The 61447-nt window shown below is 37.4% G+C and overlaps 1 protein-coding gene across 1 annotated transcript; it reads left to right on the forward strand.

The window, feature by feature from the left end:
* The first annotated feature begins 4297 nt into the window (after positions 1-4297).
* Positions 4298-60548, forward strand: TOPAZ1 (testis and ovary specific PAZ domain containing 1). Its single transcript, XM_036267211.1, is given in 21 exon segments — positions 4298-4521; positions 4523-4638; positions 5057-7496; positions 16543-16604; positions 17583-17707; positions 22054-22118; positions 24395-24534; positions 26929-27014; positions 30678-30803; positions 32538-32601; positions 34648-34799; positions 35010-35102; positions 36751-36866; positions 38952-39018; positions 40602-40776; positions 41742-41842; positions 44588-44753; positions 54046-54210; positions 55509-55712; positions 56888-57071; positions 60249-60548. Coding segments are annotated over 21 exon segments (5091 nt in total). The 3' UTR covers positions 60469-60548.
* Positions 60549-61447: the final 899 nt, after the last annotated feature.

Genomic DNA, 61447 nt, shown 5'->3' on the forward strand with positions numbered 1-61447 from the left:
TCATTGACAACCATAAAATTGTTCTAATTGGAATGAGGATTTCTTTGGAGGTGCTAATGAAGAATGAGGTGACAGGGAAGGGCAGATCTTCGAGGTCAGGACAAAGAGCAGGGACAGCCTGGAGGGCTGGGTCGGAGGAGCTGACATTTATCAGAAGTATGTGCTTAAAGCCTGATGCCTTTATGTCACAACTTTCCAGCTGCCAGTGTGTCTCTGCCCCTCCCCAAATTCCTGCCATTCTCTCATTAGTAAGACTGGGCAATAAAAGGAACTTTGTGATAACTGGGAGTTATGGGAGGTAAGGAAAAAAGTACATGTTTTATGAAACCTTGGAGTTGCTTTCCTGCTGGATCTGCTTCCCACTTCAAGGAACCCAGAAGAAAAATTGGTCGGCAAGGAGGCACAGCTGGCGAGCTCAGGGACTGTACCTAATGAAGCTCATTGAACCGAGCTTGAAGAGCAATGAGGCCTGGTGCCCTCTGCTGGCTGCCCGTTGCACTGGCCTGTCTGGCAGTAATTAAGTGGGCCCAGTGTCCCCCAAATTTAGAAAGCTCTTGAGGCCAGAGGCTTGGACATGCTATGCTGGGGGCAGGTGAGGGCTTTGGGGCAGCTGTGCAGGTGGCAGAGAGTCACTGAGGACCGAAACTGTGGCTGCAGTGGCTGTGGAGGAAACCAGGCAATACTGCTTAGGAGGGGTCTCCTACCTGCGTGACTATGCCGCACAAAGAGGAGCATGTACTAAAGGATTTAGGGTTGGTTTGCACTTTTCTGTAGTGGTCACTCCAGCTGATTTCAAGGTGACTCATAGGTCAGGTAGCAGCAGTAACTGGGGTTCAAGTCAGTCTTGGGGAAAACGACAGACTCAAAAAGTGTAAATGGTGCAGTAAGCTAAACACTCTGTAGATTCTGCAAGGAAGTGAACAAACGCTTCGGGAGCATGTTTATGCCCAAGCACCATACAGAATCTTACCTCAGTCTCACAAGGCATGAAGGAAGTGACTGATACCCAGAGCTCAGACCATGGTTCTCAAATTGGAGCTTGCACCAGAATCCCCTCAGGGCTAGTTAAAACACACTGGAGTGCTCCACCCAGAGTTTCTGACTCAGAGGGTCTGGAATAGGGGCCAAGAATTTGCATTTCTAACAAGTTCCCAGGTGAAGCTGATATTGTTGGTCAGGGATGTTTTTAGATGTTTCTCATCGGCAGAAATACTGTGTATAGGAAAGGGCAGTACTTTAAGTAGTGCCTTGGGTAGGACTGCAAGCAAATAAAGGTGTCTTCCTAAATTTTAGTGTCTACAAAGACCACTACATTGCCTGAAGCCACTGATTTCATAAAAGGAAGAGGACTTCAGTTTTGTTTTTTGTTTTTAAATCTTCACCCAAGAGTATTTTTCCATTTATCTCAGAGTGGGGGTGAGGGAGAGGAAGGGAGAGAGAAACATCGATATGAGAGCAACACATTGACTGGTTGCCTCCTGCACGACTCAGGGCCGGGGACGAACCGCAACTAAGATACATGCCCTTGGCTGAAATCGAACCTGCGACTCATTGGTCTGTGGGCTGATGCTCTACCGCTGAGCCAAACAGGCCAGGGCAGGGTTCAGTTTTAACAAAGACCTAGCTCTCTGAAATCGGTATGCCCTACCACCCCATTGTGAACACACCTGAAGAGAATTGTGGTTGTATCTGCCTGATATGTTACTTTTATGGATTTTGCAATGTTTGTGCTGTCAGTGTTTTAAACCTGTATTCTCATTTGATATTGAAATTTCATGATTATCTGGGAAGGAAAACAGTTTTCAAGGAACTAAGCAGCAACTATATAAATAGGCAGACTCAGAGGTATCTGGCAGCTAAAAAGGTATGGGAGAGTTTGGTAGGCAGGGCTGTGTGATGTTGAGATCATCAGTCAGCCTTGGACAAACAAGAAAGCTCATTCTGAGTCAGAAGAAAAGGAGTGAGAGACTAAATATACAAATAGACTGTAGCCAGATGATATATAAAAATAAAACTGCAGCAACCTGGCCAGGAAACTAACCCCCTTATCTACAATAAACGGCCCGGGAAGCCAGCCTGCTATAAGTCACTTGTGAGAGATCAGACAGCTATCTCTAGTAACAATCCCAAAAGCTAACCAATAATTTCCATAACAGCCCCAAATGGCCAGGACTTGATTAATAACTGACAACTTCCCTAATTTTTGTCTCTGCTTCCAATTTAGGATCAACCAGAGAGTCTTCAGCTCAAAATAATTTTTTATGTTAAAGAGGCATATTTTAGGAGGGCAAACTCTGGTTTCCTTCAGGAGATACTCTTATTTCACTTTACAGATGAGGAAACTGAGGCATAAAGTGAACTTGGAATGGATATGTAGCCTGAAATCCTTAAAATAAATTTTCCCAAATCCTCCTATTCTTAAACTTGTTTACACCCTTTTACTGGGACTATTTACAAACAGAAAGAAACAAAAAAAGTTTCTAGATCCTTTACACTTGCTTTAACTAAGTTTTTTAAATTGAATTTGTTGTAGTGATACTGGTTAATAAAATTCTACAATATATCAGCTCTATCTTGTATTGTTTACCAACCCAAGTCCTCTTCCATCACCATTTATTTCCCTTTTTCCCTCTTCTACCTCCCCCTACACAACCTTTAATAAAAGCTCCTAAGGATACTCTATTTAAACTGCTTTTCCAAACTGCACTACTCTCTCTGCATCATACCACCATCCTTTAATAACATATTTTGTGTTCAAAATCAACAAGTTCCTCTTGAAACACACAAAAGGCAGAGGCTAACAGAAGGTATCTGCCCTGAGGGAGACACAAGACAGCAGTTAAAGGCAGTGTGTTAGCAGGTAAGCACAACACCTGACCCCTCCAAGTGGAGGGAGAAAGGTAGCAGAAAAGCTTCCTTGAGGGGTGATCATTGCAGTGAATCTCGAAGGGGAGAATATATAGTTCACCAGGCAGATAAACAAAGAATTTCCAGGACTATCATGTGGAGAGGCAAAGGCATGACAGCATATGAAATCTGGAGCACTCTAGCAGTAATCCACGGTGGTTTATGGGCAGGGTATGTGTGGTGTTAAAAGATAGCCCCCCCCCCCCAAATAAATAAAATCATAACATATACCTGTACAAATGAACATGTGTTAAAGATTTGATTTCTCTTATCAGGCAGATTTTATAAGCACCGGTCCAAAGGTTAAGTCCAACGAACAGACGCATTTATAACTCAGGAATACTGAAATGAGTATGCAAATGGATGCAAAGCTGGCTTCCCCCACAGTGGGAGCGGGAAGTCCACCGGACTTCCACAGGACAACACGTGCGTGTCTGTAGGCCTCTGTTTTGCATTGCTACCGCTTACGCCTTACACAGTTGTAAGGCAGGTCCCATGGAATCAGAATCCGATACCGCGGAAGGGTGACTCCCATGCTAGTTTCCCACTGCAGCCCAGCTTTTCCCTACAGTGGTAGTAAAGCAAAACGAAATCCTCAGGAACCGAAGAGCCGTAAGAAGCACACTAACGAGCTTGGACTTCGTTAGTTTCGGTGTCTGAGCAAAGGAGGTGCTTGGGGGTCAAGCTGGGAAAGCCAGGATCTCCTTTCCCTGGCCGGGCAGGGTCTGGCAGCAGGTGGGAGCGTCACCGAACCAGCCCCGGGCGAGGCCTAAGAACCACTTCGGAGGCTGCCGGGCAGCCAGCCTGAGAGCCGGGCCAGGGTGATGGCAGAGGGGAGCGTGTCGGACAGGCACAGGGCGTAGAATCACGCGGCCTACGGCGGAAGCGGGGCTTGAAGCGGGAAGCGGGGTGTCTGGTGGCTCCCAGTTCCGGCTGCGGCAGCTGGGCGGAAGTGGTGCCCCATCGGCACAGCGGGGCCTGCGGGAAGACGCTGGTGCCTCACAGCCGGAGTCTGGGCGACTACCGGGAGGGCGGATGGAAAGGGACCCCCGAGACGGGGTGGGGCTGACAGTGGTCTGCGTGAGCAGCCAGGCGTCAAGGCAGGAGGGGCGCCCGCGTGGTTCCCAAAGGCTCGGGCCTAGCGGAAGGCGCCACAGTGACCGCCTCAGAGCACTGACTGCCAGGAGGCTGACAGGGCGCCACGGCTCTTCCGCACGTTGTGCCCCGCGCGCCTGCCCGGACCGGGCCTCGCTGCCCACTTCCGCTTCCGGTTGGTCCTATGGGTTGGGCGACGAGGAGCAGGGAGACGGGCATCCGGTGCCTGACGGCGGGAGCAACCTTCGCGAAGCCGGCAGCTTCCTCAGCGGGCAGGGCGGGCGGCGGGGGACGGATGCGGCGGCCACCGGCCTCGGGCCGCACCACGTCCTGCGGGCGTGAAGGCGATGCTCGGGGCCTGAGGAAGCGAGGCCGGCGGCCAGAGCCCGGCGAGACGGGGGGCTGCGGCCCTGAAGCCCGGGCGCCTGAGGAGGGCAGGCGAAAGAGGAGAGTGGTGGCCCGGGCGTCTGAGAGGGAAGAGGTGGAAAGTGACAAGTCAGGTGAGGCGTTGGGGGCAGGTGGTCGGTAGGAAGTGGGGCCCAGAGGGTGGAGGGCTGGTAGACCCGTAGCACCTGGGGGACCCGCAGGCCTTAGAAGCAGAGCGAGGGGCGGGGCTCCCCTTGCAATCGGAAGACAGTCAGAAAGCACCCAGGGGTCACTCCTTTTAGAGCCTTTGCACCTCAGCCCGGTCCATTTTTGTTCTGCTGCTCATGTTTAACGTGAGTCAGCGTGGGCTTTCCTGATGACCAGGAGAGAGGTAGAAAACAGTTCTCCTCAGCGCTGTTTGCCCAGTCAGGACCTCTTGGTCAAAATTCCTATAAAAGGAATTCATTCCTGTTAGTGATCCATTTTGTGAAATGACCATGATGCTGGAGTTTATTCAGCTGTCTTAGAATTTATACAGTTTTGTGTGTGGTTCCTTAACAGAAATTGGGGAAATAAAAATGGATGGCATCCCTTTTTATTTTTATTTTTTCCCCTTTTAATTTTAAGTGGTATTGCTTTTCCTCCTTCGTATAAAATCTTTTCTGGTATGTTTTGTCGTTTTGATCAGCCAAGGAAAAAAGAAAAGTTACTGGAGTCTCGAGTGATGATACACAGCCAGGGACTGACCTGGTAAGAAAGGAATCATTAACCAGTTCGGAATCTTTCCAAACAGTGGAGTGCAGTGAATTTCAAAGTACGGCTTTCTTGCAGTCTTTGGGTAAGGAAGTTTTAGTGGACAGTATTAAAAGAAGACTTCGAATTAAAACTCTTGGAAGTTTAGAAAGCCCGTCTTTCAAAGTAACTGAAAATAAAGCTACAGAAAATATAAAGGTTGAATTCCAAGATGAACTGTATGAGAATACTCCAAAATATTCTTGTAACAACTTGTCACCTGGAGTAGAAAATAATTCTATTTTAAAATTACATGATTGCAGTTGTTTTCCCCATTCCAAGGATTGTAATGATGAAAATAACCTTACGTATAAACCTGATGGTGGATGTATGCATGTATCGGAAAATCCCTCAGATTCAAAGAAAGAAAGCCTTAGGAGCCATTCAGATAAGAGTAACACAAATAATATTCCTCAGCTTTCAAACACTGAAGAAAACTTAATAGGAGTAAATAAATTATTGCTTGAAGAAACTGACTTATACCAAAGTAAAAATAATGGCTTGCTTCCCTGCCTTCAAAATGAAAGAAATAAATACTCAGTAGAGGAGATCAGTGTTGGGAGAAAACCCAGGAAAAGGACGAAGGTGTCTGGAAAAGGAGATGAAATGGTTATCAAGATGAACTTCTCTAACATGCATAAGTCTGAGTTGCTGTTACAAGAAAACCAAACAGGTGCCGAAGGTAAAGAAGCAGAAACTTCAAAAGTTTTGAGAAAAGTAAACCATAATACACACTCTCCAATGGATCATTTATCACATCTTCCAGAAACAGTAGGAAAAAAGACAAGTCCTAAGAATCATGTAAATACTATGTTTCAGAAAACCCTTGAGCCACTTTTGAAAGAAGAAACAAACAATGCTTCAGAGCCTTTAGGATATGAAAGCATGGAGCCAGAAGAATGTTTTAAGTCAGTGAAAAGCTCAGTAGTGAAATCACCTACTGGTTGCCATCCTATTGAAAAGAGATTTCGGGAAGACTTAAGAAATGAGGCTGAAGAATCAAAGTTCAGCTGTCACAGAACAATACCAATGACTGGTAAAAGAACTTGGCCTTGTTATTCATGTGCTAGAATATCTGTCCAGTGGTGGAAAAAGCCTTCTTTGCAGAAATCAGATTACTCTCCTCCTGGGTCTGGGGAAAGTTTTAGGCAAGATGATTTTCTTAAACACCAAATAAACCAAACTCACTTAACTGATTCTAAGTTATCATTACAAAGTTCCATAAAAGAAGCAAACCGTGGCTCTTCAAATAAAGAAAAATTGGATTCTAATGTAAATTGTTTGTCTTCAGTCTCTGATGTAGTCTCTGCTGTAGAACCTACTTTAACGGTTATAAAGGAACCTGTAATTGATGAGAAGATGAAGTCTGAGGAACCAAGCAGAGGTGGGTCAGAGGTAGATTCTAATACAACTGAAGATACTCAGTTAACTAATGTGACTCAAAACTTAATAGGAAGTAAAAAAAAAGATAGAGGGACTTTAACAAAACTTAATTTGACAGTGGCTTCCCAGCAGAGCCAGGAAGCAAATAACTCTACAGGCAAAATTATTCACCGAAAAGCATGTATTGCTAAGCCAACACTTGTGGTTCCAGACTTAGTTAAAATAATGAACACGGGACGGCTGACTAATTTTAAAATTCCTTTACTTAAGAATAAAACAGAAAAAAGAAAAGAAATAAATGCTAAGTCATCAGAGAGAGAAGCATATAGTCCCTTAGAGCTTCTTGACAGCATATCTGGAGCAGAGGTAAGACAAAATAGGAGTACAGAAAACATCACAGTAACTTCAGGACCTCAGTCTTTGAACATACAAACTAGTGTCACTCCAGTGCAAGCTAGTTCTGACTCGTACTGCAATAAGAATTTCTGTAGTATTTCCTCAAGTTTTTTAAAGCAAGGTACTAATAAACCGCCTAACTACATCTCTGAACCAGGTAATAGTGTTTCTAATAAGAAAGCTGTTTCTCTCACAGTTAAAAATAATACTTTTCTTTGTGATCCTGGGTGTATAGAGAAAAGTCCTACCTTCTGCTCTGATGAACAAGGAACATTCAAACAAATTTCCTCTGAAGTTAGTGGTAGAAAAACAACTAAGAACTTTTCAGACATTAAAATTATTCCAGATATTCTTAAAGCATATGAAGATGATGTCCTCTTAATTGACGTAATTCAAGATGACCCAGACCTCTTTGGAATCTCCAATGAAGGGGAGCTCTCATTTACTTCAGAGGCCCCCATGATAAGTCAGGAGCCCAATGTTGCTGAAGAGCATCAATCGGCAGACTCCAAGCACATGGAACTTCCTGAAAACAAAGAACCAAGCGATAACTTGAGGTATGCATGTTCAAGTATGCCTTTTGGTATACGTTATTGGGGGTTTCAACGGCACTTTCTGCTCTTAGTTGTCACTGATTTATTCAGTGATTATTGAAGCGCCATTTTTAACCCCGTTATTAAATATAATATAGCATATATTATTGCTGAGACATGGAAATGTCATTATACTGACCTTATAGTTGAAATAAAACAATTATATGTATGTTGGAAATTATAATGGAGCAGATTGTCCAAAATTTAAATGGTAGTTTAGTAAATGGCTTTTTAAATTACTGAGATTGCTTCTTTCAAAGTCAATTAAATTTATTTCCTCATGTTAATTGTCAATATGCAGATATACTTTTATTTCAGCCAATTAAGACCTGTACTGTATGTTTTAATCCATTTTCTGGAACTTCTTTATTAGATAAAAAAAAAATCGTGTTTGAGGGAACAGAAGTCTTGGAAAAGTTTATTTGATGTAATTAGGACTTAAAAGTAGAATCAGAAATTAAACTAATTTTCAGAAGAAAAGAAAATTTTTTGTGGTTTGAGGTTATAGATTTAAATGATTTAGCCCCAAATGAGAATGAGTTTGCCTGTTGCAACTTTAAATGGAGTCAGGTAGTAACCTTCATGCTCTGGAACTTGAGCTATTCTGGGTTGGCCCAAATATTCTTTAATAGTATCATATTTTACTAAACATTTATAATTCTTCAAGCTCTAATTTATTTTTGTATGTTACAATATTTGAATATTGTAATGTTCTGTGGACAAACTCAAAAGGAAACATGAAAATTCTTTCCACTAAGATTCAGTGATACATGACTTAAATTTCTCTGGTATTTATAAATTTTAGTTACTTTTGTAATGCCGTATTCTTCTTGATGTTCTTAGTGTTACAAGAACTTGTAATTTATCACCACATAAAGTACTTTCTGTGTGTCAGATGGAGGACTAAGAGCTTTATCAATGATCTATTTTTAATAATGTAATGAAGTAGGATGTTACCTACTCATTTTGAAGATGGAAAAAAATGAAGATGACAAGTTGTTACTTGCCCAAGGTCACACTGCTAGTAACAGAATCTGGATTTGAATTTAGGCCTATTTTACTTTAAAATTAGTGGTTAGGAGCTTGACCATTATAGTCTCACCTAGGTTTTTTAATCTTCTTGCCAACTAATAGCTATGTGATCTTTTAGGCAGATTATTTTACTTTATCTGTAAAAAGGGAAGGTACTTGCCTCAGGGTTATGAGGGTTAAATCAAAGGATGAATGAGAAAGGTGAGTAGTAAGGGCTCAAAAAAAGGTAGTGAAGATGATTTGAACTCTTATATACCATCCTTCTTTTGAGGAATACAAAGGGAAATCAGAGCAAATCCTGCATTTAAGAGCAAACATCTCTGTTAACTAACAAGATCACAACAATGAGCTACAGCCAAAGGGAGAAATGTCATGAATTGGGCAGGAAGTTTGTTTTTTATTCCTTTATTGTTGTTTTAGAATAATGGTTGATTTTTTAAAAATGATATAAAATTCATTACATTAAAGTGTAAAACAAAGGGAATCCCACCACCCCAAATAACAAATTAATTGCTAACAATTTGTACGTGTCATTCCAGACATCTATCTAGACATATACCTGGATATAATTTTAAAACAATTGGATCATGCTATTGTTTAGTAAAAACATTTAATTTTATTTACACTTAACTGGTGGAGGGAAGACTGAAATGAAACTAAAGGAATTGCTAAATCAAAATATTTCTTTACTACAAGAAATTAATTCCTAAAAAGCTCTCTCAAGATAGTAAAAATGTTTATAAGTTTATGAGTTTTGTTATGACTTTTAAAAATTGTGTTCTAATTTCAGACAGCAGCATTTGCTTTCCTGATATGAAAAATAAGCATATCAATACACGTTTTTCTCCCAATATTGTCCCCCATGTTTTTGTTTAAAGTTTTTGCTTTCTGTTGGTAAGCTGTGTGCCAATTACATTGTCTTCAATAATCAGTGAGTTCCTAAGGACTCTTACAGATCTAAAAGTATTTAAATTGATTTGGTTCTTACCACCAATCCCTTGTATTTTCCTCTAATCTTGACTATTTTGATTTCTGAGTTGGCAGGAGTTCAGAGCAATTTTTTTTTTTTTTTCAAGAAGGGTTCATAATTGCTTTGTTCCCTAGGATCTTGGGTATATAAAATGACTGTCTAAGAGCAAATTGGGTATAAAACTCCTAGTTTATATTTTTTCTACTCAACTGTGTAGTCATTCTTCCCTGCTTTCTAGTTGTGTTGTAGTGGAAAAGTCTGAGGCCAAACTGATTCTCTTAAGTGATAATTACATAGTGAGTCATTGAGATTTTAAGAATCTGCCAAATAATGTGAATTACTATAATGCTAGGATGGTGGTGGGGAACTAATATGTTTGGAACAAAAATATATAAACTGAGGTACCAAGAATACTAGTAGCTTAGAAAAGAAAAATGAAAGGGCATCTTGGAAAAGCCAAAATTTGTACTGACCCTTGAAGTTTGGATTGATTTAGATTAACAAAGAGGATGAAGGAAAAAAGGTGTGGGAAGAGAAATAATGAAGAAAATGTGGGCCAAAAAGTAAAGATAGAAATGAATATAGTTGTGTGGGAGAGTAATGAAGTATTTCCTGACTTTTTCAGATAGAGGTAGCCCTTCTCTATTCCCATAGCATGTTTTGCTAACTCACTTATGGCATTGATTTCATCATAGTAATTTTACATCTCTCTCACCTGCTAAACCATTGGACTTCTTGAGGGTGAGAAATATTCATGTCTCGTATACTTTTGTAAGCCTAGTCCCTCATACATCGAAGGATAGGAGAGAATTAAGATTTCAATTCCTACTATATTGTAGGCTATTTCTTAAGTATTTAGATATATGTAAATAGAGACTGAATTCTTTTTTTCTAAAGCAAATAGATGTTGAAGAATAGTGAGAAGTAAAATGTTATATGTAGGGTGATGCCAGATTAAGAAAGTTTGAAAGTTAGGCATCAAAATTTGAACTCAGTACAGAACTGATGCTGATGATTGGTGAGGATAACGTATACCACCTTTGCAACTTGGACTTACATCCATAATGAATCATTGTACCTTCTAGAGCTGGTAAAAAATAAACACAGACTTCTATTGGGGAAATACCTAGCACCAGTGCACAGAAAATAAAAGCCTGTCCCTTTTACTCAGATATTTGACTTCCATTAGTCCCATGCCTAGCATGGATCTGTCATGGGCAAATAACATCATCTGAAATAACCAACCCGACTTGCTTTCTCAAAATCTGATTTAACCTCAGTTTGGTTCCCCAAGAGATTGGCCTATAGTAGAGCACTCTAATCACAAGTTTTACCATACCAAATGAAAAAAAAAAAAAAGTTTTCCACCCAAAAAGGCGATTCTTTCTCTCCCCCATGGAGTATTTGGACTCCTAAGCCTGCCTTTCAAGAAACTTACTTTGCTACATTCTCTCTTTTCACTGAATTTCTGAGGCACTCTAACTATAGTACAAAATTTTACATTTAGTTGTAAGAACTGATGTTTAGTGTCTATCCTGTGCTAGATACATTACTTACATATTTTTTTTTTCACTTAATGGGACAATTCTGAGGTTGAAACTGACCCTATCTTTAAAATGGAGTCAAAGTGATTAACTTTCCAAAGGATACACAACTAGTATCAGAACAGAGATCTTGAACCCAGGGCAACCTGCTCCAAAGTTTGTCTCCCCTACCCAAAACAGCATGCTTGAAAGAGTGGCATTTTGGTTCCTGCTATGGCATTAATTCAATTACTCTGTGGCTTGCTACAGTATATTATTTTTCTTTTGATCCCTTTTCTCATCTTTTACTCCTCTTTAAAGTAGCTGGTGGGACAATATAAAGAAACATTCTGATTTTTTTACTTTTTTCTCTTTTGGGCCATATAAACCGTTGTTTCTTGACTTTACTGGAATAAATGGTATTGTACTTGATGGAGTAATTATAATATCAGGAGATCTAGCACCTCACAACATGACATCAGGCTAGGGAACCTCCAGCCCAATGAATTGAATACTGTAATATTTCTCTTCTTTGGCCACTGCTGTCTATAGAATAATTGCCCCAATAAATGTGTGGTAGTCCAAATACAAATGAACATTGAACGTGAGTGCAAATAAATGAACATTGACCACAGTCAGCTAGTTGGTATCCCAAAAAGAAGCAATAACATTCTGAACTTTTCTTGGGCAATAGTTTCACAACTTGCTCTGCTAGTAATTATTCTCAAGCAATCATCTTGAAACCTTTTTGTCAATCACCCATAGTAAAGGTATATTTTACTTTACAATCCAGTGCATACTTATGAATATGTGAAATAATAAAACAGTATTTTCCTTACTACAAGTGATGTATCATATTTTGTACTGCAGTCTGTTTTATTTTTTAAAATCCTGGTTGGAACCCATTAATTTTCAACACCCCCTTGAAAAATTCTGTTAGAAGATAAACTTGATGTAATCTGTGTACTTCTTCAGAAGCTTTTCTTGTTCTCTCCTTTTTGCTCAAATCTTCTTTTGCTTTTCTGTACTTCTGTAGCCTCAACCACCCACGTCTGTTTATTTCTCTTTTGTTCTTTCTACCCTTTGTTTCCCTTTTCACTCCATCAAGGCAGTACTGTAACTTTCCACTCTGCAAATGCAAAACTGTACAATGTTTATGTGGATTACAATTTTGCTTACTTTATTTTTTTTTTAATTTAGATGAATTTAACCTCTTGTGTCTCTCAAATTTGAAACAAAACTAAATTGCTTGTAAAAGAGTGGCATGTGCAGTTTTACTTTCCTTGTAAATTAGTTATTCATAGTAAAAAGTTTCTCACACTTATAAATTATAGCAGCAATATGAAAATACAATATTAATACTTTGAAATTAAAACAGTATACTTGCTCTACCTATTTGTTTTTTATTTTGTTTTTGTCAGGAGTAACATCCTCTATGTCTGAAGCTAATACCTATTATGAATGTAACTTTCAGAATAATTAGAAACCACAGAAACATCCCTCACTTCTGTTGAATCACTTAATCCTATTCATGCTATTACCTTATTATCTCCCAATTTTCCTTCCTCTCAATTTTCACTGCTGGTATCTTATTCATCTTTCCCTTAGATTATTGTAATGAGATCCTGGTTAATCTTCCTGAACTCTCTTAGTATATCCTCTCCATGATGTTACTATAAAATAGAAATTGATTTGTCAATTATTGCTTACAATGCTTCACTGGCTTTCAGCCACTTGAGGATAGAGTCTAAATTGCTTGGCGTGGTTCTTTAAGGCTCTTTAGTAGATCAGCATCCATTTTCTCTTTGGCAACTGTTTTTTGGGAGGCATAAGAGGGGGAATGAAAGGCTAATAAAAGATAAGCACAGCAAGAAGCTCACTGTTTCCATAATATGTCATGTACTTGAATGTTTTTGCATGTGTTTCTTTATCTGGAAGTCCCTTTCTTTTCACTCAGTTATCCTTCAAATCACATCTGAGATATTCTTCTAGGGATTTATTCCAATTGTTCTCTTGGCACATATTTCAGTATATTATGTCTGCTTGTATGTAAGCCTCTTCCTATACTGGGTGTTCCTAGACAGGAGAAGAGGCATCTTCATTTGGGCCTCCCTCCTGTCTGGCCAGGAGGATGTTAAGTTCTGAGTGTATGGAGAGTAACTAGACATACATGGGCCTTGTTCTCACAGTGCTTTTAGGCTGTCAAGGGAGGTAAATAAGTACAACAAAAATGCAAGATACTAAAAATATTCTGGTCCAAGTGACATTTAAGATGAACACTAGAGGATAAGTAGGAATTTGCCAGTAGGTAAAGAAAAATGAGTACAATTTGTCGTAGGACAAATAGTCTTTATGAAGGCCCACAGGGAAGAGCATGTCACAACTGAAAAACAGAAATAAGGTCCCATGGCTTAGTGTTCAAATGACAAAAAATGAAGCTACAGAATGCAGAAATTTCATGAAGGGCTTTACAAATAGGATGACCATAGAATTTATCATCTGAATTGTAAAACTTTTGAGATGGAAATTGGGAAGTATTAATAATTAATAATTAATAATTAATATGCCAGGATAACAGGCATAGACCATCCTAGATAAACTGGAATTCACAGTGAGTTTGAACTTTAACCTAAGCGCATGTAGGTATTCACTGAAGGACTTGTAAGTAGTGAGAAAATTTAATTAGATTTACATTTAAAAAATCGTATCTCTATTATGAGTAATAAATTGGCAGGGAGCTATTATAATATTTAGATTAAAAGGACATGGTGTCCTGGCTGGTTTGGCTCAGCGATTAGAGCACTGGCCCTTGGACTGAGGGGTCAAGGGTTTGATTCCTGGTCAACGGCATGTACCTGGGTTGCAGGTTCAATCCTCCGCCTGGGTCAGGGTCATGTGGGAGGCAACCAGTCAATGTGTCTCTCTCACATAAGTGTTTCTCTCTCCTTTGCACCTTTCCACTCTTATCTAAAAATCAGTGGAGCACTGGCTGGTTTGGCTCAGCAGTTAGAGCATCGGCCCATGAACCAAAGAGTCGTGGGTTCAGTTCTGGTCAAGGGCACATACCTCAGTTGCAGTTCAGTCCCTGGCCCTGGTGGGGTTGTGCAGGAGGCAACCAATTTATGCGTCTCTCTTACATCAGTGTTTCTTTCTCACCCCCCCCCCCCCATCTTTCACACTCTCTGAAAATAAATGGGAAAACATCCTTGGCTGAGGATTTAAAAATACATAAATAAAATTAAAAATTAATGGAAAAATATTATTGAGTGAGGATTTAAAAAAAAAAAAAAAAAAAGGATGGGCTCAGCTGGTGTGGCTCAGTGGACTGAACATTGTCCCATGGACTGAGAGGTCCCAGTTCAATTCCCAGTCAGGGCATATGCCCAGATTGTGGGCTTGATCCCCAGTAGGGGGCGTGCAGGAGGCAGCCATTTGATGTTTCTCTCTCACATTGATGTTTCTATCTCTCCCTCTCTCTCTAAAAACATCAAAACATTTTTTTTAAAAGGAAAGGTGACCCAAGCCAGGTAGCTCAGTTGTATCAATCCCATACACCCAAGATTTCAGGTTCGATCCCTGGTCAGGGCACATACAAGAATCTACCAAGGAATGAATGCATAAATAAGTAGAACAACAAATCGGTGTTTCTTTCTCTCGATTTCTGTCCTTTCTCTCTCTCTCTAAAAATCAGTCAATAAGCCCTGGCCGGTTTGGCTCAGCGGTTAGAGCGTCTGCCTGCGGTACGGAGAGGCCTGGGTTCGGTTCCCCCTAAGGGCATGTACCTCGGTTGCAGTTTGTCCCCGGCCCTGGTTGGTCGTGCGGGTGGCAGCCACTCGATGTGTCCCTTTCACATCAATGTTTCTCTCTCTCTCTCTCTCTTCCTCTTTCTCCCTCCCACTCTGTCTGTACAAAAAATGTAAAAATGTCCTCGGATGAGAATTAAAAATAAATAAATAAATAAAATAAATAAAAATCAGTCAATAAAATAAAAAGGACATGGTGATTTCAGACAGAAGTGGGTGTGGATTTGAGAGAGCATTAGGAAGTATAGATTGATCAATTACATGGGGTGAGGCCAGAGATGGAAGTTAGGGATAATAACCTGGTTTCTCTCATTTTAAAGAAGGGCATTACAGCCCTGGCTGGTTTTGCTCAGCAGTTACAGCATCTGTCTGCAGTCCAGAGAGATCCGGGTTTGGTTCCCACTAAGGGCATGTACTTCGGTTGCAGTTTGTCCCCGGCCCTGGTTGGGGTCATGCGGGAGGCAGCCACTCGATGTGTCCCTTTCTCATTCATGTTTCTTGCTCTCTCTTCCTCCCACTCTATCTGAACAAAAAATGAAAACATGTCCTCAGGTGAGGATAAAAGAAATAAAAAAAGGCACTACAGATCTTTGATGCAAAGGGACAGGATTGGGGAGAAGTGCTGATTATGAGATCAAATTAAAACATACTGAGTTGGAGAGACCTTTGAAATAATGGAAATATTCTAGTAGATGTAAGTCTGAAGAGGTATGAATTGGGAAAGGAGATTTGCATGTATATATGTATATATATGTCTTCTGTTTTTATTTTCCCGTTCCTTAAACTGTATACTTCTGACTACTTCTAGGGTTTATGTTGTGGGAAAATACTTCATGTTTTCCAAAATGTTTTGTTCAGTTTCCCTTTTTCTTGGCTATTTAGGATAAGTTTAATAAAACCCATTAATTAAATTAATAAATGGTGGGATTTTGAGTGTTCATTATATTTTATTATGTGTACTTTTATATATTTTTGTCTAAATTTTACAAAATGGAATAGTGTTTGGCCATTTGTTTGCAAGTAGCTTCTATAGATGTGGTTTTCATTTGTTGGAACCTATGCTATTGGCTTTAAGAAAATTTTATCTCATTTAACCCTTACATAACCTTGTGGGTGAGGTGGTATCCTCATTTTACAGAATGATTAGACCCAAAGAAGTTAAATAATTTTGCAACAGTTAACACAGAAAGTGACAACAGTATTTAAACTCAGATTAGTCTAACTCTGATCACAGCTTTGACTTTGGGACCATATGTTGCTTTCAGAGACCACAAAAAAAAAAAAAAAAAGGAAAAAAAAACTCAGACTGTTCTCAAACCATCTTCCTTTTACATTGTCAAGAAGACATACACATACCTGAGAGTAGAAGTTAAACATTATCTTGTATTGGTGTAATACTTGAAAAAAAAATTTAAGTGCTTGGTATATGTCATCAGGTTCTCTCTGAGTAACAAAGTTTGAATGGCAGCATCCCTAACAATTGAAGCATGTGGAAATGAAGAATCAAATGAGGAATCTACTTGAGTGTACTGGGTTCTGAGTCTCAGTGTAGTTTTCTGTCCTTGGAGGACCTGAACTAATGTTCACTAGCTGCTAAAGCTAGTATTATATAATGTTTAGAGAACTAGATAGCTCTGCATAGAATATGTTATAATGTTTAAGCTCTGTTTGCTTTATAATAGAGAACTTCCTGTATTGGATCCTGGATTGATGAAGTCAGAGATCTCTACTTGCTTGCCAGCAGGTAAAATTTCAGAATATGCAGTATCGAAATATCTTTTCATATCTCCCTTCAGGCCTAGTCAAAATAAATTCATTAAAATAGGAAGCTTTTCATTTTTGAGCCTGTTAAGCATATATTTTACAGTTCATTAGTTTTTCTCAGTTGTAATTGCCTTGTTGGCAGATCAGATTTTGAGAAATTTTTTATTTGATTACTTCATAAATAATTTTGTTAGGCTCTGTCTACAAAGGATAGATGATTGACTTTATTTAGCAATTTTTGTACTCTTATTTTGAAATTGAAATATATATATTTAAGTGTTATCACATTTTAAATCTGAGTTCTTTTAAAATTTTTTAATAATTAACATCTAATCATAGGTTTAAATACCTAGATCTTTACAGGAAATAACTTAATTTGAAAGTTAATTTTACTTTGACTTTCAAGTTTTAAAAATATATTGAAAATAGCTGGACATGATCAAGAAAGATTCTTAAATTTATCTTGATATGTCTCAATTTTGTCTTACTGCCAGTTCTTTTTATACCATATAATGGAGTTGTTTGTTTTGTTTCTGTTAATCCTCACCTGAGGATGTTTTTCCATTGAATTTTAGATAGAGTGAGAGGGAGGGATGGAGAGAGGGAGAGAGGGAGAGAGAGAAACATTGATGTGAAAGAGACACATCAGTTGGCTACCACCCTCATGACCCTGACCAAGCCAGGGATCAATCCTCAACCCAGGTACATGCCCTTGACCAAGAATGGAAACCTTCAGTCCAAGGGCCAGTGCTCTAACCACTGAGCCAAACTGGCCAGGCCCATGTAATGGAGTTATTTGATAAAGATGAATAATTGTATAATTTGCTGAAAACTTATTTCATATTTAGCATAATGGACTTTAAAATTCTGAATTCTCACTCATTTTTAGAATAATCTTTGAATGACTTGGTTATTTTGTCATTTGTACTTTCTACAGTTGAATATTATTTCTTTTCAGCAAATGAGGTAAAACATGATTTTAAAGATGCAAACATTTCCTTAGAAGTTACTAATAGGACTTCTCAAAGTGAAAAACTGGGAGACTTCAGTGAACACATAAAAAGTTCAGACTTGGATAAAAAGGTAATAGGGAATTTTTGCCTTTTCTTTTTGATCTAAATAGTGGTAATACAGAAATTCATCTTAACAATGTCATCAGATAACAAGTGTAACTCCTTTTTATTGACTAAAAGAATCATACTCTTCTGGCCACGGAATATATTGCTTAATGTTTTGCATAAGCACAGTAACAGTTTTAGGAACTTGAGAGGGTAAAAAGGTCAGGCCTATGTCCTATAAATCAACCTGTCACTTCTGCTTTTATATACGGTTTTCTGAGAATATTTAGAAATGCTTTCTTATCAATTTTAAACTTATATATGTATATAATATTTATGAATGTATATATGTACATACATACATACACAAACATTTTATACACACACATAACCATATATATTGTCTTTTCCAGAGACCTTCAGGAATAAAGCCATAAAAATAGGACAGTTACTCAGTGCCATACCCTCTTTCCTAGACTTCCCTCCAGATTCTGCCTGCTTTTCATATCTTTTCAGTGTTTTCAGGCAGAGATTTTTTTCTTTTATTTTATCCAGGGTGTATAGTTGCTTTCCGAAGGATTAGCCCAGTAAGAGATAGTTTGCCATTTCTCAAAGTGAACCTATTGTCTATTGTTTTTAATTTTATACAAAGGGTAGCATACCATTCTTTATCTTGCTTTTTGAAACAATATATAATAAAGATTGTTTCTTTTCAATGTATGTAATGATACTTTATTTTTATAATTATATAATTATCCATTGTATGAATATGCTCTCTTCAGCAAGTCCCACTATATCATGATGGACACTGGTTTGTTCCCATTTTTTTGCTATTTAAATATCACTGCAGTATGCATTCTGAGCATAAGGTGTTTTGCATATGTGCAAGCATTTTTGGATTAACTCTTAGCAGTAGGATTGTCAGATTAGCCTACATAGAGATTGCTTTGATTTATACTTCCAACAACATTGAATGAGAATGTCAGTTTTCTCCCCACACACTTATCACCTCAGTATTAAATTTTTCTTTTGTTCATATTTCTAGTTTTACAGATGATTTTTAGTTTTAATTTGCTTTTCTCTAATGACTTGGTTAAGTCTCTTATATGTTTAAAAGCCTTTTTATTTTCCTGTGAACTTTTAAGTTCTTTGTCCATTTTTCTTCTGGGATTGTGATCTTATTTGGTAGGAATAAGCATATCTGTTCTTTGTCTTATGTGGTCGTATTTTTTTCTGTTTTTCATGTGTGTTTTGACTTGGTTTAGGAGCTTTTTACCTTAAAGGAGCTGTTTATTTTTGTTTAGTCAAATCTGTCAGTTTTCTTTTGATATTTGAGTTATAAGCCCTATTTAGAAAAACACTTCCCTATTTCAAGACTAAAAAATTTCTCCCATATTTTCTTATAATGTGTTTTGTTTTTCTTGGTGTTATTTATTATGTTTAAATTTATCAGTCTAAATCTAAAATGTAGCTTCATAGAAAGAATGTAGAAACAATGCAAGCTTTCTCTTTTAATTCTGATGGATGGCTTTTGTGTCTTTTGTATTCTCTTAGCATATAAAAATATTTTAAATGTTTGTATTCAAACCTATTGATACCATAATTCATGGTATCTACCTTAGGTGTCATGCTTAAGTTTTTTCCACCCTGAAAATTATATAAATACCCACTTTTATTTTATATTTGCTAACTTCAGTATCTTTAAATTTTTAATGAACCCAAAAATTCTTTTGGCATGTGATGAATTGGTACCAAGCTTATTTTCTATCCAGTTAACTAGCCTGTTGTTCTATTAATTTATTGAATTATTTCCTCACCAATTTCAAATGCCATCTTTAATATTTTCAAATTTTATATGTAATGATTCCTTTAATTCTCTATTTCATTGATTGCTGAAATCCTGTACCAATATCATACTGTCAGTTATTTGGAAAATAAAAATAGTAAGGGAGGCTTGCTTTCAGAGATACTAAGATGTATTATAAATCTAAAATATTTTTGGCTGTTCTTATATTCTTCTAAGAGTACTTTAAGCTCACACTATAGTTTTATAAGTGTATGAATTAATTTGGGTGGAATTAACATCTTTACCTTTAATATTCTCATCCAGGAACATGGTATATCTTTCTATTAAGGTTTCATATTTCTCAGGTGACTTTTGTAGTTTTTTCTAATTATATACAGTATGCACCATTGTAAAATATGATTATGTACTTTAAAAAAGACTGTTAAGAGAAAAAAATCCTAAGAATTCTCATCACAAGAAGAAACCTTTTTTCTCCTTTTTTTCCTTTCTCTTTATTGTATCTATATCAGAAGATGGATGTTAGTTGAACCTATTATAATCATTGTGCAATATTCGGGGATTGACAAAAGTAGGTTTACAGTTGTTTGTATGGAAAAATAATACAAGAGTAAACTGTGGTTCACATACTCACAACTGTAAACCTACGTTTGCCACCCCTAGTATGTGAATCAAACCATGATGCTGTACACCTTAAACTTATAGTGTTTATGTCAATTATTTCTCAATAGAACTGGAAAATTTTTAGAAAAAATAATATAAGACTTTAAAAAGATATAAGTAATATACTAAGTGACTACCTCTCACTGCTAAAGTCATGGGTGATCTGGGGGATTATTTTCTTGGTGTCTGTTTTTCAAAAGTTTAATATTTGAGCATGTATAACGTTCTTACAGTAATTAGAAACACACAATTCCCAAGACACTAATTGTGAAATGTTTTAAGTATATCAATCTTAAAATACATACAAATATATATATTTTTTTATTATATGATTTTCATGTGGCTCAAAAATTAACTAAGAAATGTTTTTAAAATTATACTGATAGCCCCGGCCGGTTTGGTTCAGCGGTTAGAGCATTGGCCCACAGACCAAAGAGTGGCGGGTTCAATTCCGGTCAAGGGCATGTACCTCAGTTGCAATTTGTCCCCACTCCTGGTTGGGGTCATGCGGGAGGCAACCAATCAATGTGTCTTTCTCACATCAATCCCCCCCCCCCCCACTCCCACTCTATCTGAAGATAAATGGAAAATTATCCTCGGGTGAGGATTAAAAAAAATTATACAGATAAGGGAACATACAGATAAATTTTAACACATTCAGGGGTTTGAGGCTATTTTGTATAATCATTCACTCTATTGTCTGTCACAGAAGAGGGGGTCAAATTTTGATAAAATAATCATTAAAACAAAAAAATACTTACTCTGAAGTCCCTCTTACTGGTCCAGGTACTATTTCCAACGCAGCTTCTTGCCCAGTCACCTAGCTCTTTCACACATATACAGTCTTACACTTTTCCAACAAATATTTATTATCGGTTAAGCTATGATTCAGGATCTTAGGGTAGGATGTACCCAGGTCTGTCTTCACCTCCCTGAGAGAAAGATGGAGGACAGGTCTGGTGCAGCCAGTTCAGATGTTCCCAGGAAACATGTCTTCTCCTGGCAGTCATCACCGGTCGACACCCAATATATGGAGCAAAACACTTATATGCGTGCTGGACCGTTCGAACACAGACATCACCCCCTTTAGCAGTCATTGCCTTCTCACAGGGGTGGAGGTTCAGGTAGTTCTGCCAACAGTTTCTGGGCTGGTTCTGGTTAGGGAAGCAGCTGTCAAAAGGGGTAGTCTGATAGTTCTTGATTTTGGTTTTAATTTCTTCTGCCATGTTGCTGACTCCTAAAGATGCCCCTGAAGCCACAGGCAGTTCTTTGTGACCCTCAGCAAAGACACCTCTGTCTGACCAGAAGCACAATTAAGACCTAAGTACATATAAATATTTCTAATGAAAAATAGCTTTACGTTCATAAGTACCACCTAAAAATAAAAATTACTCAAAGCTTCTTTTCCTTAATGAAAAGAAGCATAACCCTAGCCAGGTATCTCAGTTGGTTAGAGCATCAGCCCGATAAGCCAAGGTTTTGCGTTTGATCCCTGGTCAGGGCATATACAAGAACCAATGAATGCATAAATAAGTGGAACAACAAAAATAAATCTCTTCCCCTCTCACCCTCTCTTTCACTCTCTCTCTCTCAAATCAATAAATAAAATTTTTAAAAAGAAAAGAAACATGACTTTAATTGTTCATAATAATTTGAAATGTTGGCTTGTATAATTAAATGTTATATCTAAAGCTGAGAAAATTAGTTTTTCTCTTAAGCAACAGTTGAAATTCTCTTAAGTCAATATACAGTATTTTAAATAAGATAGAGTAGAATTGTTTCCAGATTGGCCATTAGCCAGTTGTTTAATTCAACATCTAATATATTCTAATAAATCTGGTAAGCCTCAAAGCTTAATATGGAATAGATATTTTCACTTGAACTTTTTAACCATATCTTCACAGTGTAAATTTTCAGACAAAGTTACTGCTAAAGAAGAAAAAGAAATTATGCATGAAGTTTGCAAAAGGTCTGTAACGTAATTTTTAAGTATGTAATTTTAAAACAGTTATTCATGTAATTTGTATCTTGAGTGTTTTTCATTCTCTGCTCTATGTGCGTGGACTACTATGCCATAAGCCACACACGGGCATTATTTAATTAAGGTGTCAGTTATACTTAGATGTCAGGGATATTGTAAGTTACCTTAAGGCTGTGACTACGTTTTTTGAGCCCTTAAAATATTTTATGAGGAAGGCATAAGGAATAATGATAAAAGAATAAAGAATATGTGTGTGACTTTTATGAAGGTAAGAGTGACTGAAATCAGATGAACATAATAGTTTGCAGGTATTTTACATGACTGCAGTGATTAGTACTGAGAGTTACAGTACACTTGCTAGAATATATACAAATACTAAGAGTTGGAGGACACCTTGGAGACCATCTGATCCATCCTCCATCCCCATTTTGCTATTGAGGCCAGAGCACACGCAGATAAGCCAGTGGTTTTCAAAGTGTGATCCTTGGAGCAGCAGCATCATGTGGGAACTAGTCAGAAATACAAATTATTGGGTCCCACCTATGACCTACTGAATCCCACACTCTGGAGATGTGGCCCATGAAACTGGGTTTCAGGAAAGCCACCAGCTGATCAGGATACATGATGAAGTTTAAGAACCATTGTATTAGGGGAAAGCCTAGGTAAGAATTAAGATTGGCACAGAAGCCCAGTATAGTTCATGACCATTTGGAGATCTTAAAGAAAAAAATTATAGGGTTAACTCTTTTTTTTTTTTCTATTAAAAGCATTTTGCTTACAAACTAAAAAGTCATTGCTGCCTGCAGAGTTTCATCATCCCTTTGGCTCTACTGTAATGACCAGAAGTGTGACACTGAGCAAGTCATTACATTACCCTAGGCTTTAGTCATCCAATCAAAAAATAAAAGAATTTTATTAGAGAATCTTTTCCATTTAATAAATTCCATAATTTCTATATCTTTGTTTTATGTTACTAGTTTGTTTTTATTTAATTTGGAGGAGTATTATGTTGGTTGCATATATTAATGATGTCCCAAGTTGGGGAAAGAAGTAAATATATTTTCTATGTATTTCTAAAAATTAAACTCTATTGCTAAGTTTCAACTGTTATTAAGTGTAGGCCCCTCTTCATACTTACTATTTTAATTCTCTTTGGGGGCAGGGAAACCCCAGCTGAAAAAGCTTATTAGAATTGTTTTTAGCCCTGGCCGGTTTGGCTCAGTGGTTAGAATGTCGGCCTGAGGTCCAGAGAGACCCAGGTTCGGTTCCCACTAAGGGCACGTACCTCGGTTGCAGTTTGTCCCCGGCCCTGGTTGGGTCGTGCAGGTGGCGACCACTCGATGTGGCCCTTTCACGTCGATGTTGCGCTCTCTCTCTCCCTCCCACTCTATCTGAACAAAAAATGGAAAAATGTTCTTGGGTGAAGATAAAAAAAAGAATTGTTTTAAAAATAAAATATAATATCTGAGTGATCTTCTAAAACATGAAGTCATTTGTATCTGTCAGTTCTGAGATGCTTCCCACCCTCCCCTTTGCTTGTTATATAGCATCTCACATATTAGAATATAGTCAAAGCTGTTTAAATCAGCAACCAAGAACAGTATGTTTTTTTACCTTCTTCCCAAAGGAAGCTCTCAAGTACATGTATAAATATATTATATATACCTGTCCTTAAGAATAATTTATAATTTACTTATTTTATTGCCATACCAATAAGAGTAATTGAATGATCTTTTCTGGATTGGAATGCTAGGCCAGTTCTTCCTCAAACTTTTGTCTGGCATGATCAAAAATATTCTGCTCTAGTTTTAATCCCACCACCTCATTCCTACCCTACCCCAATCATTTAACAAGCTTTGGTTTTCTAGTTAAAAAGGCAGAAACAGCCTGTTAAAAATACAAAATAATTTGCCCTGGCCAGATATCTTAGTTGGTTAGAGCGTCGTCCCATTACAGCAAGATTGTGGGTTTGATCCCCAGTCAGGACACATATAAGAATCAACCAATGAATACATAAATAAGTGAAACAGCAACAGTCTCTCCGCCCCACCCCCGTTTCCCCTCTTCCTCTCTCTCTCTCTCTCTCTCCCTCCCCCCCACCCCCCACCCCCCCATTTCTCAAAAATCAATAAATAAATACTGGGTAATCATAGTATAACAGTATATAGCATATACATAGCATTAGGTTGTATTTCTACTTAGACTGTCATTTAATGTTTTTGTAATAACTTTAAATTCTGATTTGAGTTTTTCTGCTCACACAGCAAAGATTCTAAAAATGCAGAGATTATGGTTGGTGAATGTCAATTAGCAGCACTGGGCCCCAAACCTCTGTGCTTCTCGCTGCCACCTTTGAATCTGAGTGCTTATCAAGAAGACACATTACTGAAGCCACGGATGAATGGTACTATTTTCTTAATAAAATTCTGTTGGCTTTTTATAATATAGGAACTATACAGGAGATTTTTCTACAAAAAAGAAAATATCAAAATAAGCATAGAATATGTTAAAATTGAAAAGGTTTGTGTACCTTAGTACTTTTGATGGAATAATTTCTGAAGTATCTATTTATGTGATAATGGTAGTACAAGTAAATTATGGTTATACCTACAATTTAGTATTTTAGTTGAGCATTTAGAATGTGTTTTAGAATTTGTGTCAGTTATTTTAATAATTCATAATGCTTTGATAAAAATAAACTAGATTGAAGAATGAATTTAGAAACAATAAAAATCTTTTTGTGTAGCTCACACCTAACTCTTCTGTACCTTCCCACTACTGACTTCATGGAACCTGGTTTTATATACTACAGCAGCAAGCTCATGATGATCACGTGTTTTATCTTGAAAAGCCTTACAGGTTTCATAAGGAAAATTACTGCAAAGCTATGCAGCAAAAACTTCATCTTGTTCCAAATTATATCTGGATGCTGCCAAAGTAAAAAAAGGGGTGGGGGATTATTTAAAATAAAAAACATTTTAATTTTATCTTTTAAAAAAGTTTTTAATGTCCTAATTCTCATTTTAAAAGACCAACATTAAGGGATATGATGCTTGGTGTATTCATCAGCTCAGACTGCAATAACAAAATACCACAGACTGGGTGGCTTAAACAACAAATTCATTTTGTATGGTTCTAGAGGCTAGAAGTTCAAAATCAAGATTCCAGCAGGGTTCTGTTTCTAGCTCTCTTCCTGGCTTACAGATGGCTGCCTTCTTGCTAAGTCCTCACATGGCCTTCCCTTTGGTGCATGTTTGCAGAGAGAGAGAGCAAGCTCTCTGGTGTCTCTTCTTATAAAGACACTGATTCTATTAGATCAGGGCCTCACTCTTTTTACCCAATTCAACCTTAGTACTTCCTTAAAAAGCCCTATCTCCAAATAAAGTCACATTTAGGGTTAGGGCTTGAACATGTGAATTTCACGGGGGCACAGTTCAGTCCAAAGCATCTGGGATCGCAATAGTTTTCTTCCCTTAGAAAAGTTTATTGTGTATAATACTTGTCCGTTTAATCTAAAGACAGTCATTTTAATACAGTGCTCTATGCCGCAATGTAAGGCTTTTAAGAAAGTATCTTCAGCCCGGCTGGTGTGGCCCAGTGGTTGAGCGTCGACCCATGCACCAAGAGGTCATTTGATTCCGGGTCAGGGCACATGCCCCAGTTGTAGGTCCAATTGCAGTCGGGGACACGCAGGAGACGGCCAGTCAGTGTTCTCTCTCATTAATATTTCTATCTCTCTCCCTTTCTTTCTATCTAAAAATCAATAAAGAAAAAAAATTTTTTTAAGAAAATATCTTCAGCCCTGGCCGGTTTGGTTCAGCGGTTAGAGCGTCGGCCTGCGGTCCTGAGAGACCCGGGTTCGGTTCCCGCTAAGGGCGCGTACCTCGGTTGCAGTTTGTCCCTGGCCCTGGTCGGTTGTGCGGGTGGCAGCCACTCGATGTGTTCCTTTCACATTGATGTTTCTCTCTCTCTCTCTGTTCCTCTCTCTTCCTCCCACTCTACCTGAACAAAAAATGGAAAAATGTCCTCGGGTGAGGATAAAAAAAAAAAAAAAAAAGAAAATATCTTCAGTCCTAGCTGGTTTGGTTCAGTGGTTAGAGTGTCAGCCCATGGACCAAAGAGTGGGTTCAATTCCAGTCAAAGGCACGTACCTCAGTTGTGGTGCAGTCCCCGGCCCTGGTTGGGGTCATGCGGGACACATCGGTGTTTCTCTCTCTCTCTCTCTGCCTCCCCCGCCTCACTCTATCTGCAAATAAATGGAAAATATCCTCAAGTGAGGATTTTTTTAAAAAGAAAGAAAGAATTTTCAGCTTATAATAAATTTTAAATACAGATCTGGAAATACTTAAGGAGCCTAATTAATGTAAATCACTCTATATTTCACACCCCATAGCAGCCAGTGAATTGACTGAATAGTTCCAAGTGAAACTTTATTTATTTATTTATTTATTTATAGCCTCACCTGAGGACATTTTTCTGCATTTATCTTCAGAGAGAGCAGCAGGAGACAGAGAAGGGAGGAAGAAAAAGAGAGAAACATCGAGTGGTTGAGAGAGAGACATCGAGTGGTTGCCACCCGCATGACCCCAACTGGGGCCGGGGACAAACTGCAACCAAGGTATGTGCCCTTAAAGGGAACCAATCCCAGGACTCTCTGGTCCACAGGCCGATGCTCTAACTGCTGAGCCAGACCAGCCAGGGTCCAAGTGAAACTTTAAAGCAGATAGTAATTTCATTGCATTTCTTGAAAATGAGGTGTAACCTATTGATGTGTTATGTCATTCTTAATCATTTTTAGATTTCAGATTTTCAGGACAACATTGTGACCTAAAGTTGCAGAATCCTGAAACCTGTGAAATGTTTACAAGGGAAAAGATTATAAGGGTAAGTCCCCCATTTAAAATAATAATCTGCCCAGCTGGAATGGCTCAGTTGGTTGAATGTCATCCCATGCACCCAAAGGTTGTTGATTGATTCCCCGTCAGGGCATTTACCTGAGTTTCAGGTTTGATCCCCAGTGGGGGAGCCTCCGAAGACAACTGATTGTTTTTCTTCCTCTCTCCCTCCCTTCCTCTTTCTAAACATATCCTCAGGTGAAGATTTAAATATATATGTATAAAATAATAATAATATAATCAACTTAGAAAGCACATACTTTGGGCCTTTCTGGTTGTATTATTCCCTATCATTTTTTTTTTTTTTCCAAATCTTTATTGTTGGATGTAAAATGTATTACAGATATTCCACATTTTTACCCCATTGACCCCCTCCTCCCCACTCCCGCCCCCCTCCCAACTTTTCCCACACTATTGTTTGTGTCCATTGGTTATGCATATAAGTTCTTTGGTTTATTTCTTCCCACCACCCCCCAACCCCTTTCCCTTTGAGGTTTGTCAGTCTAGCAATGAATTTGTGCTTCTTAATCCCTTCACCTTTTTCACCCATTCCCCCAACCCCCTTCCCAACTGGCAACCAACAAAATGTTCTCTGTATCTATGAGAATGTTTCTGTTCTTCCTGTTCATTTTGTTTGTAGATTCCATTGTTGGTAGATATGTATTCATTGCCATTTTGTTCATACATTTTATCTTTTTCTTTAAAAAGACCCTTCATCATTTCATATAATAACGGTTTGGTAGTGATGAACTCCTTTAACTTTTTCTTGTCTGGGAAAGTTTTTATATGTCCATCGATTCTAAATGACAGCTTTGTAGGATAGATTGTAGGTTCTTGGTTTTCATCACTCTGAATATTTCTTGCCACTCCCTTCTGGCCTGCAAAGTTTCTTTTGAGAAATCAGCTGACAGCCTAATGGGAACTCCCTTGTAGGTAACTAGCTGCCTTTCTCTTGCTGCTTTTAAGATTCTCTCTTTGTCTTGAACCTTTTGCATTTTGATGATGATGTGTCTTGGTGTGGGCCTCTTGGGGTTCATCTTGTTTGGGACTCTCTGTGCTTCCTGGACTTGTATGTCTGTTTCCTTCACCAAGTTAGGAAAGTTTTCTGCCATTATTGTTTCAAACAGGTTTTCGATTTCTTGTTCTCTCTCTTCTCCTTCGGGCACCCCCAAGATGCGAATGTTGGCACGCTTGAAGTTGTCCCAGAGGCTCCTTACACTATCCTCATTTTTTTGGATTCTTTTTTCTTTTTGCTGTTCTGATTGGGGATTTTTTGCTTCCTTATATTCCAAATCGATGGTTTGCTCCTTGGATTTACGTACTCTATTATTGAAGCTGTGTAAATTATTCTTTATTTCAGTTAATGCCTCCTTCAATTCTAACTGTGTATCCATGATTTCTGACTGCTCCTTTTTTATGCTCTTGAGGCCCTCCTTAAGTTCACTGAGGTTCTCACTAAGTTCATTGAGCATCCTTATAAGTAGTATTTTGAACTCAGTATCTATTAGGTTGCTTATCTCCCTTTCGCTTATTTCTTTTATTGGGGTTTTGTTCTGTTCTTTCATTTGGGACCTGTTTCTTTGTCTCCTCATTTTGGCTGCCTCTCTGTGTTTGTTTCTGTGTATTACTTAATGAGAGGTATGGGGCTCGCTGAGACCCGATGTTGCTCGTTTGAAAGAATTTAGGGAAAACCTGAAGCAGGATCCAAGACCGGCCAATCCTATGGTTAAGCAAGTGGCAACAGCTTGGGTGGGCTTGAAAGTTGTGTGGGGCGGGGCGGGGCCTCAGGGAGTCAGCAGGGCGGGGCTACCAGTGTGAGCCAGGTTGCTGGAGTCCCAGATATGGCCGCTGTCTGCCGCCCCAGGGAAGGACTCACCAAAGGAACAAAGGCCTCTGACAGCACGTTTGTCCCCGAGGAAGCCCCCTCTCCAGCCCTCGCTCCAGTGCCAAACAGCTCAGTTCTTCCCTGTATGTCTCTGGCGCCCCTCGAGCTGCCTCCCCTCCAAGCTTAGAGGGAGAGAGTCCGATGAGTCCATGCGCGGGCCCTTTAAGGAGCTGCCTGGGGCTCCAGCCGCCTCAGCCTCCCTGAGCCTCAGTTTCCGCCGGTTTTTCCAGCCAGAAGTTATGAGGACTCTCTTCCTGGCACTGGAACCCTGAGCGGGGCACCTGGTGTGGGATGGGGACCTCTCAGTCCTCAGGAAGAACCTTCCCAGCCGCAGGAGACTCCTGATTTTTATCCACCACACTTGGGTGTGGGACCAGCCCGTCTCGCCACCGCCACCGCCGCCACCCCTCGCGCGCCCCTCCTACCAGTCTGGATGTAGCTGCTTTTTTAAATTCCGTAGCTGTAGGACTTCCATTCAGCTTGATTTCAGGCGGTTTTGAATGATGGTTGTTCTGTAGTTTAGTTGTAACTTTGATGTGGTTGTGGGAGGACGCGATACCGAGTTTACCTACCCGCCATCTTGACTGGAAGTCCCCCTATCATTTTTTAATGATAAAAAAATGTTGCAGCCGCCCTGGCTGGTTTGGCTCAGCGGTTGGAGCGTTGGCTCACGGTCCAGAGAGACCCGGGTTCGGTTCCTGCTAAGGGCATGTACCTCAGATGCAGTTTGTCCCTGGCCCTGGTTGGGTCGTGCAGGTGGCAGCCACTCTATGTTCCCTTTCACGTCAATGTCTCTCTCTCTCTCTCTCTCTCTCTCTCTCTCTCTCCCTCCCTCCCTCCCTCCCTCCCTCTTCCTCTTCTCTTCCTCTTCCTCTCTCTCCCTCTCTGAACAAAAAATGGAAAAATGTCCTCGGGTAAGGTTAAAAATAAATGTTGCAGCCATTGTATGGATTTTGAATTGGGGTTGGTGGTAAGAGGCAGAAAGTGCATAGTGATTCAGAGAATATTCACAAATAACTTAGGAGGTTAAAAGCAGAAGAGGGGGTAGATATCCAAAACAGAAAATAAAGGATGAATATTCTGTGATGAAAGGGAATATAGAGCAATTTATAGAAGTTTGTCACAGAAAGCTTTGACTCTGTCATTTGCCTTTTTCTGTTAATTCGAAAAGCTAAGGAAAATTTTGAATCTAATAAACGCATTTGAAATATGATGCACATTATAATAGAATTAGCTTTTTGTGAAAGGAAAAGGGGCAGGTAGCTACACAAGCAGGAAGAGGGAATATATAAGCTTTTAAAAACACTAATAATGCCCGGCCGGTGTCGCTCAGTGGTTGAGCGTCGACCCATGCACCAAGAGATTGCCATTTCCATTCTGGGTAAGGGCACGTGCCCAGGTTGTGGGCCCAGTTCCCAGTGGGGGGCATGCAGGAGGCGGCCAGTTGATGTTCTCTCGCTCTTGGTGTTTTTATCTCTTTCTCCGTTCCTCTCTAGGTCAATAAAGAAAAAATATTTTAAAAAAACACTAATAACTGATGGACTATTTTACATTAAAGGAAATTACAAAAATTCAGACAGCTCACTTGATTTTTTTCATTATTTTTAAAAATGTAAATTGTTTGAAGTTTTATTTTTTGAAATCAGCAAGCAATTTGTCTTGATACTGTTTTGGGTATATATTTCTGATTGCTTCAAATGTTTTCTCACTTGAATATAATAAGTATTTTACATTTAACACAGAAAGGGAATCGGTCTTATTTTATAGGTGTTTCAGAAGCCCCTAGGATTGATGATACCACATAAATATTGCAAATTTCATTTTAATACATTACGTGGCTGTGAGAGATCACAATGCAAATTTGCTCATGTGCCTGAGCAAGGGGATGAAAAGGTAAAGTATGTAAAGTCTTTGAAGTAGAGATTGTTTTAATAACCATCTCAGTCATGTTTTAATTTAGATTTTCATTGGCTCCTAATAGATGAGCTTTGCCTAATTTTTTGCTTTATATAAATGAATCATATAATGTATTCTTTTGTTTCTGATTTCTTTGGCTCAATATTTTCGGGATTCATCTGTTTTTACTTAATTGTAGACATTTCTTGTTCATTGCTACATAATATTGAAATTCCATTGTCTGAACATATCAAAGTATATTAGTTGATATACTTTTGATGGGCATTTGGGTAGTTTCTAAATTTGGTAATTATAAAGAGTGATGCTGTCTGTTCTTCTGTATGTCCTTTGGTGAACATATGTACACATTATGATGGGTTATACTTAAAATTAGAATTGCTAGGTCATAGGATGTGCATAGGTTCGACTCTAGTAAACATGGCCAAACATTTCCACAGTAGTTTATATTCTCATCAGCAATGTCTGAGAGTTCTGGTTGCTTCACATCTTCCCCAGCTCTTGGTATTATCAGCCTTTTAATTTTAGTCATTCTGGTGGGTGGGGAGTGATGCCTTCCCTGATCATTCATGAAGGTGAGCAGCTTTTCAAAATATTTATTAGACATTTGGATATCCACTTTTAGGAAATATCTAAATATTTTGCCTATATTCTATGAGAATGTCTTTTTCTTATCTGTTTCAAGAATTTTTTACATATTCTGCATACAAGTTGTTTGTTGGAAATTATATATCAGATACTTTTAACTACTTTACAAGTTGCCTTTTCTCTCTCTTAAAAGTGTGTTTTGCTAAAAACAAAATTTCTTAATTTTTTTGCCTTTTTTTTCTTTTATGCTGTTAACTTTTTGCATCTGTCCTATTGAAGAAGTCTTCGTCAAAATCATGAAAATGTTTGTTCTTCCTTTAAAAAGTTTTATTGTTTTCTTTTTTGCATTTAAAAGTCTAAGCCTTCCAGAATTGATTTAGTTTATGATGTGAAGTCAAGATACATTTCCCCCCTATGTGGATCCCAAGATTACCTAACACTATTTACTAAAAAGACTTTTTCCCCACTGCACTTCAGTGTCACCATGTCATAAATCAGCTGATTGTATATGAGAGGGTCTATTTCTAAGTGCTCTGTTCTAATCCACTGGTCAATGTGTTTATCCTTGAGTCAGTAAATGTGGGGTTTTTTTTTTTTTACTTTACTATTTTTTATTTATTTATTTTTTTATTAATTTTTGTTACAGATGTTTCTCCTTTTCCCCCCACTGATCCCCCCTCCCTTTCCCTCCCTGCCCTTTCCCAAGTTTGTTGTTGCAGACTGGTGCAGCCACTATGGAAAACAATATGGTGTTACCTCAAAAAATTAAAAATTGAACTTCCATGTGTGGTTTTTTTTTTAATAATCTAAATAAGGTTTATTTTAATATTCAAGGATTTTCCTCCCCTCTTTAGTTGCTTATAATTTTGACTGTTTCCTTGACTCTTTCTTTGACAGAGCTTCTCTAATTAAAGTTTTTGTAATGAATTCAGCATATATTTCAGATCTGAGTTAATCTAATGTCAGCTTCTTTATTCCATTGCTTTAAGTTCACTTTTAAACATTGGATAAAAGTTCACTTTTAAACATTTCAATCCTATCTTTTAAGCATAAAGATAGGATTGAAATGTGTATAGTTTTTATAAAATAGAAAAGGTAATTTTACATTTTTTCTGACTTTTACAGGTTTGCATGGATGTATTTAAGAAATATATAAGTATTAACGAGCTGTGTTTACTACAACGTGCAGGTTTGAGACAATGGAATGATTACTGTAAATTCTTTCATGTGTTTCCAACAGTGTTCTGTTGTGTCTTATAATATGAAAGTAGTTTAGTACTTCTAAGTATGAAAACCAAATGCCTTCGCCCTGACCAGTTTTGCTCAGCGGTTAGTGCATTCGCCTGTGGTCCAGAGAGACCCGGGTTCGGTTCCCGCTAAGGGCACGTACCTCCGTTGCAGTTTGTCCCCAACCCTGGTTGGGTTGCATGGGTGGCAGCCACTCGATGTATCCCTCTCATGTCGATGTTTCTCTCTCTCTTCCTCTCTCCCCCTCTCACTCTATCTGAACAAAAAATGGAAAAATGTCCTCAAGTGAGGACTGAAAAAGAAAGAAAAGAAAACCAAATGCCTTAGAATAGCTCTGTTGGTCTTAGAAAGAATTACAAATAAGTGCCCTGGCCCTGGCCAGTTTGGCTTAGCGCTTGGAGCATTGGCCTGCAATTCAAAGAGTCGTGGGTTCGATTACGGTCAAGGGCACATACCTTGGTTGTGGTTTAGTTCCCGGCCCTGGTCGGGGTCATGGGGGAGGCAACCAGTCGATGTGTCTCCCTCACATTGATGTTTCTCTCTCCCTCTCTTTCTCACTCTGTCTGAAAATAAATGGAAAAATATCCTTGGGTGAGGATTATAAAATAAAATAAGTGCCCTGGCCAGGTAACTCAGTTGTTTGGAGCATCAGGCTGTACACCAAAAGATTGTGGGTTCAAGTCCCAGCCAGGGCACGTACCCTAGGTTGCAGGATCTATCCCCATTTGGGATGTGTATAAGAGGCAACTGATCAGTGTTTCTCACATCAATGTTTCGCTCCCTCCCTCTCCCTCCTTCCTTCTTTCCCTCTTCCTGCCTTCCTCTCTCTAAAAATCAATAAAAACATATCCTTAAGTATTAAAAAACAAAAGGAGAAATTATATTACTATTTTAATTTAAATTTTAAAAGTATTTAATGACAAAAAGAATTAGGGGTACATGTTAATTAGTGGACTAACACTAATAAATTCTTTGCAACTATGCCTTCTTAAACATTTGCAGTTTCAGTTTTATTAATAATTTATAGTAGCAGACATTGAATTTCCCATGTTATCAGTTTATCTGCTTTTTATATAGGCAACTATACAGATACTGCAAAGTGAATAGCAGGAAGAATTTTTCTGTATGTGCCCTGGAAAAAGATTGTAGTCTATAAAGGAACTTTGAAATAAAGCTGAATATTATCATAATGTAATTACCGACTGTATTACCAACTGTCCCAAGCAGCACCAAGTAATCCAGAGAGTAATAAGTATTCTGGGCAGAAATAATTAACACAAAAATAAAACCCAAAGTATTTTTACTAAAGCAGTTTCAGATAAAATGTATAAGATTTTGACCTGAGAAATTTGGGAATTGGGAAAAAATAATCAGTGAAGTGATCTCAATTAAAATAAATTTAGTAAAATTAATGAGCAAAAATTAGAAATGTTTTAAGTGTAGAAAATTGATTAAGGAATTGACATTTAAAAACTACTTTTGCAAAGGAAATTACTCAATGTTGTAATTTTTAGTAGACTGTTCATAATCATAAATTGGAATAAAAAAATGTCCCCAGGGTCAACATGTTGGTGGGGTTAAAACAACAAGAAGGGGTATATGTCAAAATAGTCTACATCCATCCCCAAATCATACAGCTTCTCATTCTTGACCAGACCACTGCCTGAAGACTTCCTAGAAGTGTGGCTTCCTGGGAGTTCATGTTGAGACCATGATATATGAGGCAGTTGGATCTTTTGTTTATGGAGAGCACATGAGTTAGCTTCCAATCTAGTCCCTAACATGCCTGGTTGACTTTGCATGTCATTGCCATTAACTTTTGCTTTAAATTATTTTCATCAAATATTTCTGATACTGGAAATGTACCTTTTAAGAAAATGAATTTCTACTACTTAATCTTTACAAATAGAAAAATTGTCCAACTTAGAAAAGATGAATGAATATCTTAAAAGTAGCAAATGACTTCAATATTTTTTTTTATTTTCAGTAAATATGTTTATGGAATACTACAGAAAGTTTCCTCCCGGTATACACTTTGATTTGCAAGTGCTAAATGACCTTCTGAATTCTTTACTCAAACATTGTTTATTGAAAGAAGTATTTCAGGTAGTGAACCTCAGCATAATGGTTAACACGCTGGTAAGTAACCTGAAAATATATAATTTCTAATATTTTAAGTTAATTCCTTTGTTATAGTTCTTATTTGTATAATTTAGTGGTTCAATTTCCATATTTATTGAATACTCCCTAGAGAACACTTGTGTTTTTCAGCATGAATGAATTTGAGACACTTAAAATGTACTGAAGGAAGACATGAAAATGAGTGTAATTTTTTTTTGTTTTATCCAGCCTGCTCTGAAAATATTACTAGAAATATTTGAGTATGTGGCAACTATGAAATTAAGGAGTGCTGTACCTGTTTTAATTGATATCTTTTGCAAGGTATGATTTTGTTTTATCTCTTTTAACCTCTGATAGTGAATCATCAACAAAAAGAAAATAGTGATTTAGGAAGAAATAATGATTTTCAAGAAAAGCATTAAACTGCCTTTAATTCACATTCTTAATGCCAAAGAATTCTATTTTCAGAAATGTTTATTTTCTCCTGAAATAGGGTTTATAAACAGACTTCAATGACTGACAGGCTTTCCCCTTAAATCAATAGTTTTAAGCACTTCAGGTGGCTTCTTTCTAGTTAATGAACTGTCCTCATATCTACACCTTAAGGATGATTACAGAAAATTTTTCTCTTACAAAAGATTTAAGGTCATTTCTAACAAAAATAAATATATAAATAGAAAATCATGACCAAAACAAAAAAAGTAAATAGGAAATAGTGGCTAGAAATTAATTTTATATTTGGCATAAACAATAAAAAATTATAGCTCTCTAAAAATATGTTAAAAATTTTACTCTTGGCCCTGGCCGGTTTGGCTCAGAGCGTCGGCCTGCAGTCCAGAGAGACCTGGGTTCGGTTCCTGCTAAGGGCACATACCTCGGTTGCAGTTTGTCCCCGGCCCTGGTTGGTCATGCGGGTGGCAGCCACTCGATGTGTCCCTTGCACATCGATGTTGCTCTCTCTCTCTTCCTCTCTCTCCCTCCCACTCTATCTGAACAAAAAATGGAAAAATGTCCTCGGGTGAGAATTAAAAAAAAAAAATTTACTTTTGTTGCCCTGGCCTGATTGGCTCAGCGGTTAGAGCATTGGCCCGTGGACCAGAGAGTCCTGGGTTCAGTTCCCGCTAAGGGTATGTACCTTGGTTGCAGTTTGTCCCCGGCCCCAGTTGGGGTTGTGTGGGTGGCAACCACTCAGTGTATCTCTCTCACATCGATGTTTCTCTCTTCCTCCCTCTCTCCCTCCCACTTTATCTAAGGATAAATGCAAAAATGTTCTCGAGTGAGGATAGGGAAAAAAAGTTTTACTTTTGTTGAATACCTCCTTGTATTTGGTACCATGCAGCCATCCCTTTCAGAACCGGCCTAATAGCAGGAAACCCCTCATTTTCTTTGGGAAGCAGCATTGGAATTAGTCTCGCAGAAGAACAAACATTTCAGTGAATACCTGTAGTTTCACATTATAAAACTTGACAGAATTACTTGCTTGGACATTTTTTTAATCATAAATTACTGATCACCTCTAGTAGTTGTAAAAAACCTGTTTGACACTTCTCAGGAAGTTTACAATCAGGGATAAGGTATGCATCAGTGCTACACTAAAAGATGGAATGAGTACCAAACAAGGGGTAAAGTGACAAAATTGTCGAGATAACTTGGAGAAAAGGGAGAATATTCAAGTTTCAAATTCAAATGACTGTTTTTACTTTTTTTTTTTTAATTCTTGAAGTAAGGTGTTTTATTGTGGCTCTCAAATATTTGAAGAAAGTATGATTGAAATTTTTAAAGAAGTTTTAATTCTACTTGTCTGTATTTCTCTTCTTCCATCAGTCTTTGTTGTTTCACACACCTAAGAAATGCTTTCTTTTAAGATATTCATCTTTCTTAAATTGGACAGTGGTTTTCAACTCTTTTATGTTTTTATAAGAATGACTACAGTAAGACTAAGGAAAAAAATGTTTTTTCTCTTCTACAGCTTGTTGAAGCGGGGATGGTGCTTGACCCAGAACACTTTAACTATATTGTTAAGCTCTTACACCAAGTACAGGCCTCCCAACAAGAAATAACTGCAGTTCTGGAAATGAAATCCAGGTAAGAAAAATCATTATAATTAAGGCTAAAATATATGTATATTTTGGTGTGGACCTATAAAGGATGAAGGCAAAGCACTTATCACTGTACAGATGTGCAAACATCTAGTTACCCAGTGTAAGCCTTTCTCCCATCTCTTGGCTATGCCTTACTTACATTGTCATTAGTCAAGCTGCCTCTAGCCAACCCTCCTGGCCAGCCTCACCAGATCTTTCTCAGTACCTGGTTTCATCTCAGTGCCTGGCACATCAAGTATAAAAGGAATCTCTCATCCTCTGGTTCACAACTTAATTCCACTGCATGAACTCTTTCCTTCTCTTGTCATGTTAGCTAAATAAAATATGTTAATACCTCTCTTTCAGTCTTTCTCTCATTGCTTTTTCTGTTCAGCTTATAGACCTCCAAAGACCTTTATAAAAAAAAAAAAAACACAAAACCTGCCATGGCCGGTTTGGCTCAGTGGTTAGAGCATTGGCCTGCAGTCTGGAGAGACCTGGGTTCGGTTCCTGCTAAGGGCACGTACCTCGGTTGCAGTTTATCCCCGGCCCTGGTTGGGTGGCAACCACTTGATGTGTCCCTTTCACGTCGATGTATCTCTCTCTCTCTCTCTCTGTCCCTCCCACTCTATCTGAACAAAAAATGGAAAAATGTCCTCGGATGAGGATAAAAAGAAGTTTTTCTTCCTTATTCCTACTCCCCATTTCTATTCCCTCCTCCTTTCTATTCCTTTTCTGTCGCTTCATTGGAAGTAACCAGTCTTTTAGTTTTGAGTTAGTCTTTCTTATAATGAGCAGGTATATATACATATTTTTTCTTATATTTATTTCTAACATAAAGGATAGCATACAAAAACTATTCTTTTCAACTTTGCTTTTCTTACTCAGTGTATCTTGAAAATCAATCTAAATCAGTTCATAAAGAGATTCATTATTTTTTTTATAAATGCAAAATACTCTATTGTATGGATGTCCTATAAATTATGGGTATTTCGCCCTGGCCAGTTTGGCTCAGCGGTTAGAGCGTCGGCCTGCGGTCTGGAGAGACCCGGGTTCGGTTCCCGCTAAGGGCACGTACTTCAGTTGCAGCTTGTCCCCGGCCCTGGTTGGTCGTGCGAGTGGCAGCCACTCGATGTGTCCCTTCACGTCGATGTTTCTCTCTCTCTCTCTCTCCTTTCCTCTCTCTCCCTCCCACTCTATCTGTACAAAAAATGGAAAAATATCCTCGGGTGAGGATAAAAAAAAAAAAAAAAAAAAAAAAAAAAAAAAAAAAAATTATGGGTATTTCAGTTCTCTTCAGTTTGTTGCAATAAAAACAGCACTTGTTTTTTGTTGATTTATTGATGGTAGCCATTCTCTTTGATTAGTGATGTTGAGCATTTTTTCATACCTCCATTGCAATACTCTTAGTTTAATGGTACCTTTTTCTTTCCCTTTTTTCTTCTTATCCTCATTTCAGTTGCCAAAGGGGCTTCTCCTTTTCATTTTTGTCTTTTTTTCCCCCCTCTCCCAAAAGCTATGTATTTCAGATTGCCTTCTTTAAGGTTTGTGTTCTACCCTACCCCAGACACTTTTTTTAATTTTCTAAATTTTTTAGCATTTTCAAACTTAGTATAGACTTAGTCTTTGTAGTGGTATTTTTTTAAATCAATGTTAGATCCCTCTAGTAGTTTCCCTTTTTGGTTCTCCCCATAGGTTTTTTTTACTTTGCTTTTGTATTGGTCTGACTTTGCTTGTGGAGCTTTGAGGGTGGAGTGGGAACAGTAGAGATCAAGTGCTGTGTTTTAATATTTTTCCTCTTTTTATTCACAATAATTTTGAAGCTTTGGCATGCTCTGTCTTCAAGTTAGGCTGAAGGTATGGTTTTGTATGGAATTTCCTTTTTCCTCCTTGTTGCCTATGGTTTGGGGAACTGGTGTGAAATATGTATTTATGTAGTTGACATTTTTTAGCTCTAAAGAATTTTTATTGTATATTAATGCATTCATTTTCCTCTAGTCTCTTAGGTATAAACTGTAAAATAAATGAATTAGGAGCAATAGTGATTGGGGGGGGGGGTGAATTAATTAACACTTTTTTATTGTTTAAGGTTACAAATGAAGCAATTTAAAAAGAACCGGACCTGTGATTTAGATTCAGCCTTGAATGAAATAGAGGTATAACACTTATTTTTTAAATAAATTGCTGGGATCTTAGGTCAGACGCTTTGAATGGTAACCCAATTTTAGAAAAAGTTTTAGAAATGTAGCTGTTACAGAGAAAAAAATGATCAAGGAAAATAAGTTTAATTTTTTAAAATACTTTGAAATGCAAACATAATTTCTAGAATTGTGGACGGTCCTAAAAATAATTCTGGAAATAGTTTCAAAATTAACTTACATTAAGGTGTAATGATCTGAAGCTTAGCCTTTATTTTTTGATTTTTATATTTTTAGAGAGAAAGAGGAAAGGAGAAACATTGATTTCTTGTTTTACTTCTTTATGATTGGTTGGTTTTTTTTGTTTTTTGTTTTTTTTTAATCCTAACCAGAGGACATATTTTTACTGATTTTCAGAGAGAGAGGAAGGAAGCGAGCGAGAGAGAAACATTGATGTTAGAAACATTGATCAGTTGCCTCTTGTATGCCCCCGACCTACATATGTGTTCTGACCAGGAATCAATTCCACAGCTTTTTGAATTATGGGATAATGTTCCAAGCAACTGAGCCACCTTTCAGGGTTCACTGGTTGATTTTTATATGTGCCCTGACTGGAGGTCGAACCCACAACAGTGTATCAGGCTGATGCTCTAACCAACTGAGCTACTCGGCCAGGGCTTAAAGCTTAGCCTTTAATTCTTGTCACTGGCAGACTCACTCAGTGCACAAGAAAGTTGGCTTACTTGTCATTGTTCATGGATGGCTGCAGTGTGTGAAATGATGGGAAAGCTAAGATCAGTTTGTGCACTGGCCCAGCATTTAGAGTATAGGAAATAGGGTGCTTTAAGGGTGATTTTATTTTTTATCCTCTCCTGAGGACATCTTTTGCATTTATCTTCAGATAGAGTGGGAGGGAGCGAGGGGGGAAGAGAGAGAAAGAAACATTGATGTGAGAGAGACACATCGAGTGGTTGCCACCCATATGAGCCCAACCGGGGCCAGGGACGAACTGCAACCGAGGTACGTGCCCTTAGTGGGAACCGAACCCAGGGCTCTCTGGTCTGCGGGTCGACGCTCCAACTGCTGAGCCAAACTGGCAGGGCAATTTTACATTTTAATTTAAGATAATTTTTGTACTCATCTAGTACTTGTTGGTCTAGTCTTAGTGTTTATATCCTTGAAATAATTTTTTGTTGGTTGGTGTGGAAAACTATGTCTTAGTTTATAATAGAAAATAATAGTAAGATAGTAAGTTTACTTTTCAGAAATTTACTTTGTAGCCCCCTTTTGTAGAAGAAATTTCATAAAATTTATCTCTGTCTAGTTCAGGTTTGGGGGTGACATCATTAAGTACATTAGGAACTAGATAATTAAAATAAATGTACATTTCTATCTAGATTATAAAGGCTCTGCAGTAGTCAGAAAAGCAAATTATACAATAGCATGTTATTGATGTAACTCTTGTCAGTAAGTTTGAGATTTGCAGACACTGTCTTTTTAGTTTCTGTACATCTAATGCCTGCATATGCCTACCCAATAATATGTTTGTATAAATGACAGCTTTCTTTCTTTTTCTGTTTTGTTTTTAATAATTTTGATAGCATTGTAAAGAAAAAGGTGACTGGACCAAATTGGGAAATTTATACCTTAAGGTAAAAATGGACTGTGAAAAATTTGCAGATTTCCAGAGGTTTTGTATTTGTGTAGCTGAAACACTAACAAAAGGCTATACTGAAGAGAGACCAGGTGTTCCATTTTGTGAATTTGCCGAAACAGGTAAAATGTCACTGTTTTGCTCTGAGTCTTGTGTGTTAAGGTGATGTAATGTTCTTAACAGGAATGTAAAGCTCTTAATATTTTCCATGTTGAGGATAAGTTAATATTATAGGTTTCAGACACTTCTGGTTATAAATTTTTTCATCTATTTATTGTTAGAGTAATGATATAAGATCAAAAATTGGTGTTTTATGTCAGATGTGTTTCATGTTCATTTTTTTTTTTGTTCAGATTAATAAAACTATTGTTAGCAAATTACATTGGAGCACCTGAACTTTTCAGTCATTATAGTTGTTACAATCTTCACTAATTCAAGTCGCCAAAATTCATATTTTTTAAAACTTTTTCTCAACATGAGCTCTTCACTGATATATTCTTTATCAGGGGTTGGCAAACCTTTTCTGTAAAGAACCAGATAGTAACTGTTTTAGGCTTTGTGCATATCACATATGATCTATGTCACATAGTTTTGTTTTCTTCTCAAACAACCCTTTAAAAATAGCCCTGGCCGGTTTTGCTTGGCGGTTAAAGCATCGGCCTGCGGTCCAGAGAGACCCTGGTTTGGTCCCCGCTAAGGGCGTGTACTCGGTTGCAGTTTGCCCCCGGCCCTGGTTGGGTCATGCGGGTGGCAGCCACTTGATGTGTCCCTTTCACGTCGATGTCTCTGTCTCTGTCTCTCTCTCTTCCTCTCTCTCCCTCTCTCTCCTTCCCACTCTATCTGAACAAAAAATGGAAAAATGTCCTCGGGTGAGGATAAAAAAAAAAAAAGAATAAAAATAAAAATTAAAAAATTCTTAGTTCACAGGCTATATCTAAAAACAGGCCACAAGCCAGATTTGGCCTGTGGGCTATAGTTTGCCGACACCTGGTGTTTGACTTGTATCAATAATTCCATATTAACTTGCCTTTTCCCTTATTTTAAATGACTGTTTCACTTTCTTCCATATGCCTACTTTGTGTTTCAGTTAGCAAAGATCCACAAAATAGTGAAGTAGATAAAACTTTGCTGGGAAGAATTGGAATCAGTGCTATGTACTTCTATCACAAGCTGTTGCAGTGGTCCAAGGTACTTTATTAAATTTTTGTTTGGAATTGGTATTGAAAGTGTTGGTTTTAAATTTTTGAACAGAATATAGGTTAAGTTAGGAATTTGCTAATCATTACAAGTGACAAAATGACTCCCAGACTAGTAAGTGAATTATTAGGTGGTATATTAGGCAAATGTGGAAAGGAGGTGGCATCAGACTGGCTACTATGTAGAATGTCAGTGTAGGGAACACTTAGGAAGCTGTGCTAAATGTCATATTTACTTGAAGCTACTTTCACTTCAGAATTTATTTCACCAGCTCCTGAGTATTAACCAATAGCACTGTAACTTTGCAAGAGTTCAAGACACCTTTTTTAAGATGAACCCAGGATATTCACAATTAATACAACTCTTTAAAAATCATCTCCTAGACTGCTCTGGAATACTTTTGTTTGTTTTTTTATCCTCACCCGAGGACATTTTTTCATTTTTTGTTCAGATAGAGTGGGAGGGAGAGAGAGGAAGAGAGAGAGAGAGAGAAACATCGACATGAAAGAGACACATCAAGTGGTTGCCACCCACACGACCAACCAGGGCCGGGGACAAACTGCAACAGAGGTACATGCCCTTAGCGGGGACCAAACCCGGGTCTCTCTGGACTGCAGGTCGATGCTCTAACTGCTGAGCCAAACCGATCAGGGCTGCTCTGGAATACTATATGCGAAATATCTCGATGTCTGCCTTTGAGGTTTAGCTCACCATAGAAGTGGTCTAGTGATTACAAACCATGTTATACTACCATTGTTTAGATATCCCCGAGAGGTGGCAGGTGGGGTTATAGATTTAGTAAAGTTAAGTAGAGGACAGTCAAATCCCAAATAGGGAGGAAGTGCTGAGGGATGGAGTAATATAGAGTGGAACAGATGAGAGTGCACTCACTATTGAATCAACTATTAATATGTATCTTTTGTTACTTTCTTCTTATAAAGCAGTTATTTCAAAATTGAATGAGTTCAATAACATTTAAGTATATGGTTACTCATCCACATATGAAAGTCATGAACTTTTTAAAATTAAAAACAGCAGAATCATTCTACAGAAGGTGTTTAGTCTCTAAGGTCTCCTAGAGGTTTAGTACTTTTTGTGTGGTAGGCCTAGAATGGGCAGAATGTACCTTGTACCTGGCCCTACTGTCCAGCTTAAGGTTGGTCATAGCATTAATATCATGGATATTTAATGTTGAGAAATTAAGGACTACCTAACAAGAAGATTTTTTTAAAAAACAGTTTGAGCCCTGGCCAGTTTGGCTCATCAGTTAGAGCATCGGTCCACAGACCAAAGAATCTTGGATTCGATTTCCTATAAAGGGCATGTACCTCGATTGCGGGTTCAATCCCCAGCCCCAGTCAGGATCGTGCAGGAGGCAACCAATCAATGTGTGTCTCTTGCATTGATGTTTTTCTCTTTCTCCCTCCCTCCTTCCCACTCTATCTGAAAAAAATCGATGGAAAAATAGCCTCAGGTGAGGATTAAAAAAATTTTTTTAAACATTGATTTTGCTCAAATTTTAGAGTTTAATTTTATTGGGTTATTATTTCTTAAGAGGCTGGTGAATTTGTGTTGTATTTTAATTTAAAAAGTTCACCATGTTATTTAGAAAAAATATTTTATCTCAGTATTTTTAATGAAAACCTATTCCTTTTTTAACATATAAGTAAAACCATTGAAATTAAACTAAAGCAGCCCTGGCCAGTTTGGCTCAGCAGTTAGAGCATTGGCCTGCAGTCTGGAGAGACCTGGGTTCAGTTCCCGCTAAGGGCATGTACCTCGGTTGTGGTTTGTCCCTGGCCCTGGGTGGGTTGTGTGGGTGGCAACCACTCGATGTGTCCCTTTCACGTCGATATTTCTCCCCCCCCCCCATCTGAACAATATATCCAAAAAAAAATGTCCTTGGGTGAGGATAAAAAAAAGAAATTAAAGCAGCTAACTCTTGAAAATGCCCTATTTATATAGTCAAATTGAATATACCTTGACATCATAATATTCATCTGACTCAAAATAGTATAACATATAAAACAAGGGTCTGCAAAATAAGGGCCAATTCTGGCCCACAGCCTGTTTTAATACATATTGAGAACAAGGAGTGTTTTTTACATTTTAAAAGAGATATTAAAAACAATAATGAAAAAGAATGTACAACTGACCAAATGTGACCTGCAAATCTTAAAGTATTTCCTCTATGACTGTTTCTAGAAAAAATTTGCTGACCCCTGATATAAAATAATATGTATCCAGTTTCTGATGTGCAGACTAGAAACAATCTTTATGTAAACTACATGAAATAATTAAGCTGTTGAATCAAAGAAACAATTTTCAACCAACAATCTTATCCTTTTTTTAACTATCATTCTTTATCTAAATTTGTTGATAAATTGTCTTTATTTTCACTTTCCCTCCCTCCTGGATCTCAGGGGCATCAACAGAGAAATGTAAAAACTTATAATCAGTAGTTTCCCACACCAAGGCATGAAATCCTTTCGCCAAAGGAAATCCTTAGGGGAAGCACAATGTATAAAACACATGAAAGAAGAACTGCTGAAAGGGGTCCCACCTTTGCGGCTGAGCAGGAAGAGTAGAGTCTTGGAATAGTTTGAGAACTGTCCATCTAGAATGATGATTCCAATTGGATAATGGGTTTCTCTGTAATTAATCAGTATGACTTTGTATCTCTGTAATAGTTTAAATGATTGATTCTCAGTTAGTGCTTTTTTATTTCTACTCTAGGGAAGGAAGGTCTTAGATACACTGTATGAATTAAAAATACATTTTACAAGTTTAAAAGGACTTACAGGGCCTGAGAAGTTAGCACCAAGATGTCAAATTGTGAATATTGCAGTAGAAATTTTTCTAAAAAGTGGAAGCCTAGATGGTGCCATTTGGGTTTTAAGAGGTAAGTTTTGATGTATGCCAACATAAAATAATTCGTGTTATAAATTCTGGTCTTATATATTATGAATTACATTAAATCAGTAATTTTCAACCTTTTTCATCTCATGGCACACACAAACTAATTACTAAAATTCTGTAACACACCAAAAAAATCTATTTCTTTTGCCGATCTGACAAAGAAATTGGTATAATTTTGATTCATTCACACTGGAAGGCTATTTTGTTGGTGGTTGTTATTTTTTTATTTTATATTTGACCATATAAAGGAAAAGAGGTCAGTGCCCCTAAGCAGTCAGGTACTGCTTGTTTTAAAAATTCTTGAACACCAATTGAAAATCACTGCCTTAAGTTGATATTGAATTGTGGGTGATAATTTGGTCTAAACCCTAGTGGTCCTGTGGGTAGGAAAGGTGGTGATTGTATAAATTAAAGGAGAACATTAACCTAGCTTTAAAGAAGAAATTGTATGAACCTTTGTTGAAAAGCTAGTTCTTTCTTTGGCATAGTCACCATACTAAATTCTTGACCTGGATTATCTCAATTAATCTTCATAGAAACCTTATGAGTTTGGAATTATTACAATCTCCATTTTATGGATAGAAAATAAATGTCAGAGAATTAAGCAAATTGCCCTAGATGACATAATGAGTAACAAGTGGAGGCCAGATACATACCCAGACAGTCCAGGTTTAGAGCCCAGGCTTCAGTTGTGATCTGAGACAAGGAAATTCTGATTGCAATCTGATGAATTCTATCTTTGCATATGCAGGCAAACATGACTTCCAACAAAGACAAGTAAAACTTACTTTCCCTAGTAATTTAGTCCATCTAGCAGAAATTAAAATGAAATTAAGGTCCTGGCCAGTTTTGCTCAGTGGTTAGAGCATCAGCCTGAGGTCCAGAGAGACCCTGGTTTGGTTCCCACTAAGGGCACGTACCTCGGTTGCAGTTTGTCCCTGGCCCTGGTTGGGTCGTGCGGGAGGTAGCCACTCGATGTGTCCCTTTCACGTCGATGTTTCTCTCTCTCTCTTCTCTCTCCCTCCCACTCTATCTGAACAAACAATGGAAAAATGTGCTCAGGTGAGGATAAAAAAAAAAAAAAAAATTAAGCCAGCAAAAGGAACCACAGTTTGTTTGGTATGAGGTAAATAAAAATGTAGAGAGCATAGTAGTAGAACAGCATGGTATCTAACAGTAACTCGGGCTACTTGGACCATCAGGCAGATTTTATTTGATAAAATGGAATACGAAAAAGAAACCTTGACAATCTGAGTTTAGGTGGCAGGATGGAGTATATGCACAAGTAAAGCAAATAACCTTTACACTAACCCACAAACATATGTACTGGCACACATATGTTTATTCAGTGCCGAGAGTATATGGAATACAGAGGCTATGAGTGGACTTCATGATCAAAAGCTTGTTTGGAAAAGGTTTTCTTAAGCTTAACAAACCTAGCCAATAAGATTTGCTAAGTGGGGAAGGGAAACCAAGATACAAAAATAGAAATTAGCAAAATGCAAGCCAGAGTTCACTAGCTAAGCTCTGATAGAAGAGATGTGGCAAGAAATGGAAAGGCTAAAATAATTGATTAAAATGGGTTTGGTCATTCTGTAAAATGAAATTTCTGCCTGAAAGTTCCTGGCACAACTAGTCTTTCTCAAACTAGAGAATGAAGGGAAGTTTGTGGGAGGGGAATTTGTCCAAGGAGATTTAGAATTTTTACAATCTTGTTTCAATTTTGAGATTATCTTTAAAACTTCAAGTTATGAGTGCAGGTTTCTCTTTTGCAGTGAACATTTCAATTGAAAATCATTTTCATACATAAAATTTTCTTTCTTCAAAAGAAGGACCCACAGAAGTATACTAAGTTCTCCCCAGAATTTTTTGTTCTTGAAAGGGTGCTTCAGTGAACAGGCCATTCTCAAGAAAGGGAATATAAATGGCTGAACCTCACTTGTAGTGAGACTAATACTCTTAAGAGAAGCATACATTAAAATAACAAAACACCTTTCAGACTAGCAGAGATCAGTGTTTGGTGATTAGCATTTAGTGAGGATATAGAGAAACAGGCACTCACATGCATTATCTTTAGGGCTTTTTGGGCAAAATACCTGTCAAAATTGAAAATGCATATTTCACTTAACTCATTAATTCCATGTCTCGGAATTTCTCCAACAAACATATTTATATCTTTATACAAGGGTATGAATGGTACCTGATCTGGAATCTTTTTTTTTTTTTTTTTTACTATCACCAGTGGTAATAGAGGATTCAAGATAACTCAAGTGTCCATTAGGGGAATATCAGTTAAACTATGTGATGACCATGCGCTGGAATGAGGCACATCTATAGATATGCATTTGGAATGATTTCAGGACCTTTTGTCAAGTGAAAAAAGGAATGTGCAGAATAGTGTATACAGTATGCTACCATTTGTGTAAAAATAAAATAAAATTGCTATATATGTATGTGTTTATATACCCTTAGAATATTTGTAGAAGGATGCACAGAAAACAAGTAATAATGGTTGCTTCTGAGAAGGGAATTGAGTGCTTGGGGCTGGAATGAGAGGCAGATCGACCTTTTACGTAGGTTTTTTTCTATATGTTTTCCTTTTTAAAAAGTACATTTAAGCCCTGGACAGTTTGAGTGGTGGGTTCGATTCCAGTCAAGAGGATGTCGTTCAGTCCCCAGCCCTGGTCGCGGTCTTGCAGGAGGCAACCTATCGATGTGTGTCTCTCACCTCGATGCTTCTCTCTCTCTCTCCCTCCCTGAAGATAAATGGGAAAATGTCCTTGGGTGAGGATTAATAAATAAATAAATAAATAAATAAATAAATAAATAGTGCATTTATTACCTACTAAACTTTTTAAAGAAGGGGTTACATACAATATTCATGTTTGAAAATTGCCAGATATTTTACCCATGTTTGGTTTAGTGGGTGACAGACTTTATGATGAGAAGAAATACATTGTTTTGGCTTTTTACTTTCACATTTAAAAGTCTTTCTCAACACTAGTAGCTTGTATCCTGGTACATAAATGAACAACAAATACCTGCCCTACCTCCTTTCCCTTACCAACATAAAAAAGCCTTAAAATCATAATTTTATAATCATAGTTTGGATACTGAAAAATAACTGTAGAATATAAATTTGGGAAAAATTATGCTGCCTTTTATTGAGAAACTACCCTTGAATTTTAAAATAACTTTTTTTTTATCCTCACCTGAGGACTTTTTTTTCCATTTTTTGTTCAGATAGAGTGGGAGGGAAAGAGAAGAAGAGAGAGAGAGAAACATCAACATGAACAGGACACATCAAGTGGCTGCCACCCATACCACCCAACCAGAGCCAGGGACAAACCAACCGAGGTACATGCCCCTAGCGGAAACCGAACCCAGGTCACTCTGGACCTCAGGCCGATGCTCTAACTGCTGAGCCAAACCAGCCAGGGCTAAAATACTTTTAATGCCATAATATAACTAATTATAGAGAAATAGGAAAAGGCAGATAAGCAAAACTTATTATAAAAATTCCTTATTCAGTCACCCAGAAATGACTACTATCCACTTTAATATTACTATATAGGCTTTTTTGTACCTTAAATTTTTTTCAAGAAAAAGTCTTTGTATGGACAGCCTTCTGTGAAAAGGAATATTCTACTGCAACATCATTTAATGGACTGCATGATTTTCCATCTTATGAATATATATATATATACACATATATATGTGTGTGTGTATGTATATGTATGTATGTATATACACATATATATAAACATATCCATGAATCCACTCTTCTTGAACCAGCTTATTTTCAAATGTCTATGATAAACAATAATCCCTGCCAAACATCTCTTTGTAAAAACCTTTATTATGTCCTTAGGATAAATTCTGATGGAATTGCTGGGTTAATGGATAGAGCAGGTTAAAGCTTTTGGTAATGTTGACAAATTTGCCCTCATTCCTGTTCAGATTTGCAGCAAGTTATTTTGAGTTTATTAGAAAGCCCCTTTTAGAAAAATCCTAGAGAAATATTACATAGGTATATATTCTATACAGACATTGTCCTTTCAGGGATCACAAGTGCAATGTAAATAGCCCAAGTGTTAGTGCTCAATATTCTGTCAGTTATCAGACAGACGGGTGCATCACCAGTGATAACAGAGGATTTTACTATTCAGTATAATCCATTCCAAGTCTTGTCTCTGTGAATAGGAACAAAATACTCTACACCTTTAGAAAGGTTGTACTGATTATAGTCTTCTTACCAGTGTGTGAAGATGCATATTATGAAACACTCTTGCCAACTCTGTATTTTTTTTTTTTTTAATCCTCACCCGAGGACATTTTTCCATTTTTTGTTCAGATAGAGCAGGAGGGAGAGAGAGGGAGAGAGAGAGAGAGAAACATCGATGTGAAGGGACACATCGAGTGGCTGCCACCCACACAACCAACCAGGGCTGGGGACAAACTGCATCCGAGGTACGTGCCCTTAGCGGAAACCGAACCTGGGTCTCTCCGGACCGCAGGCCGACGCTCCAACCGCTGAGCCAAACCGGCCAGGGCTTTTTTTTTTATTCTTTTTTTTTAATCATCAGATAGAGTGGGAGGGAAGGAGAGAGAGAGACAGAAACATTGACGTGATAGAGCCACATTGACTGGTTGCCTCCTGCACGACCCGACCAGGGCCGGGGACGAACCGCAACCAAGGTATGTGCCCTTGACCAGGAATCGAACATGCGACTCATTGGTCTGCGGCCCAACACTCTTAACTGCTGAGCCAAACCGACCAGGGCTGTATATTATCTTTTATATCTTTGCTAGTTTGTAGAGCAAAAGTGATATTCACTGCTTTACTTTGCATTAATTGCTTCTTAGAAAAGTTTTTTTCATTTGTCCTTATTCTTTCATGAATTATCAATTCATGTTCTTGGTCTGTTTTTGAATTGTAATTTTTCTCTTCATTACTGATTTATTGTAATATTTTCTCTTCATTTGCTACATACCAAGCATTGTGTGAAGTATATTACTTGTATCACCTCATTGGATCAACACCAACCTCATGAGGTAGCTGATGAGGACACTAAGGTTCAGAGAAGATCACACAGCGAATAAGTATGGAGCAAGAATTACAGTCTAGATCTCTCTGTCTACAAAGTCCGTATTTTTAAGCCCTACACCAGTACTGTTATTACCTTGTCTTTCCTTTAAATGGACTTGTGTAAAATTGTAACTACAGCAGAAGCACAAATCACACAAGCAAACCCAAACTAAGTGGGTCAGCCACATCCAAATGGTGATTTTGATCTTGTTTTCAAACCTGGCCACCACAATGCCCTGGGAGGCTTGTGAAAACACAGATTGCTTGGCCCACCCCAATATTTTCAGATTCATTAAGTCTGAGATGGCTCCTGAGAATTGCATTTCTCATAAGTTCTCAAATATGGCTGATGATGCTGGTCTGGGGACCTCACTTTGAAAGCCACTTACCTACACACACACTCTTGTGGTGACTTCACACCTCACCTGTGTCCAAAATCATGCTTCCTAAAGTCACTCCCCTAGTTTATTAACCACTGCTATAAGCATTACCATTTTTATTATGGATTATCTGTGGACATGCTTCATTTACTATCTTTACACCTTTTAGGGAAGAAATTGCTATTTTGGGAAGGATTTTTTTCTTTGGAGTTTTATTGAAATACAATCGACATATAACACTGTTAGTGTAAGGTGTACAATGTAATAGCTTGACTTACATATACTGTGAAATGATTACTACAATAAGTTTAGTTAACATCTATAATTTCATATGAATAAAAAAAATGTTTTTACCTTTTGATGAGAACTCATAGGATCTACTCTCTTCACAACTTTCAAATAGACCATACAGCAGTGTTAACTACAGTCATCATGTTGTGCATCACTTCCCCAGTATCTGTTTATCTTACAACTAGAAGTCTGTACCTTTTAACCACCTTTATCTAGTTCCCCCGCCCCTCAAACCCCACTGCTGGTAACCATACATCTGATCTCTCTTTCTGGTTTGGGGTTTTTTGTTGTTGTTGTTTGGAATTTTAGATTTCACATATAAGTTAGATCATATAGTGTTTGTCTTTCGCTGTCTGACTTATTTTACTTAGCATAAGGTCCATCCATCTTGTCTCAGGCTGGAGTTTTTGAAAGCATATATGAGTGGATGTTTTTGTGTTTTTTAAGTATTAACTTTTTTTATACTAGGAAATTTAATATAAGGGTTAGCTCAAACTCCTGGACCTTAGTAACTGTCACCACTATACTAATATAAGCATATAAACAATTTAATATTTCTTAAACTGTATTGTCTTCATTTTTGATCAGTGGGTGGCTTTTCTCAGCACAATGTTGTTTGGCCAAGTCATCATCAGCCTCTGTTTTAATACCACAGTTTCACTTATATCTAGTTTAATCTACATATAGCCACTATTTAGGTCATTAATACCTCTTTCCCAAATAATTTTCACCAAATGTGAACACTGGTCATTTTCATTGATGGGATATTAGATTTGTGTTCATTTCTTCTTTGTACTTTCCTTAAGTTTTATTTATCTTTTTTTTTATCCTCACCCGAGGACATTTTTGCATTTATCTTCAGATAGAGCAGGAGGGAGGAAGGGGGGAAGAGAAAAACATTGACATGAGAGAGACACATCGACTGGTTGCCACCCACACAACCCAACTGGGGCCGAGGACAAATTGCAACCAAGGTATGTGCCCTTGCGGGAACTGAACCTAAACTCTCTGGTCTGCAGGACAACGCTCTTAACCGCTGAGCCAAACTGGCTAGGGCATTGTACTTTCCTTGAATTTTATAGAGATAGTTTATATTTAAAAGTAAACATTATTTTAAAAGTAAGTCAACCGCCTGGCTGGTGTGGCTCAGTGGTTGAGCATCAACCCATGTACCAAGAGATCGCTAGTTCAATTGCCAGTCAGGGCACATGCCCAGGTTGTGGGCCTAATCCCCAGTGGGGGGCATGCAGGAGGTGCCTAGTTGATGTTTTCTCTCATCCATGTTTCTCTCCTTCTCCCTTCCTCTCTCTCTCTAATATCAATAAATTTTAAAAAATTTTAAGTTAAATCAACCAACTTGTTCTCATTCTAAGTAATAATATATATGAAATCACAGGTTTAAGTGATCCTTTTATTTTTATAATTTCTATAATACACAAATTATTAAAATTATAATGTAACATCTAAAATTCAGATACCATCAATGATGTATATATCACTTAGGAAAATGTATTATTTCTTCTTTTGCATTTTTATTTTCTTCTTTTGCCCAACTTTAATAATTTGTTTTGTATCATGCTTTAGGCAGTTCTTAGCTATCTCAAAATTACATATTCACCCATATAGTCTTCAATTTTTTTTAATTCATTGTTACTTTAGAAGTTAGATGAGGTAGGAACCTAATTTTTTCTATTTCCCCCAGATGTCCCAACTCATTCTTTACTCACTTATTTGAAATGCCACTTTTAGCATATATTAGAATCTTATATCTGCTTGGGTCTGTTTCTGTACTTGTCTTCACTCCCAGAGAGCTCTTTTCTGTGCGAGCACCATATTCTGTTTAGTTAATATAGCTTTGGAATAGGTGATAATATTTATCTACTTAGGCAAGGCTACCCTCACTCCTCTTCTTTTCCATACTATTTTTACTATTCTGAACTGTTTATTCTTTGGGGTGTATTTCAGAATTATTGAGTCAGGCTTTTTAATATAGTTCTGTAGGAAATTTGGTTGGGATTTTATTAAATGTATACATTTAGGGGAGAATGGATATGTTTAGATATTACCCCCAGCCCCATCAAGGTATTCACCATAGTAACGGATAGTTATTTGCTTGTCTTACTGACTAGCCTGGAAAGTCATCCAATGCACACTGTCTTAATAGTCTTTCATTCTCAGTGCCTACATTCAGAATCTTCAGGTAATGACTGAATATATGTTGGAAGGTAAGTGGACAAAGAATGTCTATTATAGATAATTTGCTTGCCTTTTGACTCTGATATTTTTAGACAAATTGAAAATATTTCCCAACTATGGAACAGAAGAAAAACATGAGGATTAATGCAATAAGAACTTTATCACCATACAACTAGTACTAAGTGCACTGTAAACTTTTTCTTTGAGAATTTATTCTTATAAGAGTTCTTATAAAATTTTCATAAAAGTATTTATGTTGATCAAGTTGTGAACTGGTTGAATTAAGCGTATTCATTTCTAAGTGACTTCCCAACCATTGGTTTCATTTAACTTTGATACCTAAAATAATCAACTTAGATTTTTAAGATATCTACACAATTTGGTAAGATTTCAAAATCAATCTCCTAAAATATATTAGTCCTTCAAAAATACATTATTCTACCTTAACAAAAAACAATGAGTACTAAATAAAGAATAATGCAATTTTTTATGGAAAAATACCACATGGTCTATTTTTTGTGTCATGTATCCACCAGATATGACTAACAAAAAATAAGGAACTTTAGCATTACAGTTCTTTTCTTAAGCTGTGTGATGAGCACATACGTATTTATTTTATTATTATGCTTTTGTAGCTTAAATATGTTAGTCTGCCATACATATAAAATATTTTATAATAAAAAATGTTTTTAAAATTGAAAAGCTGTTCCCCAAGAATATCAAAACTAATTAAACTATGTGTTTTTTATTGTAAAATTGAAGTTGTTCACACAAATATTTTACATTATTACAAGTATTTGTTATAATCTGAATATTTTTGTCATATAAAAATAAACATTAACTTCTGAATTAATAGTTGATTAGTTTACTAAGAAAAATAAAGAATTAAAAAATAATATAATAAGGCATTATTATCATCACTATATAAATTGTTTCTAATAAATTTGAGCCATAGTTTTCATTTCTGAGTTCACATATCTAAGTTTTGTCACTCTCTAAAAGATATTCAGAAACATTATTTGTGTCCAGCTGGTGTGGCTCAATGAAATGAGCATCATTCAATGGACTGAGAGGTCACAGTTTGATTCCTGATCAGGGCACATGCCTGGGTTTCGGGCTCTATCCCCAGTAGGGAGCATGCAGGAGGCAGCCAATGGATGTTTCTCTCTCACATAGATGTTTCTATCTATCTCTACCTTCCTCTCTCTAAAAAAAATCACTAAAAACATATTTAAAAAATAAAATAAAAACATTAGTTTTGATTATACTAAGTATAATTTTCATAGTGTAAAATATTAGTACTTTTTTCTTTTTGAAAGAGTCAGAATGGATAATCAATACACCGCTATGGCCTTGTGATAGACTGGATGTACTCAATCGACATAATCTGCTCTGTACAATTGCACATGAAATCTTAGCCAAAAGCCTTTATAGACAGACATTTGAAGTTTTGCAAAATCTTCCAGGCTTTCAAAATTCTCAAGGTATGTTTTTTAAGTCTAGCTTAATTATGTCTTGCCCATCTGGTATTTAACTGTTAATAAGGAACAGTTCTCCACCTGTTTTGGTTGGGTTTTATATTCCAGCCTATATTTTTAATGAAGTTGTTTTCTGTAAAATGTGTTTTCTGCAAATTGAATATGCTTCCCTGATGGTTTTTTTGTTTTGTTTTTAAAGCAGAGATGGTTCTCTTTGGGTTGTCAGCAATCCCTAACAGAAGCCTTTTCATCATTCCTCTTTCCCTACCTCTATCAAGTCGTCGGCAAACAATATGCTAAGTGCCCCCAGAAAGATTTATATCTTAAAACAATTCATTGCATTGGAATAATGAAGAATACTTTTTTTTTTATTAACAAATATAGAACTTGGTTTCCATTACCTTATAACATAGGTAAACATGAAATTAGTAAAGGAAAGTAAGCAGATGACAGGTTCAAAGAAAGAGAAGACTGATGTGAGTAATGGCAGGTAGTGCTCTTGAATGCTAAAGCTCACATATATGGACAGGAAGAGGGCCTCCATGTTAAGGGAAACGAGCAAAGGCTTTTTGTGGTGAGTTCAGAGATGGGTTAACATTTAATGAAACGACCTGAGGGCTCCCCCACTTCAGTGCTTCATCAATCAAAGTTGGTATTTTAGAAAAGTTCCTCTGGTGGTAATGTTTAGGAAGAGACTAAAGGTAAGGAGATTAATTTTCTGATAAGGCCTGGACCACTAAGATATCCTAAAGTGATTGAAGACCTAGAGTCGAGGTTATAGATTGAACTGACTGAATATCGGGAACAAAAGACTTAGGAGTCTCCAAGATGACTTCACTTTCTTCTAAGTGAAGAATAGAAAGGAATAGAAATACCCAATAACCAATAAAGGAACTTTTTTTCATTTGAAAGTAAATATTTATGAGAGGATGATTTATTTTCAGTCATGGCAAATATATGTCTGAGGTCTGAACTGTAGGTAGAATACAGACAGAACCATGCAGTCATCCATCTGAGACGCTGCGAATGCAGTCACATGGGATCACAGAGGCCTTAACGCAGCTTCTGAAACCCGTCAGGCATCCTTTCGTCCTTTCGTATTTTTCATTACAAAGTAAATGAACAGTTTGCTTTTGTTGAATGCTTTTTTGTTGGTTACTTAGAGAACATGTGAGACGATTGCATTTCAGTGACTGTGACACCTAAAGTGCCAAGGAGAGCAGAGGGAAAAGGAAAGTAGTACAAGATAGATGTTTGAAAGGCTAAGGTAGACCAACTTCATTGTATCTGTTTTTTCTTTTCAGAAACTGTGGAGGTCTCACAATATAGCCTTCTTTTTAATAAACTTCTAGATGCCTGTGTAGAAAGCAACAGTCTTGGTGTTTCATCCTCCATAGCAGAATTCATGATTTCAAAGAGCATCCCTATTGATTTTTCCTTTCTTAGAAGATTAATTACTTCTTTAGGAAGGAGTTGTTTATGGCTCAAAGCCAGAGCTCACTACAAAAGTAAGTTACATTTGAAAAAAAAATTTATATATTGATTTTGAGTTTGATTTTCCAACCCTGAATCTTTTGTATAAAATTTACAACCAGACATTCAAATATGTGCAAAGAGCAGTTGATACACATTCAAAGAAAGTGGTCTAAACAGACTTGTGCTCTGTTTTGAAACCTGTTATTCCTCTTGTTTCTAATTACTGTATCTTTATTTCTTTGCACATTTATCAGTATGTCCACCAGAGGGTATGCAAGGGAAATAAATGACAGGATTTGAACCAGTTAGGTGTATCTTATAAATATATAGAAGTAAACCAACTGGGAGAATGAAGTTTAAGAAATATTTACATATTTTATTTATCCCTGCTAAATCCCTGAGTTTTAAAGAATATTTTATAACAGGCCACATAGGAAGTACAGAGGTTGCCAGTACAAAGAACATGATACATAACAGTGTTTCACATGGCTCCTAATAGACTTTGTTAATCTATTTTCAGCTGTTTCTCTAACCAATAAACCTGGAAAACACACTGAGCACCTACAGGATGGAAATGTATTTTATTCATTTTTATAACTAGTGTTTAGTTCAGTGTCAGTAAATATGCATTGAATAGACTACAGTTGACCCTTGAACAACATGGGGCGTGGGGTTAGAGGTGTCAACCCTCCACGTAATAAAAAAATCCATGGATAACTTTTGGCTCCTCAAAAACTTAACTACTAACAAAGCACTATAAAAAAGTATACTAAAAAATACTGTAATAACTGTGACAGAAATTACAGTTAGAAGATTTTATTTCCTATTCTCTTCCTATATTTTAGGTTCATAATGTATGTAGTTGCTATTAGACTAGGTCCCATATTAAAACAAAATCCAACTAGTTATTCTGGTTTTTCAGTTATTCTGAAATTATGTTGTGTTGACAATGGCTTCAAAGAAATGGTTGTCACGGTGAGGCTCAACAGTTGTTTTTAACATAGTTCTTGTTTCATATTTAATATTTCAAAAACATTTTATAAGGAATAATTTTAAATGTACCAGGATAAGCTCACTACCATATAATTTTTGCTTCTAATGTGGACAGTTATTCTGTACTGTAATTATCACCTATGGATATTTTGGAAGTCTAGGTTTTAACCTATTAGAGTTTTTGTAAAGTTTGATCTATTATTTGATTTTTCAGGCGCTCTTTCATTGGGTTGCTATCCACCATTAGAGGGAAATTTATACCGAAAACTTCTACGGATTCCTTCTTATTTATCTGAGATTGAAATGCTTTTAGCTATTGAAATCTTCCTGGTATCTAATGCTAGTAGTATTCAGAGTCCTGGTACTCCTGCGCAGACACTGCAGATAGTTTTGAAAAGGTTGGTTGATAAAACTTCTAATTGCATCCTGAAAGCAAATCATGACTCCCCACACCTGCCCTAGGGTGTAAATGTTTTATATATTTGTGTGTGTGTGTATGCTTATATATGTTTATATTTATATAATTGTGTAATGTGTACTTACAAACCTTAGTAACAGTTAAATTGAGAAAGAATGTGACCTGGTGGAGAGTTAAAACCAAAACATTCAATAAAAACTTGACCTTCAAAGATGCATACATGTTCAAAGAGATGAGTCCTCTTTAGGTATCTTTCTCATGTAGGTGCCTAAAAGTTACTTATCTTTTTGGTCAACACAAAAATCTAAGAACCAGGTCTGAAAGGGAAATGTGTGATAGCTTATTAGATTCAATCAATTCTGTTGAAAATAAAGCCATCAGCCTAGTGTCTGTATTTTAAATTGTTGTTTTAAATGCATAAATATTATAGTGTAACTGTTGGGCCAGACTAGCATCCCTCAAGTGATTTTGTTCAAAGTTCCATAATTTAAGCTTATACCATTCCTATTTCTTGTCAGCCTTATCCAGGAAACTTATAATATAAGGATCTCATGGGATTCCTGTTTTAGAACTGATAAGAATTTAGCTTCAGTTTACTTGTGTTACAAACCAGATCCTCAGGTTGAATATTCTGTCAGTTATCTATTACTGTTTATAAATTATCCCAAAACTTAGTGGCTTAAAACAGCAAATCTTTTCATTTCTGTGGGTCAGGAATTTTGGAATAGCTTAGCATGGTGGTTCTGGCTCAGGGTCTGTCATACTTGGAGTCAGGGTATGGTCAGGAGCTGCAGTCACCTACCTGATGGCTTGGCTGAGGCTGGAGGATCCGTTTCCTAGATGGCTCATGAGAAGCCTCAGTTCCTTGCCACATGGGCCCTTCCATCGGTTCTTTGAGTGTCTTCATGACGTGACTGCTAACTACTCTCTGAGTGGGAAATCCAAGAGAGAAAAAGCAAGGAGGAAGCTGTGCTTTTTATGATCTATGTCAAGAACTTTGAAGGCTCTGAGATTTTACCCTATTTACACAAGTCAGCCTGCCGGTTTCATGGATCCTAGCATAAGACACCAGACTCCTGGGTTGGAAACAGAGCATTTTATTACTTATGGTACAGCAACAAGCAGCAGGATTATCTGCATATTTGTATCTCTGTGGCCCCCGAGTCCCACAGACGGGCCCAGATGGATACCTGCACACGCAGGCTGTTAAAGCAGAGGGATCCTGAATTTAGAGAACCCAAATCACCTATAATGGGTAATAAGCTCTCTGCTCTGCAGGAAAACAATATCTCCATCTTAAAAGGCTGTAACAAACCTGCCCTTTGCTCCAGAAAGAGAAACTATCTTTCTTTCAAGTTTGATCACTATATAAACATCCTTGAAATCCAGAACAAGGGGTAGTCAGTGTCTCTGCTCTCAAAACTTTGGAAATGCAAGGAAGGGACCCATGGAGAATTGTTATCTAATAACCTAGTGTCCAGAGTTGTACACTGTTATTTCTGCTTTATTTTATTTGTGATAAATCAGCCATTTACTCTCACCCATACATAAAACAAATTAGGAAATAATTTGTTTATGGCCACTTTTTTCGTTGTGGTTGGTGACACTCTTACAAATGTCCCCATTTCCCCCACCCTTTGCCCATCTCCACCCAGGCCCTGCCCCACCCCCACCCCTTCCCTCTGGCCATCAGCACACTGTTGTCTATGTCATGCATATATGTTCTTTGGCTAATCCCTCCACCTTCTTTCATCCAGTCCTCTCATCCCCTCCCCTCCCTCCGACAGCTGTCAATCTGCTCCATGTGTCCATGCCTCTGTTTTCTATTTTGTTTGACAGTTGATTAGGGCTGCCTTCATTTTTAAACAAACTAAAATTGGCTTTTTTTGTTTTGGCTCTGTTCTTTTCTGAGAGCTTCCTTATTTACTCTGTGCACTACAGTGGTGAGGCTTTGCGCTCCCCATCATCCTAATGAGGGTGTGGTTTCTCATAGGTTTGTATTTTTCACACATATGCAGCCTCTGTATTCATTGTTGAATTGCAGGGATATGTGTGACCCCAGTGCATAACTAGTGACATGCCTAGATCTTTGATTTTGTCCAAGCCAATATTGTTTTCTCTTATGATCATACTGAACCCCATCTTATTACAATAACCTCTGAGAAAGAATTTTATTCATCCTTAGAGTTTCAAAAACTGCACATAGTTGGCACATGCCCAATCTACCAGATTCTAGGCACCAATTCCTAAACCAGGAGGTAATAGAAGGCGCCTGACCAATCTTTCCTTTCTGTGACCACTGGTTCCTGTTCCAAGTGGAAGTTCTTACTCCCACCACTCTGTGGACCACACTGTGCTTTTAATGCACATAGGCTTATTCTTGGGCCTTGCTGCTGGACCCTATAGATGCTAATAGCAGGATGCAACAAATACAAAGAAAATGTGGTGCTTAATATAACAACCACACCTCTATTTTAATACTTCCCACTCCCTATCCCATAGGAAACATGGCCATTAGGTATAAATTTTATGAAATTTGGAGACTAGAAGTTATTAGAAAAGTAAATTCTAGCACTTTTGTGAAGTACCTTAAATCAGGACTGAAGAAAACCAGAAATTTAGTAAATACTATAATTTCTGTTACCAAAGGTCAGCTACATAGTATGTTTACAATTAAAAATAGCCTGTATCAAGGTAAAACATGTCAGTAACTCCAAACTTAATTAAATTCAATATTCTTTTATGCATTATCATGAAAATTTATGCAGTTAACTTTGAAAACACAAAGATTGAGGTTATTAGCAGTGTACTATATCAGTGTTTGTCAAACTATGGGTTGTGGGCCATTTGTATGGTAAAATCAGTTTTGGGGATTGCAGCCACATTATTAAAACTGAGACAATGGAAAATAGAGTACATTGTCATAAGGGTACATCTTGTTTTCTGAAACTTCAGTTTTCATGTATGAGGATGTCTACTGGGTCACATTATAAAACATCTTTCTTATGTGTCATGGTCAAAAAAGTTTGAAAGCCACTGGTAGAATAGTATAGTAAAAAGTCTGTCATAACTAGTACTAATAAATGTAAATATCTTTTGAAGAAACCATATAGCTTCTTTTTAGAATTTCTGACTTGGTGAAGTCTTTACTTTGTAGATGTGAAGAAAACAAATCTCGGAGCAAGGATGATTATCAAGCTGCAGTGGAAAGATTAATGATTGCGGCTCGTTTATCAGATCCAAAGCTTTTCATTAAGCACATGACCGTCAATGTTAATAAGGAACAGGTTTATAGTTTGGAACATTGCTCTGCCCTGAAATGGTTGAAAGAAAACATGAAGTGGGCTGGAAAGGTTTGGCTCTTCAATAAACATTAGTTATTACTTTTTTTTTTTTAAGTTCAAGTAATCACTGTTGAAAATAAAAGGCAATAAAAATAAAGACGGTTTTCACTATATTCAGCCTTTGCCCTTTATTGATTTATAGAAGTTAATAGTTTTCAAACACTACAAAATTTATTGATGTATGCAATTTATAATAGTTATACAAAACCCCACTGAAGTGATTTTTCAAATTACTTTTTGACTACTTTTTAAATTCAGAAAACCTAATTATGGTAAATCCCTATTTATTCTGAAATTCAGACATTGAAAAATCACAAACTGAATGAATACTGTGCAGCATTTCATTAGAGGGAGACATAAAAGGGGAAATGTGCAAGTGGGTAACTGAGTATTCAGAAAAACCTTTTGGGGTCTGAAGTAGGTTGAGTGTATACTCAGTCCAGTTTCTAAAGCCTATTCCACATCTGCAATACAGAATAGTAAAGTAATATTGAAAAATGGCCCAAACACTAAAATTCCAGAGTACCTTCTGAGTTTTACCAAAAATTTTTAATTACCCTGTGAATAGTTTGTGTATTTTATCATACTATGTGTATTTTGAAAAGACATTAAATATGACTGAAAAAACCTTTTATTTATATTTTAACTTTACTGTTGACACTATTACAGATGTCCCCATTTTGCCCCCTTTGCCCACCTCCACCCAGCCCCACCCCACCTTCCCTGTGGCCGTCTACACACTGTTGTCAGTATCTCTGGGTTATTCATATATGTTCTTTGGCTAATCCCTTCTTTCATCCAAGTCCCCTCTTCCTTCCCCTGCCCTCTGACAGCCGAGTCTGTTCCACCTATCCTTGCCTCGGAAGAAAACAGTTATTTTAAACAAATATACCAGAACTTAAATAGCAAACAAGGATCGTCCGTACAAACCACCTTAGGAAGTTAAAACTCCTTTTCTCAAGTCATCTTCAGAATCTGTACCACAGTCATTCTCTAAGGTGGTCATCCTCAA

Source organism: Molossus molossus, unplaced genomic scaffold (genome assembly GCF_014108415.1).
Source record: "Molossus molossus isolate mMolMol1 unplaced genomic scaffold, mMolMol1.p scaffold_m16_p_18, whole genome shotgun sequence".
NCBI lineage: Eukaryota > Metazoa > Chordata > Mammalia > Chiroptera > Molossidae > Molossus > Molossus molossus.